Source organism: Polypterus senegalus, chromosome 5 (genome assembly GCF_016835505.1).
Source record: "Polypterus senegalus isolate Bchr_013 chromosome 5, ASM1683550v1, whole genome shotgun sequence".
Classification (NCBI taxonomy): Eukaryota; Metazoa; Chordata; class Cladistia; order Polypteriformes; family Polypteridae; genus Polypterus; species Polypterus senegalus.
This window is the reverse complement of record NC_053158.1, coordinates 83,120,272-83,192,360: the sequence shown is the minus strand read 5'-3', so window position 1 is coordinate 83,192,360 and position 72,089 is coordinate 83,120,272.

The following is a 72,089-nucleotide window of genomic DNA, read 5'->3' as shown; positions in this document are numbered from 1 at the left end:
CCCCTTTTGAGTTGTCGTATGGGCGACAACCCCAAGGAATTTTGGACATACTAAAAGAGGGCTGGGAGGCTGAGCCCCTTCCCTCCTCCAATATATTGGAGTATGTGGCGCAACTGCACGACAGGCTCGCTAAAATCAGGCCACTCCTAAAAGACCACGTGACTCGTGCGCAGGCAGCGCAGACCCGGTGTTACAATCGTAACTCCGTCCTCTGGGAGTTCCACCCGGGGGATCGAGTGATGGTGCTCGTTCCTACCTACCACTCTAAGATACTAGCTCACTGGCAAGGGCCATACAAGGTTAAGGAAAGAAAGGGGCTCGTCAACTATTTGGTTAAACAGCCCAATCGTAGGCCGAGTGAGAGGATCTACCACGTAAATTTATTAAAACCCTGGAAGGAAAGGGAGGAGTCTCCAGACGCATGTAGATCCCTCTCCCTATTCACATGCATGTCTGCCCTTAACCTCGGTGACGAGCTGACACCCCTACAACGGCAGGAGATAACCCACGCAATCCGGGCGGTCCCCGAAGTATTGAGCGAATCACCGGGCCGGACCTCGCTGATTGAGCATGACATAGTCACAGACCCCGGAGTAATCATCCGGGAGAGACCCTATAGACTCCCGGAGGCAAAACGCGTTGAAGTGGAACTGGAGGGGCAACGGATGTTGGATATGGACATTATTCAGGAGAGCCACAGTCCCTGGTCCAGTCCTATCGTCCTAGTGTCCAAGCCGGACGGCTCCTGGAGGCTCTGTAATGACTTTAGACATCTAAATCAGGTCTCCAAATTCGATGCCTACCCGATGCCCCGTATAGATGACCTGCTTGAGCGGCTAGGAACGGCTCGATACTTAACTACTCTTGATATGACAAAAGGGTATTGACAAATTCCCTTAACGGCATCTGCAAAAGAGAAAACGGCCTTTAGCACCCCTAGCGGACATTGGCAATACAAGGTCCTCCCATTTGGGCTACATGGGGCCCCGGCGACCTTTCAACGTCTGGTGGATAGAGTGCTGAAGCCCCACCAGTCCTATAGTGCCGCCTACCTGGATGACATAGTCATCTATTCCGGCACTTGGAAGGAGCATCTATTGCAGGTCTCTGCTGTCCTCGTGACACTAACTAAAGCCGGCCTCCGCATAAACCTTCGTAAGTGTTTTTTTGGCTTAAAGGAGGCCAAGTATTTAGGCTACCTGGTGGGACAAGGACAGGTGAGACCACAATGTTCAAAAATCAAGGACATCTTGGAATGGCCCCGTCCGAATACCAAGAGACAGGTGCAGGCTTTCTTGGGGTTGGCGGGGTACTACTGCCGGTTCGTACCCCGTTTTTCCGAAAGGGCAGCACCCTTGACCAATTTAACAAAGAAGGGCGCCCCCTTATACGTGGTATGGAACGACAAAGCGGAACATGCATTCAGTGACCTTAAAAAGGCCCTAACGTCGGCACCAGTATTAAGGACGCCTGATTTTGGTCTACCTTTTATTCTCCAGACCGTCGCTTCGGACACAGGCCTGGGCACCGTGTTGAGCCAAAGTGTCGATGGTGTCGAGCACCCCGTAATGTACCTAAGCCGGAAACTGCTGGACCGGAAGACCAGGTATGCGGCAGTGGAGAGGGAGGCCTTGGCCATTAAGTGGGTGGTGACCCATCTCATTTACTACCTGTTGGGTTGCGAATTCACTCTGGTGAATGATCACGCTGTGCTTCAGTGGATGTCCCTAAACAAAGAGTCGAATTCGCGGATACCAGGTGGTTTCTGGATTTGCAACCATATAAGCTCGCTGTCACTTATCGTCGCGGCAACCTTCAGGCCAATGCCGATGCCCTCTCTCGTATCCACGACCTCTTGGTTATTTCCGCCCGACCTGATGGTTTTGGGTTGGGGATGGGGGGGTAGTGTCACGCACGCGCGAGTAGGAGATCGCAGACGGACCTTAACACGCTTGGGAAGACATTCGCCAGCAGGGAGTGGCGGGATACTAACCTTTCTCCTTTTCTTTCTTACAGAAAAAAAGATGCTCCGCCACCATAAGCCTCATTTTTCCCGCAGCACGTTACTTCCGCCCTTCCTCCTCCATTGTTCCTGACGCCATCGATCCCATCTTTCCCCACGGTTCCTTCCCAGCATTCCTCCACTTCCGGCTCCTCCCCCAAAAAATGTCCGCCTACACCATCTTTGGTGTCGTGCATATGTGCAGTTCTGAGTTTATGTATTGACCTGGAATTTTTTGTTTATTGTGGAGAATTTTACAGTACACGGGGCCGGAAACCCCAAACCTTTATGCTGTCTTTTGATTCATTTATTACAATATATATATGAATGACCTCCAAAGAGCCCTGAGACTTTTGATCACGTGAACGTGTCTGCAAAAAGTGGCGTCTCCTGCCCTACAAAACTCGAGCAGCTGGCGTGCGCGCATAGCTGTGCCGGCCTTTGAGACGCTGACTGTGCTTCTGCCTTAAGTCATAGTGAGCAATTTTAATTTTGTTCATCCTCCCCCTGATCTATAGCCCAGACAAGTGCAAACACGGGATCCCTTTTCTACACTGCGGCAAACTAATATTAAGGCGCTTCGCATTTCTTTTGCACGTATACGATTATGAGGGCGTCAGCTCGGATTATGAACACACGCACAGGAGTGGAGGACCGACAGTGCCATCACAGCCGATTAATGGCTGGGACGTCTCACCAGTCTACACAAGACCCACTGCGACTGTCCTCAAAAGGCGCTCATATCGTCAGCGAAGACATCTCTCTACACTATATAAAAGAAAAAGGCAACTTTCCTTTCTTTACACCTTTTTTCCTTTTATCCCAAACCAAAGCCTTTCTCTCTTAACACTGCAGAGGACACAAAACTAATTTTTTTTAATAGCTGGTAATGCCGGTAAGGCACATTACCAGAGGCAGAAATTTGGACGTTCACATAGAAAATGTAATTTCTATACCACAGCCGTCGTGTGTCCCTTTCAAAAGGGATCTACTACCGACAGATGATCCATATATATTTTAGCTGCTGTTAGTACTACTTACCTGTTGTGTTACACCATCTTTAAAATGTAGTTTACCCGAAACCACTCCAGTAGTGCTCAATGTAGCTTTACTTCTTAAAACGTTAATGTTTTACTGTTTAATAACTTATAGACTACATTTTATTATTTTTCTCTTGCACTCAGTGACCAAAGCTATACACACACATATAGACACATACGTATATATACACACTAGCAAAATACCCGCGCTTCGCAGCGAGAAAATAACGTAACCTGATTGTCAATGTAATTGTTTTGTCACTGTTGTGAGTGATGAGTGTTGTTGTCATATATATATATATATATATATATATATATATATATATATATATATATATATATATACATATCTATACATATACACATATATACATACATATATATATCTACATATATACACACACATATATACACACACATACATACATACACACACATATATACACACAAATACATATATATATATATATATACATACATACACACACATATACATACATATCTACATATATACACACACAGCTATTTCGTATCAGTGCAATACGCTGTTTGTTAAAACGGTTGACTCCTGCTCTTACGTGCAATAACAAATCAAATCATTCAGTTGTCTTTGCTCATATGTCATTTTAGAGCTGGACGCCTGGCATCTTTTTTTGGCCACAAGTTCGTTTCTGTTTGCTGTGAGGTTCTGTGTTGTGGAGATTCTCAGGATGGATTGCAGGTGCTCATCAGTGAGGCGACTCCTGTGTGCTGTTTTGTTAGTCTTTATCACTGAGAAGAGCTTCTCACACAGATATGTGCTACCAAACATGCACAAGGTTCGAGCCGCATGTAGACGGACTTTTTTTGTTCTTCAAAGTCACCAAAGCGCCGTGCAAACTCAGTGCGCAATAACTCTAGCTTCGCAATAACTTGCAGCTGAAGCGCTGCATTATGGGATCTGTAGTTTATTGTGTTACCAGCGCTTCATATACCCGGGCCATTAATAACAATAATACAGTATATAAAATGATCTCGCGGGCCGGATATAATTACACGCCGGGCCGGATGTGGCCTGTGGCCCTTGAGTTTGACACATATGGACTAAATTGAACTTGAAAAGATGTATTTTTTCAAATGTGATCGCGCAATTCAGATAGAGTTGACGCAAGACTATAGCCTGCATGCCTCAATGAGTCATCCTCCCCTCGCTCTTACTTTTTTACCGTTCATCTAATGAATACACTGAGTATGGCTTTACCAAAACAATCATTGATGGCGATTAAAGTATCTATTGTAGATCGGGATATATATATATATACATATATATATACCCGCGTATCGCAGCGGAGAAGTAGTGTGTTAAAAAAGCTAGAAAAGGGAACATTTTAAAAATAACGTAACATGACTGTCAATATACAGTATTTGTTTTGTGAGTGTTACTGAGTGTTGCTGTCATCAAGGATTTCATTATCATTATTTCTTTCAGTTAGGTTCGTATTTGTAGGATGTGTTGTGTTCAAGTTACATTCCGTGTTTGTCAATCGTTGTAAAGATGACAGGTTTCATTCATCGATTCGTTTCTTACTGCATCAATAAACAGCTCGTCTTCTTCTTTATCTGAGACCTGACACACTGCATGCACAGGTTTTTTTTACACTGTCTTCCTTTAGCGGGACATTAACTTTTTCCAACGTGTGCTTTGTTTCCGCAGTAGGTGGATTTATGAATATGCTTGTAAGTATCAGACGCTTCATATTTTTTGCTGCCTTTTCAATTGTGTAATTCGGTTTTTGTTCAGCGCTCTTTGGAACTGTTGCTTTTTATCTGTGCACTGCGTCAGTTCACGTGAGCCACTCGGTGTACTTGCATCGAAGTTTCCCAGCTGTGCTGGTGCCATCTCGTGCTATGTCCGTGGCTGTATTTAATGTTACCTTAGTCCTGGCACTTAAAACTTTCTCTCGCAGTTTCGCTGAGTTTGTGTCAAACACCACCCTGACCATCTCATCTTCCTCTCCATAAGCACAGTCCTTCACCCGTGAATAATTACCCGTGGCAGTTTGCTATTGGATTGCCGCTGACGGACGGCCTTATATGGGCAGGCACTAAATTACAAACGCCAGAGGCAGCCTGTCTATGAACTTAATTTAAAGTGTAGGTTTACATCGTGCTTTGTTTCCGAAGTAGCAGAACTCATGAATATGGTTCTATATGTCACTTGCTCGCTTCTTATTGTTTCGCTGCCTTCTCAATTATATAATGCATGTTTTCTTCAGTGCTTTTTTGAGGTCTTCCTGGTTTTCTATGTACTGCGTGATTACGTGGGAGGCGTGATGATGTCACACGAAACTCTGCCCCCACGGCGTTGAAGCTCATCTCCATTATAGTAAATGGAGAAAAACTGCTTCCAGTTATGACCATTACGCGTAGAATTTCGATATAAAACCTGCCCAACTTTTGTAAGGAAGCTGTAAGGAATGAACCTGCCAAATTTCAGCCTTCCACCCACACGGGAAGTTGGAGAATTAGTGATGAGTCAGTGAGTGAGTGAGTGAGTCAGTGAGTGAGTGAGTGAGTGAGTGAGGGCTTTGCCTTTTATTAGTATAGATATATATACCTGTGTGTATGTTTGTATGTATGTATATATATATATATATATATACACACACACACCAATCTACATTATATATATATACACACACACACACACACACACACACATACATACATACATACACACACACATACACATATATAATTTGTGTGTGTGTATGTATGTATGTATGTATGTGTGTGTATATATGATGTACATTGGTATGTATATATATATATGTGTATATGTAGATAAGTATATAGATATGTATATATGTATATAGATATGAAGATATGTATGTGTATATATGTATATATGTATGTATATATATATATGTATATATGTATGCATATATATATATATATATATATATGTAGACTCAAACCAATTATGTTAGCAGCAAACCAAGCTGTGAGAAAACAGTAAAAAGGAGGCGTGTCAGACGTCATGGTACATTTTCTGATGCAGCTAGACGAAAACAACTTTGTGACGCTGCCGCCAAATACACAAAACAATTACATTGACAATCATGTTACGTTATTTTCAAAATGTTTCCTTTTCTTTTTCTTTACTTCTTTAACACACTACTTCTCCGCTGCGAAGCGCGGGTATTTTGCTAGTAACTTATAAAGTTGAAATTCAAAATTTTAATATTACTCCATTAAATGAAGTTATTTCCGATCACTACTTAATTACATTTGATTTAGTTCTGCCCTTGCCAACGCACTCACAGATTAAAACAAAGACAGTGCGACATCTAGATCATCTAGATTGTAATTCTGCTTCAAACTTTGTAGATACTTTGAATAAGTCGAGTGTAATTGTGGAAAACCTTTTACATCAGTAACATCAAATGTAAGCATGGAAAACAATTTAGATCAGCTATTATAATGTGACCTTGAGAGATGCTCTGGACACAGTGGCTCCCCTTAAAACAAAAGTGATCAAAGCACATAGAAACTCTCCCTGGTTTAATGAAAACACTTGCACTCTTAAATTAGAGTGTCGAAAACTGGAGCGCAGATGGAGAACAACAAAGCTACATGTCTTTCAAATTGCATGGACAGAGAGTGTTAATAAATATAAAAAAGCCCTCTTTAAAGCTCGCTCAGAATACTATTCTACAATAATAGATAGCAATAATAAAAATCCTCGGGTACTGTTTAGAACAGTGGCTAAATTAACAAATGAGAATTCAGATCTACAGTGCAAAATACCAACAGATATTAGCAGTACAGACTTTATGAACTTCTTCAATGAGAAAATTAAAAATATAAGATCCCAGATCTCAGCATCACAGTACAAACCAAATACTAGCTTAGCAGACCCTGACACACATTGCATTCAGCACTTTAGTCATTTTAATCCTGTAACTGAGCAGGAAGTCTTAACTTTAATTTCTAAAATGAAGCCCACTACTTGTTCCCTAGATCCAGTGCCAACAAAACTAGTAAAAGTGCAATGGATGTTCTTGCAGCCTATTCTAAACATTATCAATAGTTCATTATTGCATGGCACAGTACCTGATGCACTAAAAGTGTCAGTCATTAAACCATTACTTAAAAGTCAGACCTAGACCCACACATACTAAATAATTATAGGCCTATTTCAAATTTACCATTTCTCTCTAAAATACTAAAAAGTAGTTGCCAATCAGCTTCAGTCACACCTTACGCATTACAATTTATTTGAGAAATTCCAGTCTGGTTTCCACACTGGTCATAGTACAGAAACGGACTAACGGGTTGTAAATGACATTCTGATATCCTCTGATGAAGGAAACTCCACTGTAATTATGTTGTTGGACTTAAGTGCAGCATTTGACACCATTGACCATTCTATTTTACTGCACAGGCTAGAAAATGATGTTGGGCTTACAGGCACTGTGCTCGCTTGGTTTAGTTCTTATTTATCAAATCGATTCCAATATGTACAGAAATGTGCTGACAGTACTCCATCATTATACACAGAAGTTCAATATGGTGTCCCAGGGCTCAGTACTGGGACCTTTACTGTTTTCACTTTACATGCTTCCACTGGGATCTCTCATTAGGAAACATAATGTTAATTTTCACTCGTATGCAGATGACACCCAGTTATACCTTTCATTTAAATCAAATGAAGTTTCTCCGATGTTGTCTTTAATTAGTTGTGTTAGTGAATTAAAGGAATGGATGGATGAGAACTACTTGTCTTTAAATACAGATAAAACAGAGATGTTAATTGTTGGAGGGAATGACGCTGATCACAACAATATTTTGTCATCATTTAACTCAGTTGGAATCCTCATTAATTTTACTGAATCAGCCCAAATCTAGGAGTTATCTTTGACTCTAGCATGTCATTTAAAGCACATATTACAAAGTTGTCCAAATCATGTTTCTTCCATCTTAAAAATGTTAGGAAATTAAGGCTTTCTAAATAAACAGGATTCTGAGAAATTAATTCATGCATTTATTTCTAGTAGGATTGACTACTGCAATGCGGTGTTCACTGGATGTTCAAACTGTTCTCTATACAGCCTCCAGTTAATCCAAAATGCTGCTGCAAGAATTATTACAAGAACAAGAAAATATGAACACATAACTCCAGTTCTTAAATCTTTACACTGGCTCCCGGTTAAGTTTAGGGCAGATTTCAAAATCCTCCTTTTAACATATAAAGCATTAAATGGCCAAGGTCCGCTTACTTGTCTGAACTTATCATGACTTATAAACCAGAGCGCACATTAAGATCTCAAGATGCCGGTCTGCTTATGATTCCAAGGATTAATAAAATAACAGTGGGAGGTTGAGCTTTTAGTTACAGGGCCCCTAAACTGTGGAATGGTCTGCCTGCTACAATAAGAGATGCCCCTTCGGTCTCAGCTTTTAAATCCCGGCTGAAGACTCACTACTTCAGTTTAGCATATCCTGACTAGAGCTGCTGATTAACTGTACATACTGCATCTCTGTTGTTAGTCATTAGCACTAAAACATAAGTAACATGATAGTTATAATTTGATACTAACCCTCACCTATTCTGTTTCTCTTCTCGGTACTCAAATGTGGCACTTGGTGCCATGGCCCACCTGCCAAGTTGTTTGCCTGCTTATGGTAAAGTCATCCCTGATGGAGGATTGCTGGAATCATGGGAAAGAGAGATCCCTTCATCGGATTGGCTGGCCCAACATTGTTTCAGCTGTGGAATGGCCAAATGGGTTGGCAGCTTGATGGATGGTCTCCAGGACTATAAAGAAATCCAAATTATATTATGTGATGTCATCCATTTTTAAATTCTGCTCCGTACTTCTAAAATTTTTAATTTTTATACTGTATTGAGGATTTGTTCTATGTATTGTATTGTATTGACCCTCTTCTTTTTGACACCCACTGCACGCTTAACCTACCTGGAAAGGGGTCTCACTTTGAACTGCCTTTCCTGAGGTTTCTTCCATTTTTTCCCTTCTGGGGTTTTTTTGGGAGTTGTTCCTTGTCTTCTTAGAGAGTCAAGGCTGGGGGGCTGTCAAGAGGCAGGGCCTGTTAAAGCCCATTGCGGCACTCCTTGTGTGATTTTGGGCTATACAAAAATAAATTGTATTGTATTGTATTGTACCTGTGCCAGCCCCTAAGTCTTGTTTTTTTGTTTCCCCATATGCGAACCTGTGAGAACCACGCTTAGCTAGCTTTTAGCAACTTTAAAAGCATCCGTAGCCTTCAATCAAAGATTAGGATGAGGCTTTAGGCCACTCTGTATCACTGGTACATTGGGTGTAGGGCTAGGCAGTGGGAAATGTGTTGCAAAGTTTAACAGGCAGGGTACAAGTGATACAAGAGATTTCTCACTTCAATGGGAGTGAGAAAGAAAGGATAATAAAGAGATGGTGGGAAAGTGACAGCAAGTACCTGCAAAATACTTTGTTTTTGTAGACATTTGCTTGTGTTTTTTAATGAATACATAATTTATTTACCCATTGGACTCTATTGGCATTCCTTTCTGGTTGAAGTGACCACTAAGAGAGACTCCTTTGTTATATAAACATAGTCAAGTTCTTCAATGAGAAAATAATAATGTAATAAGAAGTAACTCAGTAATTAAATACCTAATTCTAGTACAAATACTGGCTGGATTCCAAACTGAGTATCGGAGGTGGTGTTTTACTTATGTATACCAGTATGTTAATGCATGGTATGGGAGATGCATTCAAATGTGTAGCTCCTTCAATTCAATTAGCTCAGTTGTGTTTAGTGCCATTATTTAAGCATTTTTTTTAACATGCTGGCTATTTTTAAAATAGATTTTCAAGAATTTTGTCGAGTAACAGGTGACTTGATATAATAATTTGCTATCTTCGAAATCTTTCAATGATTTGTGACTGTTTGTACATCTGGTCAGCTGGCAAGTTTCACTAGGCAGCAGTTGTCATGGCAGCATGACTAACAGATCCAGGAATAAACCTCTGAAGAGAGAAAGAGAGAGCAACTGCAGAGGAGTGGGCAGAAAATGTCAGATGACTCATCCTATGCACCAGCAATTGATTAGTTAACTGAAGTCAACAAAGCCAATTGACAGCATCTGTGTAGTTGTTACAGAATCTTTCACAAAAAGGCTTAAAGTTAAATTTAAACATGTTTCTTACTACACCATTTGATTGTTATACATCTGTAATACAAAAAGTATACAAAAACTTTCTATAAACAACCTCTATTATCATAACTCTGAAGTAGAGGTGAATAATCAATTAAGTCACAAGGAAAAAAAAATGAACATGAAATGTTTTGCTTTACTTGAAAAAATCATATGCAATCCAGAAACATGAAACATCTTTTTATTGGTGCTTCAAGTATAGATGAGATGCAGTTTCCTGCTCAGATTTCTCAGTTTAGTGTGTACATTAAGACTGTTGTACAAATACTGGATCAATCAATGGGTTTTTACTCCATCCTTTAATGACCCAGTTTACACAGAAATTTAAAGCATAGATGAGTCTCCATTACCACTCAAAGAGATGATGAACCTTGAATGAACCAGAAGAATGCAGTATGCTTGATGAGCAAATTATATACGTGTAAATTTCACTGCATGCAGTACAAACAGATGGCAGTTATCAAATACACACATTTACATGTGTAATTAATGTGCATTAGAAGTGAGATCTTTACATCAAAGAGTGCTTAGCTCCTACATGTATAATTTTCGAAATGTCTTATCACAAAAAACACTATGGCGAGAATATTTTCAAAAGGTAAAAGTCGATGCATTTTAAAAAGTATTGCTATAGCCAATAAATGTACTCAGAATTCATTTTTTATAATATGTATCTATACTAATAAAAGGCAAAGCCCTCACTGACTCACTCACTCACTCACTCACTCATCACTAATTCTCCATATTCCCGTGTAGGTAGAAGGCTGAAATTTAGCAGGCTCATTCCTTACAGCTTACTTACAAAACTTTGGCAGGTTTCATTTCGAAATTCTACGCGTAATGGTCATAACTGGAACCTATTTTTTCGTCCATATACTATAATAGACTTCTGCTCGATGCCCGTTGGAGGCAGAGTCACGCCTCCCACGTAATTTAGTGCCTGCCCATATAAGGCCGTCCGTCAGCGGCAATCCAATAGAAACCCTGCTGCTAAATATTCACGGGTGAAGGACCGTGCTTATGCATAGGAAGATGAGATGGTCAGGGTGGTGTTTGGCACAAACTCAGTGAAACTGCGAGAGAAACTTTTAAGTGCCGGGTCTTAGCTAACATTAAATACAGCCGTGGGGTGGAAAAAGTCAATGTCCCGCTAAAGGAAGACAGTTTAAAAAAAAAACCCGTGCATGCAGTGTGTCACGTGTTAGATAAAGAGGAAGACGAGCTGTTTATTGATGCAGTAAGAAACGAATCGATGAATGAAACCTGTTATCTTTACAACGATTGACAAACACGGAATGTAACTTGAACACAACACATCCTACAAATACGAACCTGACTGAAAGAAATAATGATAATCAAATCCTTGATGACAGCAACACTCATAACACTCACAAAACAATTGCTGTATATTGACAATCATGTTACGTTATTTTTAAAATGTTCCCTTTTCTTTTTCATAACTCCTTTAACACACTACTTCTCCGCTGCAAAGTGCAGGTATATATATATATATGTATATATATATACCCCGATCTACATACTCTCAAATAGACAAACCACACGCCGTGGTGCAATGGTATAGGCTTTGTCTCTAGCGCCAACGTCCGAGGTTTGATTCCCGAGAGGGGGTGCACTGAGTATGTACGCGCGCTTCTTGATTTATTTTATCTTCGCATCCCCTTGGTTTGAGACGAATGAAAAAATATGCGGTTAACGCAGAAAGACAGATCACCAATTAAAGCTTTATGAATAATGAATACTTTATTCACCATCAATGATTGTTTTGGTAAAGTCATACTCAGTGTATTCATTAGATGAATGGTAAAAAAGTAAGAGCAAGGGGAGGGTGACTTATTGAGGCACACAGGCGAAACCACAATAGCACGCGGGCTCGATGCGTCGTGCGCGTCAACTCGATCTGAATTGCGCGATCACATTCGAAAAAATATATCTTTTCAAGTTCTATTTAGTCGACACAAATATCTTTGGTTGGAATGTAAGGCGAATTTACTGTTTACATTTGTATGGTGAAGAAAAATTTATGCAATGATGCCTACATTTAACTTACATTCCTACCAAAGATATTTCTGTTGACTAAATAAAAATTCCTTCTATTTAAAATTTAAATAGAACTTGAACAGATATGATAGTTCATAATATCCACGCAGACTTGCACGTAAGAGCGGGAGTCATCCGTTTTAACAAACAGCGTATTGCACTGATACGAAATAGCCTGCCCAATTAATTATTTAGGAATGGATAAATAAATTAAGATTTTGTGCAAATAATGTTTTTCATTTTTCTTCCATGATGGATTCTGGCACCCCCAGCAACAGTTGCTCGCACCCCAAAGAGTGTATGTATTATATATATATATATATATATATATATATATATATATGTGTGTGTGTGTGTGTGTATGTATGTGTGTATATGTAGATATGTATATATATATATGTATATATATGTGGATGTATGTGTATATATGCATATATATATATATATATATATATATATATATATATGTATATATGTGTGTGTGTATATATATATATGTGTATATGTATATATGTATGGGTATGTATATAAATATATATGTTTATATGTGTGTGTGTATATATATATATACAGTACAGGCCAAAAGTTTGGACACACCTCCTCTTTCAATGTGTTTTCTTTATTTTCATGACAATTTACATTGGTAGATTCTCACTGAAGGCATCAAAACTATGAATGAACACATGTGGAGTTATGTGCTTAACAAAAAAAGGTGAAATAACTGAAAACATATTTTATATTCTAGTATATTCACCCTTTGCTCTGATTACTGCTTTGCACACTCTTGGAATTCTCTCGATGAGCTTCAACAGGTAGTCACCTGAAATAAAACACATTGAATGAGGAGGTGTGTCCAAACTTTTGGCCTGTACTATATATATATATATATGACAGCAACACTCATCACTCACAACAGTGACAAAATAATTACATTGTCAATCATGTTACATTATTATTAAAATGTTTCCTTTACTTTTTCATTACTTCTTTAACACACTATTTCTCCGCTGCGAAGCGCGGGTATTTTGGTAGTAATTGCTATAATTCTTCCAGTGCCAGGAGTACAAAAAATAAAATACTGCTCTGAGCTTAAAATATTATGTGCATGTTACTTTAACTTCTTTTTTTCCTTAAGTGATGTAAAATCAAGTTTTAAATAATATGTTACTATAATATGTTTCACACTGTACCCTAATAAGCTTCCATATGACACTCAGACGGTGGGCCATGTCTCGCCTTTTCACAGCGACTTTGATATCTGACAACTTTTTTTTTATGTCGGGCACTGTGCAATATTGTAAACTTGACTTTGTTTCTCCCGACATGCTATGTCACTCGATCATTTTCCTTTTGTTGTTTATACCACTGCTTAAGCCAACAAATAGTAAGTTTTCCTTGCCTCCACTTCGCATTTGCTAAAATTCTTGTTTTTTGTTTTTGCTTTTGCTATTGTCTTTTTGCAAAACACTGAACTTAAAGGGCTATTTACATTGATTTGCATATTTAAAGGGGCATAATTCCAAGAGGAGACTGGGTGGGGTGGCCGACATGTACACGTGCGTTACATTTCACTCTGACTAGGATTTATGTAGCACAAGAATATGGAAGTTGGCTTATGCGTGGTTTTGTGCTTCTGAATTTTTTGTTCATATTTAGATTTCCACTTTTGTTCGTACATCATGTTTTAATGTGAATTCTATGCGTGTTATACATGAGGCCCCTGGTCTTTTTTCTATTTCTCACAATAATCTTCAGTCACTTTCTGTTATTCCTTGCAAGAAATTAGGATGAGAAAACAAACTGAAACCAAAGTCGAAAACCAGAGAGCTGTCCTGTCGCTCACTGCTACTAAAAAAATCAAATAATTGCAGTAATTATCAGTATCAGAAACTAGGGAATCTGTAACACAAGAACTGATCACACTCAGATATTTGTAAACTCAAATACTTGATGCACTGTTTTTTTGGTTTTTATGTATCATCAAGTCAATTTATACTAATTCCGATATTTCTGGAGATGCATTCCATAGCAATCAGTATTGTGTTGTAACTATATTATTTCATCATTAGGGCACCAATAAAAAACTATGACAGAAATGGCACAATTATTTTTATTAATAATTAAAAATAATTATAATCAAAGCTGAAACAGGAGCTCAGTAAATATTAAAGTTTACATTTACTTATTTAGCTGACACCTTTATCCAAAGCAACTTAAAACATTTACAATACAACTGGTTACATTTCCTTTGGTTTTCCAAATGTTGCATAGGCAGGTCAAGTGACTTGCTCATGGTCACACAGTGTCAGTAGCAAGATTGGAACTCACACTGCCTGCCTGCCTATAGTGTAAATTATAAAGAATTATAACAATTATATGTCTTAACAATGGGCAGAGCAAAACACATCTGGTTTTTTGTATGCACTGGTGTAAAGGAAAGTCATTTTACATGCCAGAGGCAGTATTGTTCTGGCTATACAGGGTGGCAGTAGTTGATTTACTAATTGGAATCAGGAGATGAAAAGTAAACTGAGATATGTGGTTGCAAAAGGTCAAAGCTAGGAAATCAATAGAGTGAAGCAAATAAAACCAAAGGGGCAAAGACTAAGATGTAAACAAAGAGACAGAGCTGAAGTCAAAAGCAATGAAACCTAACACTAGGGCCAATTTGAATTTCAATCTTATTAACACAAAGAATTTAAGTGGTTGAAATATCCACAAACTTGGACAAACCAAGAAATCCAAGGGGCTGACTTTTATATCCCTTGAACTGAGATGTCACATAAACTATGATCCATGATGTCACAGTCCTACAATGGTGATGTCCATAGAAAGAACAGGATAGCACTGCCAGAGAATTCATCAAATAACTAACTTCAGCAAAGATGGGTTGAAAAAAAATATATATTTTTTGAGTCCCAGGAATGGTTTAAAAAAATTAAAAATACAAGTCAAATCATAGCAAGCATGAGCTGTATATTTGAACAAGATAATCTGACAGGGTAGCAATACAAATACAAGAGTGTTGCAGGTTGGGAAGAAGAACATAAATATTCTACTAGGGTGCTGGGGGAAGGCAGTTCAGAAGATGCCAGGCCTCTTTGGCCACAGAGAGATTATAGAGGATAGAGAAAGGTCCAGGTGAATTCCCACAAACTGTCAGGAGGCAACACAAAGTAGTGCCTTGGAAGAGGGATTTTGAACAATACTTTCTGTGGGTATTCTTGAACACAAAATTGTTCTGTGAAACTGCCAAGGTAGAGGCATAAGGACACACCTTAGCCTTGGATCAGATTAGCTTAAAATCAGGAAGTGATTATGATGTGAATATCTTTCTAATTTATACTAGTTTTGATGATAGGTTCTTAGTAACTAAAATAACAGTAAGTCTTGTGGTGTTGTGTTTGGTTTAAAGCTTTTCACTTGTGGTAATTAATTTTCTTACATTGTTCTGTAAATCCTTGTTCAAAACTATCCCCAGGCTGGTATTACTTGATTATGTTTGACTTTTTTTCTAAGTCATGCTGGATAAGCTGAGTAAATAAATGTAAATTAGTTGAGCCAAGGCTTAAACTGGTAAGGAAAAGGTGCAGCCAGTGTAAACCTGAGAGACTAGGAGAGGTTGGTGGTGAGTGGGCTCTGCTCAAAATTTTGGAGAATAAGACCGTGGACCTGCCACCCTTTCTTTTACGTAAGATCAGACTCAGGACAGCACATAAAGAAATTTCTTTCTGTTTACTTGTTTCATTGATTATGTTCTTGTAGCAGTTCTTACTATGGTACTGTACTGAACTTTTTGATGATGGACTTTTATGTGTGCCTTTTCTCTGTTATATACATTATTTTACACAATTCTCTGCTGCTCTCACCTACTAAGTCAGAGCTCTTAGAATTCATTTCATTTTCTCCCAGCAGTTCAGCACACTAACAAAGAGCTCAGCTATTCAACTCATCAGTTGCCACATTACTTCTTTTCTGGATTAAATATGCAAAATTAATTTAAAATGGTTGTTATAGCATCAGCTGTCCATGATGTTTGAACTAAGCTTTCTGTATAAAGTAGAAAAACTCTAGAAACACCTATAAATAGCATAAAACACGAATTGTAAATGTGTCTGTGTAGAATTTAATACTTATTCTGCATGAATCGCTAGCATGCACTCGGGGATTTAAAGGTGTCCCTTTCACTTAGTTCATTAATTTCTTGTTGAATATTTCTGAATGTCTCAGTGGAAAACTGGCTAAGACTTTCAGGAATCATGGCAGTTGATAAGGAGTTCAAATTGCAGGGTTTGCTTTGGTAATGACACACAGGATTTTATTCTGCTCTGTAGCATTCATGTTTATTCTCCTTACCATGGAAAACTTTTTTTTTCTCTTTTTTAATGCCAATTGTTATCTTACTATATAGAAAATTCATACTATTTTTTTTTCATTTACAGTTCTTAACATAACTTTGTACACTTTTTTTGTTTTTGTATTGTTTTTCATTCTTCTTACCTCCAAGTACTAGTTTGTTAACTCTGCCATGACTGCTGTTATTACAAACCTTTGAGGGATGGCTCAGACTTGTCATTTTAACAGAAAAAATAGTATGATTTGTTAAAGTGTGATATGTACATTAGTATCATGTTCAAAAAATGTAAATGATGAGTGACATAATACTCATTCATAGCAGTTTTAAATACAGTAACTAGTCAGTAGGTTATATCATCTAAGTGTTCTATATAGTGATGTTCACTTATTGTTAGCTGGCAATATACTGTGAGAAAGCCGGTTTAAGCCGGTTCAGCCAGATACAAAAAGTACAGATAAAAGGAGCATGTCTCTCATGGCTAACGTTTATTAGTGGGGTCCTTCAGAGATCTATACTTGAACCATTGCTTTTTTTTAAATGTATATTAATGCCATATACTCTGGTATAGTTAGTAAATGTTTGAAATTTGGTGATTGTAAAGAAACAAATACTAGAGAGGCAGTAGTTTTAGAGTTTTAATCATATATGTGGACAACGTTCAAGTAATGTGCCTAATCAACTGTACATCTGACCTCCCTAAATTGCATGATGGCGAAAGGAGATGTGAGCAACCATGAGAACCACAACCTGCAAGTCATTTAGTACTTTAACCAGTGCAATTTCTGTACAGTCATTTGTCCTACATCCTAACTGGAATTTATCAAGATTAGAATGTTTACTCAAGTATTCATTTAAATGCTTAAAAATGTATTTTTCTAGAATTTTAGTTAAGAAAGGCAGGTTAGAAATAAGCCTAAAATTGTTGACGACCAAGGAGTCTAGATTATTTTTCTTGAGCAGAAATTTAACAACTACAGTCTTTAGACAGTCTGGGAAGACCCCGGTATTCAAAGACAAGTTCACTATGTCCAGCACACTATTATTACGTACGTTGGAGACATCATTGAAAAAGCCTATTGGTGCTGGATTAAGGACACAAGTGGAAGGTTTCAGTTGTGAAATTACTCTCCATAGTTTGGGTAGATCTATTTCAGTGAAGAAATAGAAGTCTCTTAAAAAAAGCACACTGAGATTTGGACAGGGTTAACTTTGGGGGATGCATTATATTATTTCTAATATCATTTATTTTATATGTAAAATATTAAAATATGGCAAAATTGAATTGAATTGAACACATTGAATGAAATGGGTTTAGAAGACAATTACTGTAATAGTTGAGAATAAAATTCTTGGATTTTCACCATTATCATTTATAATTTTAGAGAAATAGCATTTCCTCTCAAGACGGACTGCTTGGTTATATTCCCTTATTTGTGCCTTCAGTTATATAGTGGACTCTTTAGTTTTTTCCCATTTAGGCTAAGCTCTCTTGCATTTTCTCTTTAGATCAGACACTCTTTGGGTCTTCCAAGATATTTTAGTGCTGGATGATTTCTTAGCAGGTTTTTAAGGGAACTTTATGCCTGCTGCAGCACTTACCATAGCATTCAAATTTTCCACTTTACTTTTTACATTGCTACCTCTTTTAGGGCAAAAACTACATTCAGACTGATTATTCTAAGTATTAGTAAACCTTGAAGCTGTAGATCAAAAAAATGTTTTTTTTTAACAATACACTTTTCATTAGTTGTAGCTACCAGTATTTCTATGTGAAATAATATGCAGAAATGGTCAGATATAACAATATCCATGACTTACTACATGTTAACTTTTAATCTTTTCAAAATGACTAAATCCAGCATGTGTCCTTCCTTATGTGTAGGCTGGCTGATGCTGCACTATTACAGGTGAGCCACGTTTCACTCAGTACAAAAAAGTATATTTTCCGATCGTTGATAAAATTATTAATGTAAAATGTTTTACAGATTATATCTAGTAAAGCCACACTTAAGGTCTCACAAGAGCACAGCTCAATCTGAGTTTTACTGCCACTTGAAATGGTAATTAAGTTATTTGCATTTATACTGCTTTTTCAATGTTTTTTTAGTTAGACTATGGTCTGTTATTATTGTGCTAATACAGTGCACATCTATAACTGAACCCACTACAGAATTATCTTATCCTAACACAGGATTATAGTGAACATTAGAACTAAAGCTACATAGTCAAGGAAGACAAATTACCTTTGAAATATTGTCAGAGAAGACGTGAGTGCTGAACCTATTTGGATTCAGGGTATCACATCTGTAAAAAAGCAGCCCCTGTCCCAGAAGATGTTCCAGTTGTCAATGAAGCCAACGTTTTGCCTCTCACAGAAAGTTCTCATCCATGTGTTTATGACCAGGAGTGGACTGCAGGTTTCATCTAATATGCTCAGCATAGGAAGTGGACATAGCCAAACGATTCTCACAGGTGGTGTCATTTCCTTTGTGGCCTGAATTGGGATGTGAAGTCTATCTTCAGGAATTCATACTGCTGATATCAAATGTTGTTGACACCAGGGTGGATTGCAATTGTCTCATTAATCTTGCTCTTGTGCTTCTTAATGACTGTTGGGGCTCTTCTTTCCACATCTTTAACTCCATGCATCAGAGAAATAAGACACAAATATTTTCTGTTCAGGTGAAGCATAGTCAAGTCTCCTATAGCAACTACATTACCATTGTTTTCGAGCATCGTGAGGCGAGATGGTCAAAGTGGTTGTGAGTAGTGAGAGAACTTTGTGATCCCTGAGGTGCTTTTGTCTGGCAAGAAGTTGTTGATTCGGCATCTCTAGGGATTTCAAGTTCTGCAATATGCTGAAGCATGTGATCAACCAACTTGAAAGTGAGATCAAGTAACAAGTGCAAAAAATGTAAAACAACAAGAACATTCAGTGTGAATTTCAACTGAGAATTTCTTTACTGTTATTGTTTCAAATTTATATTGAAAACGTTACATCAACTTGTATATTTTGTGTATTTTCCTCTTTTACCTAGTCAGTTCTGAGTTCTGCACATAGCAGTGGCTTATGCCTGATGCTACCTGTAGAGACTGCACCTATGAGAGTCACAGCGACTTGGTGAAACTTCATTACAGCAGCTTGCTACATTATATATGTAGTAAATAAACACATACTCTTCTTCTTCTTTGGTCCCTAGCGAACAGCTGGACGTGGGTGACCTTGGAGCAAGTATCCTGCTGCTAGTCGAGTGCAATGTTCTGAGCTTCACTGATGTTGATTGAGCAGTTTCTGAGGTCAGCTTCAATTTGTTTGTTTCAGGTCATTTTCAGTGCTGCCTTCTGCACTTTCCTCAGTGATATCCGTTGCCACCATAGCAACCTGTGTGGAAGCCTGCTATCAGCCATCCTGCATTTATATCCAAACCATCACAGTCTGCTTCTCTGTATTTCTTCTTTGATTGTGGGCTGCTGCTCAGATTGAATTTGGTTAGTGTTGTTTTGGATGTGGTCACAGAATAGGATAGGACACCCAAAATTTGGCGTAAGCACTACATTTGAAATACTTCAAGTTTATTGATGTTGGATTGAAGCATTGTCCAAGTCTTTTATCCATAGAGCAAAACAGATACGATCAATGCTCTGAAGAGGTGGACTTTAGTCTTGATGGATATGTTTTTTTTTCGCCACAAGTACTATTTGAGGATTGCAAAAGCAGGAGTAGTTTGCCCATTCCAGATAGTTATATCGATAGTGCATGCCTCTTTTTGCTCCTGTACCAGTGATCCAAGATTTTTTTTCAATTTGAATGCCATTGAGATGGATGCTGGCCATAGTGCAAACAGTTGTCAAGACTTTGGTCTCCTCCACATTGATCATCATGCCATAGGACTGAGCGACATAGGCAATATTGTAAAGGATGTCAGCAGCCTCAGCGTCAGTCACGGCAAGATGGAACTGTCATCAGTGACCATGAGGTGAGTGATAAAACAGTTTATGTCATATTGGACCCCTCAGTTGCCACTGAATGCTTTCCTCATCATGGCATTGATCATGATGTTAACTAGCCTCAGTTCATTTTGCATACTGACGCAAATGGTTCAGCCATGATACATTGCTGTGGCGCATTTTCATTCTCTAATGCTGGCCAGTGGATGTAATCAAAGGCAGTCGTAAAGTCTATAAAAATTATCACAATACGCTGGCTACAATGAGTACTTTCTTCCAAAAGCTGAATGATGGCAAAAAAATCTGGTCACATACTCAGTATTTACATGTCACTAAACACAACCTTGCTACTACATTATCTACAAATCATAAAGATTTAATATTTATTCGATTTTATATTTTATTAAGAAACCAAAACAGTGACTTGCTACCATCTAGGTTGCAATTTTAGCTTGAGGTTTCAACACAATTTTTAAATCGCTATTGGATACTATATTGTATTTACCTATATTTGAACTTGCTATATATTAATTCAATATTTGCATCTTTCAAAAATGATTTATTTAAGAAATTTGAACTACAATTAGTAACTGACCTTAACCAGCAACTACCAATAGGACATGAATTAGTGCTATTTTTACATCATTTTAATAGCAGTCTATGAAAGGTTTTGAAATGCCACAAGCTTATTTGGGCTATGTTTCTAACACATGACATTGTAGAGTACTTTTAAAAAGCACACGTTTAATTCAGCCTTCTAATGTATGTATTTGCATTCTGTGATTGGTGTTATTTTTTAATATGACCATTATTACAAAAATATGTAATAACAATGTGAGTGTATGTGTACAATAAAGTAACCAATAAATGTAAATGCTTCAACTTTCAAATCTGTTAACTAACTCTCCAAATGCACTTGAATCTTACTGCAAGCATATGTTTTAATACTTCTAATACCATTCAGCCTCACTTTCTTGTAGACAGCCTAATTAAACATTTTAATTTGGATTTCAATTTAGAAAGGTGTATGAATGACTTTTTAGTACATAGGACTCAGAGAGTGAAAGTCAATTGCTATCTGTCCATTATGATGAAATAAAGTGGTGGCGGGATTATGTCACAATGAATAAACAATAATAACAATAAAAAAACATGAAAAATGTATCCAAAACACAGGAAACAACTAACAGTTACTGTTTAGAATCATAAATCACTGTCTCAAAAATATTTAATAAAAAAATAAATGAGATAAACTCTTTAAAGTAACTAAAAATCCAAAAATGTTCTAAATGACATGTCAGTTAACTAAGTTCCTGAACGTAACTTTTTTAAACTTTTATTCCTGTCTGTGTAGCCAAGAATGAATATATATTAATTTTCATTATGAGGAGGATTATATGTAAAAAATGTAGGCGTCACATATTCCAACATCCTGCTCAAGCTAAGTGATATCAAAGAAATTATTAGCCAGAAAATAAGAATAATCAGCTTCTAACAGAACAAAGGGGAGGCTGAATCTAACAGAATTCTAGGGAGCAGAAACCCCATTTCTGTTTAAGCCTATAACAATACTAAATGACTAACTCCAGAAGAAAGTAGGGTGAAATGATACCTTTTATTGGCTAACTAAATAGATTACAAATGCATGCTTTCGAGGCAGCTAAGGTCCCTTAATCAGGTATCTCCTGTATCAATCTATGGCTAACACGGTACAACACTCTACTTAACTCCAGAAGAGAAAAGAAATAACCACAAAATCAATCAATCGGTCAATCAATACACAGAACAGAAACTACTTTTGCTTAGCAAAAACAAGTAACAAGTATAATAATTCTTATTGAATTCTGCTTCTGCTAGAATTAGCACTTAATGTATATAGAAAAGGGAACCCACAGGCAATGACAAAAACTTAATGCCCAAAGGTTAAGCTCAGGCCAGCAAAATACTTAAATAACGCAGCCTTAAGCACTTGCCCTAACAATTACGCAATTGAGATAATAGTGTCATCAGCCCTGGGCTCAATTAAGTGAAAAACGGGAAAGTGAATTCCAAATACAAAACCAATTATCAACTAAAAATAAACTAATGGGAAAACAATTTACAAAACAAATTTATTAGTGAAGGGGACACAATGTACAAACAAAAAATGATTAAGAAATCTAAAGCGGGGGACAGAGTAAGAAACTCATATTAAGAGGCTGTTAAGCTCAACAGTTTAATTTTTAATTCAATCTTGTACAGCCTGAACAACAATGACTACATTAAAGATCATGAAGTATAGTTATCTGAGTTTATGTCTGGTAAAGATAGCTAATAACAGAATTCAAAAACGGCTACCTGATCTGGAGATTATTGGAAAGTGCAGAGAATGGATATACCACGGAGTTTTATTTGCATATACAGTGTATAGCATTTTTGGTTATCTGTTAATAAAGGATCTAATTACTTGTGGCAAACATAGAGCTTGTTTCTTCAACAATTGCTGATGCTGGAAGCGGCACTTCTAAGCTCCGTTCTACAGAGAGGTCTGAATAACACAGATAAAAGATAAGGATCATATTGTAAGCATAAGAAAGATTCTCAGATTTGATGCTTGCTTTTTGTTCATGTTGGGGACTTTCATAAAATACACACTGCTATTTAAATTCAGGATGAAATTGATTTTTTTTTTTTTTTTTGGGAAGACCTGAGAGATGGCTCTCGTAAGTATATTCAAGCAAATTCAGGAACCATGAAGCAGAATTATATCATAACTCTCGTATTGTTTTAGTAGTAATGCAGTGGTTCTCAACCTGTGGGGCGGGCCCACATGTGGGTGCGCGAAGTAACAAAAAGGGGGGCGCGAAGATGTGAAAAAAAGAAAACAAGAATCAAAAATATGAAAAAAACATCTGTTGAAACCAAAACAAACTAACTTAAACTACATTCTGATACTAGAACAATAAATATAGAGTTAGATAAATATCGATAAAAGTTATGTAGGTATAATAAAATATGCATCTGCATTTCAAAAACATGTTGGGGGGGGGCACGATTAAAACTGTTATGAAGACTCGGGTTGCAAATACTTAAAGGTTGAGAAACGTTGTAGTAATGCATTTCACTCTAAATCCCAAGATCTATCAGCTGAATTTTCACCTCACTAGACATGCAATTGGCTTGTGGTCATGTTGTAAAAAAAAATATTTATCTCTCTATATAAAAACATTTGGAGGTGGTTTACTATAGAAAGGCAAAATAAGAAGTAAGTGCTGGTTATTATCAGATTTCTGTTTTCTATTCATTTAAAGCAAATTACAAACAAGTACACATTTTAAGAAAATGAGAGCTTGGCCATTAAGTTTTAACTTTCAGTGCTCTAAAGTTTTTGGTGTCTTATGTTTCTCTTATTTTTTTTGTTGTGTGGACACCAGGTGGTGCTCTAGCTCCTCAAAGAGAGCAAGTTAAACATAAAAAGAGCCTTTTATTGTGGGAAACTCTTCTTATAACAAGTGTTTCCCCTGGCCACTGCCACAAATACAAGTATGCACAAATACAGCACAACTGTTTTACTTTGTTCTCTCTCTTGGTCACTGTCTATTCCACTCCTGCAAGCTTTGTTCACCTTCCACCTGACTCTGGCTTGTCTCGGTGAGGAATGCAGCGCATTTTATTCTATCTGCCCTGGAAGTGCTCCCGATCTTCTGCACATGTTGTCCATCATCACTTCTAGGTGAGGTGGAAATCCCATATCATGGGACTCCTCATTCCTTGCAGCATCCCCTAGCAGAACCCACAACACCCAACAGGGCAGAGGTAAAGAACTCCAAGTTCCATGATGTCCTGTGATAATATGGGGCATCGCTGCAACCCAGGGTATCTGCCATCTAGTATTCTGGGGTAGGCAGTGCCCTAAGGAAGCTGTCTTCCCCCATCCTTCTTTTTCTTGGTTGTCCAGGAAACTGAAAATAAAAACTTTCTGATTTCCTACAAACATTACCATGAAACGTGATGGTGTTAGTATCATGTTGTGGGGAACTGAAGGAGAAATGGCTGGAGCAGAATACCACAAATTAAAAAAATTGTGAGCAGTATCACAATCTTCAGATATGTAAAAAAATCAAAATATGTTAACATACTGTATAACCACAAAACGTGTAATGTTAAAAGTGGCAGGTAAAGAAAAAAAAAAAAAATGGAGGTGTTAAAAAAATCTAAAATTCCCAGTTCTTATTTCTTGAAAAGGAGTGAAATTACTAAAACCTTATGGTTGAATACACATGGATCTGCTTTGCTCATTGTGGAGAGACATGAGATCCTGCCTAACACCAGCTAGCTCCTAAAAAGAAAAACAAAACATGGTATTAAACTGGTAAAACAAAATGACAAAACAGACAAAAAGGTGTGTAAAATATTAAAAAGTGCAAAAATGCACAGGCAATACTTGGCAAATTATGAAGTCTGGCTTTTCTGAAAAAAAAAAAATCAAATATGCTGACACTGTTACAGCTGTGTGGGCCTGCTTTTTATTTTGTCGAGTAATATCTGCTGAGCACATATGACTAAGCCTAATACATCATGAGAGAACACACACCAGCCAAATGAATCTCATGATCACACTGTCAAATTTTACCGCCTATCTTGGATCCCACAAGCACTGTGAGATTTCCAACCAAACAATTCAAAAATGGAAGACAAGCACAACATAAAAGCTAAAATGCAGTTCACTGGTTGATGTACCAGAATGAAAGAAGATTCATCTTTAAGAGTTGCAATGATATGAGTACATGACCAAAGCAATTCTAGTTGAATAGTGAATGTCCTAGGGTGACCTAGTCATAATTCTAACCAAAACCTCATTGGGAATCTGTTGCTCATTTTGGGAATGGAGTTCCACAAGCAATTTCCTGAAAACATAAAAGGGATACAGGAAATCTTCCAAGAACAATAGGGTAAAAAAATCACTTTTCCTCAGTATGCAAAAGCTGGCATCAACCTACTACAAAAGACTTAAATCTTCCCTAATGTGTCTGAAAATATATGTAAAATGCACATCTCATTTCATTTTTGTTTAGCATATGAGAAATGAAAAATATATTAATAAAATTTCTCTTGTTTTGCATATGACTTTGCAACAAAATGGTACACTAAATGCCATCTGCAATCTAGACATTTTTGAAAACTTTTCAGGTGTCTGATACTTTTGCAATACAACATATAAGTTACAATATCTAAGGCATATAAGTTCCTGATTTGATTTGATTGTCTTTCAACTGTATAAGGATATACTTGCATTGTAAATGTATTTATCTTTATTCAAAATGTGTGAATTTGTTTATTCAAAGTATAGAGCGATGATTTCCTCTCCTGCTATGAATATGAGTCCAGGGGACAAATCAACAAATGAAATTTAATTTCAGGATATGAGAAAATAGATAGCTGCACTATTTGAAGGCCTTTCAAGTATTACACATTGTGCAGTTCTGTGGCACAGACAATTTTTTTTCTCTTCTGAAGACAATATTTTGGTACTGCAGGTAATAATTTTGTGCTGGGAATGATTTTTTATGAACATATGCTAGCCACTTTGCTACTAAAGATGTTTGTTCATTATAATATATAATAATCTGCCCAATGTCTGATCCCGTTTTTAATTAAATTTGTTTCTAAAACAAATCTGACATTTTTATGAAATAATTATTCTTTTATAGTAAACTATTGATTTGATAGTTTTAGGTGAATTCATTCAGGAATGTAGTATACATAACCAATATTCAGTATATTTTAATGTTGTATACAATTTCTGTACTCACATTACATTAAGGCACAGTCCTAGATATATATATATATTTTCTCCTGTTCTGAAAGAGTGAACTATAATCACATAAGTTATTCCCTTTCACTGTTTGAACTTTCAAAAAGCAACTGCAAAATAAAAGAAGGAAAAATACCCTTTACAGTATATACGTTCACAAATCATAATTAATGTATCATCTTGCCTTACAGAGCAGAGTAATAGAATGATTGTGCAGTGGTCGCTGCCACTACCCCACAGCTCCACCATACCAGTCTGTGCAGACGTTGCACATTCACCCCATCTTCACATAGATTGAGCCCTGGTTCTTTATCTTCTAATGATAGTGCAGTTGATTGGCAACACAATATTACGTTCTTGTGAAAAAGTGTGATTTACCATTTGGTGGACTGGCTCCCTGTCCCAGCTCTTTCCTCTTTTATCAGATGATGCTGGCATAAATACTGGAGCCAACCTTCTAATTGAATGAGTTGCTTCAGAAATTGAGTGAATAGATGCTATAGAATTTTAATCAATATTTTTAATCAATGCATGATATCATTTTACAATTTAATATAAGTATATACTTGTATGAAGCTATAACAATGAATTATTAAACATAAAAGTAAGAATTGAATGTAACTAAAGGGTTAACTAAATGTCATGTTAAGCCTAGGCAAGTGAGGCTTTTATCTCATCTTAGAGGAACCACCAAGATAGCTGCTAAGGATAAACTGAAGTAGTTAAGTAACAATCATCTCTCCGGAAAGCAGTAATAAACTAATGGGAAAGCCCAAACACACCTCCTATGAAGTGGTGCTAAAATCAATAAAAGAGTCCACAGATCACCCCTATTTACAAAGCAATATTCAGATTAATGGGAGAGTCAAACACTCGTTGATTGGATAAAGCGCTGCATATTATGCATATTAAGAGTCAGATGACGTGATGTATTTAACGTAATGTAACAAAAAAGCTTAAAGACAGATGAATTGTTTTATTAATTGCTCACTCCATGTTGACACATTTGTGCATACCTGTGTACAAATAAAGAATTGTTTTGCACTTCATGTGGTTTTCATGAATGACTTCTTCCTAAACAGAAGGAAGTTTTTTCCACTACAATGCAAAATCATGCCTTTCTTTAAAAAAAAAAGGGAGACAGTGGAAAAAACTATTTATTTGGTGAAATGTCATTAATGATATAATCCAGTCCCAAGACAGATGAATACCCTGCTGCAAATAAAATGCATTTAGTTGTGCTAAATGTATTATTAATTATATGAGCTAATTTACTAATTCCCAATTCCAACTAATACATGAAAATTTATGCTATTCTTTACCTACTGTGATTTCTTTAAACAGTTTAATTTATTCGGCAATCATTTATAAATCACCTTTTTTAAAAAAGAAAACCTATATTTACTTTTCTATATCTGTATCACATTTGTATGCAGTTGTCCTAGTTAGTCAATTTAATTTGACCCTTCACATTCACTTATTTTATTTTCACAAGATTCCCTTACTGAAACCCAAACCAAACTGAACAAAGAAACAGCAATGACTGTACCAGCTTCAGCATGTTGAGGGCAATCAGCATGCAAGGCAGATGGTCTCTGTCCCTGTCCCTGTCCCCAGTTAAAGTTCAGCCAGGTCCTCAATCTCTTTACTCTTTGTCTTTATGTTCCCGTCTACTTTGATGTTCTTAATTACTCTTTCTATACTTCATTTAACAGTTGAGATTCATGTTCCTCAGCTTTAGAAAGACACACATTTCTCAGCTTGTGCAATGCTTAGCAATTGGGCTCTGCTTCAAACCTCATTAAAAAAAAAAAATTTGGTTTATCCACTGTTTTTTTTTTCTCAATATAATTAATTGCTAATGTCCACAAGGATAGAGTGACTTCATTTTCTGTTTCTGATTAGCTGTGTTTAAAGATAGGTGTTATGTGGTAAAAATGTGTTGAAATCTCTTTAATTTACCCTTTCAGCTCCTGTATCTATCAGTCACGCGCATGTCAATCGAAACATACACAATTTTAAACTCACGTCTGTCTAAGAAATTTTATAAACTTATAAAAATAGCAACAAAATGACGGAGAGAAACAGAAAATGTGGAAATAACTGCATTAATTCAATAGTATAAACTACACAAACATACATGGCAGTAACTAAATCCATAAACGCACCTCCCCCCCCCAACCACTATATACATTAAGCAAATAACACGCAAAAAAAAAACCTTTGACACAAACAACCCACAAAGTCCAAGCAGTTCTGTTACTTCTGATAATGGCAGTCCTTTTCTCTTTTTTATTCCACAAAGTCTCCAAAACGCACTATCCCAAATAAGAAAAGGGTGCTTTAAGCTCACTCAAGTAATCCCTCATGACTGTCCTGACCGCTTCTATTCCACAGTGCGACCACTTTCAAAAATGGGAATGAACTCTGATCCTTGAGTGGGGCAATCTTCTGTCTAGGCGTGGATAGACTGCTGTTTTGCAGAGGTTGCATAGAATATTCCCTTCTAGTGCCTTTAATAGCCTTTTTCAACTATACATTAGCATCCTTTTTCTATGGCAAAACCCCTCCAACAACAGCAACAGCAGCAACAGACCACACCCTGCAAAGTCTCTCCTTACGACCATCTGTCCAATGTCTGTTTACCAACCACCTTATTATAGGTGCTTAGGCAGCAGCAAGGCTTACACTGAGGGCAACAGAAAGACAAAAAACATACAAGAGAATAGATTATATGACAGTCCTACAATTCCAAATATACAATCCATCTGAAGCTAAGTATGTTTGGGTCTGGCCAATACTTAGATGGAGGACCAACCAGGAAAGCTTGGGTTGCTGCTGGAAGATATGTTGGTCACACCCGATGCTTACCATGAGGTCTGTTTGTGGATCCAAATGCCCCAGTTCATTGTCAGAAACACTGTGCTGTCCTTCAAATGAGATACAGCGCTAAGGTCTTGACTGTCTTTGGTCATAAACTATCCTTGGGCATCTTTCAAAAGAAGTAGGATGTATCCCATGTCCAAAATTGGGCTGAATTGCCCAATACGATGTCATCCATTCTGCCCCCTGTAATTATTCCATGGTTCTAAATGGCTGTCTCTCTCACCATTTTACCACCAAATAGTTAATGTGTGGTGAACATGCTGGAGCAATTATGGCTGAAGTCTACATCATCCAGATGGATGCTGCTCATTGGTGGTGGTCAAAGTCGCTCGTTGCTGTCTAAGTAAAGCACTTGGAGTAGCTAGAAAAATGCTATATAAATGTAATTTTGGTTTTTATTATAAAATATTGGCTCACGTTTGATTTTTCTCAGGGTTGTCAAACAGCAATGTTCTTTCTTCAAATATTATGAGAGAAGCATATCTAGTAATTTTAAATTAATGTATGCATAAATATTAATTTAAGTGGATGGAAATTTGTCGCACCTACAGGTTAACTTCATCTGAGTTAGATGGATAAATAAATATACTTTATTTGTCTCCAAGGGGGGAAACAAAAAACAAATATTATCGCATGTGTGCATCAAATGGTCACTCTCTGACTTCCACTCCAGAACAATAGGGGGCATTGTTGCCAGCTGTCTTCTTCTTCTTCTTCTTCCTCCACAGTTCAGGGAAATCACCCAGCGAGGGCAATTGACTCCATCCCTTCCAGTCCCTTACGATAAAAGCACAACTGCCCAGAAGGAGGCATAACTTCTTAGTAAAGCGACAAGAATAAAGGAACTCCTTGATCACCTAAAGACAGAGGAAGCTGCTATATTTATTCAAGCCAGTTACTTTGGTAGCAATAGTTTTGATTCATTTTCACACGATTGAGAGTTTATTTTTATTTAAACCAATATATATTATTACACGAGGGACCTTCAGAAAGTTTCCACACTTTTATATTTTTGTTGGAAACGGTGAAGGCGGGAGGAGTAATTGGTTGTGTCTGAGAGTGTCATGTGAGTAGTTCTGTTTGGCAAGCCGGCTGCCCTTGCAGTTTAGTATGAGTTATTACCCTGTGGTGAAGATGGCTGCAAAACTTTTAAATGGCGTATGCATAAACCTTTACATTTTTTGTGCTTGCATATACCTCACTTCTCACTACGAAAGACCTGTGTGCAGCAAATGCCAGTTTGCAACAATATTGTGCTAATGATATAGATGAAGAGACAAAACATTGAAATAAAGCAAATGCTGCTGCTCACCAACGTGCAAGTGAAACACCTCAGCAACAGAGGGCAAGGCTTGATGTCTTCACTAAAAACATTGTCTCAAGAAAAATACCTCCAGACAGACAAAGATTAATAGGACTCATATCCCAGTGATATGGTAAGATATGGTATCGTTATTGTCTTCTTACAAAAGCCGGTGCAGCAGCAAGCACAGGTGGGTCAATGTCCTCTGCCATGAGTAATTCTTAAGAATTAGCTGACACCTCTCCAAGTTTACGTATACAGTAAAAATGCTAGGGAGTTTTCAGTTTGTTTTTTGTCCCAAAATCCTAAGCCTAAAAGTGCAACGATTTTATGTGACGTTTTTATGGCACACTTTAAATCAGGCTTATTTTAAAGCTTACATACTGTATATATGTTTGGTATCATTCTTTTCAGAGTTTATCAAACTTTAATGTGACGTTGTTAGATTTTCAGATTCTTATTCCATTTTTAAATTATAAACTAAAAAATATCAAGAACTCATGTCCTGTGAGACGAGAGTTTGTGCCAAGAGATTTAACCATGCCTGCTGCTGGAAATAAATGGCAAAAAGTAAGACAGCTGCTGTACAGGCTTTTAAATGTTTGAAGTGCCGCACACGATGCAGAATGACATGGCATGGCACCTGATCGAGCAAAAAGGAGGAAAAAAAAAACTGTACAGTAATCCCTCCTCGATCGTGGGGATTCCGTTCCAGAACCCGCGATAGATGAAAATCTGCGAAGTAGAAACCATATGTTTGTATGCTTATCTATACTAATAAAAGGCAAAGCCCTCACTCACTGACTCACTCATTAATCACTAATTCACCAACTTCCCGTGTAGGTAGAAGGCTGAAATTTGGTAGGGTTATTCCTTACAGCTTACTTACAAAAGTTGGGCAGGTTTCATTTTGAAATTCTACGCGTAATGGTCATAACTGGAACCTATTTTTCTCCATATACTGTAATGGACGTTCGCTCGACGGCTGTGGGGGGTGGAGCTGCGTGTGACATCATCACGCCTCCCACATAATCCCGTGAACTGACTGTGACCGCAGTACGTAGGAAAGAAGGAAGAGCTCCCAACATTAAAACAGCGAAGAACCCGTGGATTAAATAAAAAGGCTGCTTAGTTGGCAAAGCAAAGAAAAACGACTGCCTTATATGGCGTTTGTTTATAAAACAGTGGAAAAGCTGTGTAAAGGCTGCTTCACAAAAAAACAGCGAGCGCCTTATATGGGCAGGCAGTCAGCCAAAGAAGGGAATCAATAAATAACTATAATTGTAATAAAGGAACAAAAAAATAGTGGAGAACCCGCAAATTAAATAAAGGAAATGGGTACTTGAACAGTAAACTAAGTCTAAAATAGCTACACAATAACTATAACACTCGTAATAAATGAACAATAAAACAGTAGAGAATCACAAAGCAAGGAGAATAAAACAGAGGAGAAGCTGTGTAAAGGCTGCCTCACAAAAAAATAGCGGATCGCCTTATATGGGAAGGCAGTCAGCCAAAGAAGGGAATCAATAAATAACTATAATTGTAATAAAGGAACAAAAAAATAGCAGAGATCCCGCGGATTAAATAAAGGAAATGGGTATCTGAACAGTAAACTAAGTCTAAAATAGCTACACAATAACTATAACAATCATAATAAATGAACAATAAAACAGTAGAGAACCGCAAAGCAAGGAGAAAGGACGGACTTATATGGCGTTCATTTATAACACAGCGAAGAAGCTGTGTAAAGGCTGCTTCACAAAAAAACAGCGAGCGCCTTATATGGGCAGGCAGTCAGCCAAAGAAGGGAATCAATAAATAACTATAATTGTAATAAAGGAACAAAAAAATAGTGGAGAACCCGCAAATTAAATAAAGGAAATGGGTACTTGAACAGTAAACTAAGTCTAAAATAGCTACACAATAACTATAACACTCGTAATAAATGAACAATAAAACAGTAGAGAATCACAAAGCAAGGAGAATAAAACAGAGGAGAAGCTGTGTAAAGGCTGCCTCACAAAAAAATAGCGGATCGCCTTATATGGGAAGGCAGTCAGCCAAAGAAGGGAATCAATAAATAACTATAATTGTAATAAAGGAACAAAAAAATAGCAGAGATCCCGCGGATTAAATAAAGGAAATGGGTATCTGAACAGTAAACTAAGTCTAAAATAGCTACACAATAACTATAACAATCATAATAAATGAACAATAAAACAGTAGAGAACCGCAAAGCAAGGAGAAAGGACGGACTTATATGGCGTTCATTTATAACACAGCGAAGAAGCTGTGTAAAGGCTGCTTCACAAAAAAACTGCGGAGCGCCTTATATGGGCAGGCCGTCAGGCAAAGAAAGGGACTCAAATAATTATAATCGTAATAAACGAACAAAACAACAGCAGAAAAGCCACGGATTAAATAAAGGAAATGGGTACCTGAACAGTAAACTAAGTGTAAAATACCTACACAATAAGTATAACAATTGTAATAAATGAACAATAAAACAGCGGAGAACCCGTGGATTAAATAAAAAGGCTGCTTTGTTAGCGAAGCAAGGAAAAAGGACTTTCTTATATGTTGTTCGTTTATAAAACAGTGCAGAAGCTGTGAGAAGGCTGCTTCCTTGGCGAAGCAAGGAAAGGAATGAAGAATGGCTTTATATGGGCAGGCAGGCAATTACATGGGAGGCATGCTGAGTAGCGCAGCAGCCTTACTTATGAATATGCTAAGCACAGTCCTTCACCCGCGAATATATTTTACACCTTTGGAGAACCGCCAATGCCTCTTAAACATCTTAGATTCACAGGTGACGATTTGAATAGTGGACACTTTGATGTTTATGAATATTTAAACTCTCAAAAGCTGGATGTGAAGTTATCAATGAAACCGGTTGTATGCTTACAACGCTTGACAGATGCCGAATGTCACTTCAACACAAGTCCTGCAAATACTAACGTCATTGAAACAAACCATAAAACTCAAACCGATTATGACAGCAGCAATCCAAGCTGTGAGATTTGTGACAATATTGCTTTTCACATGGCCAACTATACGTTGCATGCTCAAGAGTAAGCTCAGCGCACAACTTGGTCATATTACAACCGGAGGGCTGACCTGACAACGTGGCATACAAGGAGATCCTTGACAAATAATTATTGGTATATTTTCCCTCAAAAAGGTTTAATTTTCTTCTTAATGAAAATTTTAAGGCAGTACTGCGCCGAAGCACGGGTATTTTGATATATATATATATATATATATTTTTTTTTTTTTTTACAGCGCTCTGGAGGAATTTTGGCCCACTCATCTTTGCAGAATTGTTGTAATTCAGCTTTATTTGGGGGTTTTCTAGCATGAACCGCCTTTGTAAGGTCATGCCATAGCATCTCAATTGGATTCAGGTCAGGACTTTGACTAGGCCACTCCAAAGTCTTCATTTTGTTTTTCTACAGCCATTCAGAGGTGGATTTGCTGGTGTGTTTTGGGTCATTGTCCTGTTGCAGCACCCAAGATCGCTTCAGCTTGAGTTGACGAACAGATGGCCGGACATCCTCCTTCAGGATTTTTTGGTAGACAGTAGAATTCATGGTTCCATCTATCACAGCAAGCCTTCCAGGTCCTGAAGCAGGAAAACAACCCCAGACCATCACACTACCACCACCATATTTTACTGTTGGTATGATGTTCTTTTTTTGAAATGCTGTGTTCTTTTTACGCCAGATGTAACGGGACATTTGCCTTCCAAAAGTTCAACTTTTGTCTCATCAGTCCACAAGGTATTTTCCCAAAAGTCTTTGCAATCATTGAGATGTTTCTTAGCAAAATTGAGACGAGCCCTAATGTTCTTTTGCTTAACAGTGGTTTGCGTCTTGGAAATCTGCCATGCAGGCCGTTTTTGCCCAGTCTCTTTCTTATGGTGGAGTCGTGAACACTGACCTTAATTGAGGCAAGTGAGGCCTGCAGTTCTTTAGACGTTGTCCTGGGCTCTTTTGTGACCTCTCGGATGAGTCGTCTCTGCGCTCTTGGGGTAATTTTGGTCAGTCGGCCACTCCTGGGAAGGTTCACCACTGTTCCATGTTTTTGCCATTTGTGGATAATGGCTCTCACTGTGGTTCACTGGAGTCCCAAAGCTTTAGAAATGGCTTTATAACCTTTACCAGACTGATAGATCTCAATTACTTCTGTTCTCATTTGTTCCTGAATTTCTTTGGATCTTGGGATGATGTCTAGCTTTTGAGGTGCTTTTGGTCTACTTCTCTGTGTCAGGCAGCTCCTATTTAAGTGATTTCTTGATTGAAACAGGTGTGGCAGTAATCAGGCCTGGGGTGGCTACGGAAATTGAACTCAGGTGTGATACACCACAGTTAGGTTATTTTTTAACAAGGGGGCAATTACTTTTTCACACAGGGCCATGTAGGTTTGAATTTTTGTTCTCCCTAAATAATAAAAACCATCATTTAAAAACTGCATTTTGTGTTTACTTGTGTTATATTTGACTAATGGTTAAATGTGTTTGATGATCAGAAACATTTTGTGTGACAAACATGCAAAAGAATAAAAAATCAGGAAAGGGGCAAATAGTTTTTCATACCACTGTATATATATGTGTGTGTATATGTATATATATGTTTATATGCGTGTGTGTGTGTATATATGTTTATATGCGTGTGTGTGTGTGTGTATATATATATACAGGTATACTGTATATATATATATATATGCCAGCAACACTCATGACAATGATAAAACAATTACATTGTCAATCATGTTACGTTATTATTAAAATGTTTCCTTTTCTTTTTCATTACTTCTTTAACACACTACTTCTCGTCTGCGAAGCGCGGGTATTTTGCTAGTTTTTATATATTTTAAGCCCTTATAAACTCTCCCACACTGTTAACATTATTAGAGCTCTCTAGACATTAAATAACACCCTTTAGTCAAAAGTTTAAACTGTGCTCCATGACAAGACAGAGATGACAGTTCCGTCTCACAATTAAAAGAATGCAAACATCTTCCTCTTCAAAGAATGCGTGTCAGGAGCAGAGAATGTCAGAGAGAGAGAGAGAGAGAGCGCAAGAGAAAAGCAAACAATCAAAAAATCAATACATGCTTTTGGGCTTTCAAGTATGCTGAAGCACCGCGATAAAGCGGCATTTTTTAGAGGAGCGTCCGTATCCTCTATGCAAACAGCCTCTGTGCAAACAGCCCCTCTGCTCACACCCCTTTCCTCAGGCGCAGAGAATGTCAGAGAGAGTGAGAGAGACAGAGAAAAGCAAACAATCAAGCACCGTGCGGGATGCATATCATATATCATTGAGGAGTTTTATTTAATACATAATACATGCTCTGATTGGGTAGCTTCTAAGCCATCCGCCAATAGCGTCCCTTGTATGAAATCAACTGGGCAAACAAACTGAGGAAGCATGTACCATAAATTAAAAGACCCATTGTCCGCAGAAATCTGTGAACCAGCGAAAAATCTGTGATATATATTTAGATATGCTTACATTTTAAATCCGCGATAGAGTGAAGCTGCGAAAGTCTAAGTGCGATATAGCGAGGGATCACTGTATTTGTTTTCCATTGTATCACCGTTTAAGAGGGGGTTTCAGAGGAGCAACCGCATCTCCTTGGGGTGCTTTCAGCCCACCTCTTCACAATGTGAGCGGCAGAGACTCGAAGTGGCTGGTGCATAGTGCAGACCAGAAGGGTTGGCGAATGAAGCGAGCAGGGGGCAAACCCCCTATATATACACACACCCATACCCTAATCAGAAAAAATTCAAATGGTATCGAAAATGCAAATAAAAAGAAAAACCACAGTGATTCTTAAATTCACTTTGATTTTCATTTGATTGCAATTTGTATGAACAATGTTGATCCATTCCTGCATTTCAGGCTGGCAATACATTCTAAAAATATTTGGGACGGTAAAGGATTTACCACATTGTAATGTCACTATTCCTTCTCACAACACTTAAAACACATTTCAGCACTGAGGATATCAAGAAATGAAGCATTTCAGGTAGTATTTTGTCCTATTCTTCCTGCAAACACGTCTTAAGGGGTGCAACAGTACGGGGTTGCCGTTGTCACATTTTTTATTTCTAAAATCTCCACACATTCTCTATTGGAGACAGGTCAGGCTTACAGGCACGTCAGTCCAATACATGTACCCTTTTCTTCCACAGCCATGCCTTTGTAATATGTGCAGAATGTGGTTTTGATTTGTCTTGTTAAAAAATGCATGGTCATCCCTAGAAAAGATGCTTTAAAATCTCAGTTTATTTTTCTTCATTTATTCTGCCATCACAAAAGTATAAATTATCTTTGCCAAAGACACTGCCACGCTTGGGTCACAGATTTGCACAGAAATACAGGAGGTTGTAGAAACAGGAACTTTTTTCAAACACTGCAAACGAACATATGTCTCTTTCAAAGGTTTAAACCCCCTCTTCAAAGGGGTGCACGAGAGAGAAAAAAAGCAATCAATCAATCAAAAACAGATAGGTACTGTTCAGGCTTTTAAGTATGCAAAGTACCAGCATATTGCGCAACAGAACAGCCGCAAGTAAGCCCAGCAAGTAAGGGAGCAATGTGAAGGTAGTCTTTCAGCGTTTTTTAGAGTAGCATCCGTATCCTCTAGGGGTGCCATCAGCCCCACTGCTAACACCCCCTCTGTCAGCTTTATTCACATTTTCGTGAATTAAGCAACTTTCCAACCCAGGTTCAAACAGGCATGACAGGACATCAGCATTAGCATGTTCAGAACTGGGTAGATGCCTAACTGTAAGGTTGCAAGCCAAAAAACCATCTCATGAGATGAGAGTTTGTATCTTTCTGACGGTATAACCACTGAAGTGGAGCGTGATCAGTCACTAATGTGAAATTTTGACCCCATAAATAATAACAAAGCGCTTCCACAGCCCATTTAATTGAGAAGCATTTTTTCTCAATAGTCGAATAATTGCTTTCCCTAGGAAGCATTTTTCTACTCAAAAATGTGATAGGGTGCTCTTCCCCACCAAAAACCTGGGACAAGATGGTGCCTAAACCAAATGCACTTGCGTCTGTCTGTAGAACAAAGTCCTTAGACTAGTCAAGATTCTGCAAAATGGGATAAGAAGACAAAGCAGTTTTCAAATCACAAACATTCACAAACTTCTGTCTATAAAACAGGCTGATTCTTTCTTCCTTTAGTGAGATCTGAAAGAGGAGCAGCCCTATTTGCAAAATCAGGGATGAATCTTCTGTAATAACCGGCAAGCCCCAGAAATGCACGTACTTGTTTCTGAGTTTCTGGACATGGGTAAGCAAGCATTTATTCCACTATTCTAATTTGTGGCCGGAGTAAACCTCTGCCCATGGAATAACCCAGATAATGAGTCTCAGACATGCCCAATTTACACTTCTTAGGGTTATCTGTCAAGCCAGCCTGTCTTAAGCTTTTAAGGACAGCCTGAAGACGTTCTAAATGCGCTTGCCAATCACTGCTTAAAATCACGACATCATCGAGATATGCCCCGGAATACTCAGAATGAGGATGCAACATCTGATCCATCATACGCTGGAAATTTAGAGGCGTGCCATGAAGACCAAACGGGAGTCTAGTAAATTCATAAAGTCCATCAGGAGTCGCAAATGCTGTTTTCTCACAACTGCCAGTCTCAAGCGGCACCTGCCAGTAAACCTTTCGTGAGATCTAGCGTGGAGATATTGGTCGTCTGACACAGTTTTTCCAACAGCTCATCAACACGGGCTATTGGATAAGCATCAAATTTAGAGACTTTATTCAAGCACCTCAAATCGATACAGAAGCGAACCGTACCGTCTTGCTTTGGGACTAATACGACCGGACTGAACCAGTCACTTTTACTTTCACAAATTACACCCAATGCCAGCATGTTTTTGACTTCCTCACCCACAATATTCCGTCACGCTTCCAGAATCTGATACAGGCGCATCTGCACCCTAACACTGGTTTCAGTATTGGTTTTATGTTCTACAAGGTTAGTCACGCCTGGCAAGTCTGAAAAAAAAAATCAGTGTTCCAGTCAATCAAAGATAACAACTCTTTCTTTTGCGAGTCAGTCAAATCGTTTCCAATGGCAACATCGGTCTGAGAGACAGCAGCCAAGGACATGTAAGCCCCCTGCGGGTCAGTCCACTCCTTCAAAAGATTAACATGTAAAATCTGGAATGGTTTGTGCAGGCCCCATATTCTAATCTTGTAATTCACTAGCCCCATACACTCCTCAACAATACAGGGCCCTGCCATTTCGCTAGGAATTTGTGTGGGTCAGATGGAATCAGAACCAAAACACGATCACCAGGGGCCTCATGTATAAACGGTGCGTACGCACAGAAATATTGCATAAGAACATTTCCATGTTCAAATCGCAATGTATAAAACCTAAACTTGGCGTAAAGCCATGCACATTTCCACGGTGCATCATACCCTGTCATACGCAAGTTCTCCGCTCGGTTTTGCAGACTGGCGGCACCCACTGTAAAAGCAGTGCTACTGTTCATCTGTCGTTTATCTTTCTTTTTCAGATCCACATCCCTGACACGGCTTTATAAATACACTGAAATTAACTGCATATTGTTTATTAGTTTAAGGCATCTGATTGTAATTAACCTGTAACAATATAATGGTCCATGGAATGGCCAAACTATTCCAAATACCATAGCTGCTTTAGCATTGTTACTCTCACTGCACCTTCGTCTTCTTCTTTCAGCTGCTTCCGTTAGGGGTTGCCACAGTGGATCATCTTTTTCCATATTACTCTCACTGCACCACTCAGAGAATCAGATCGAAAGAGAATTATCGGTATGCAGCATCAAGCACACGCTGCTTCAGCCATGCTTCCTATTTAAACTGCTTTTCACACAGCAAATGCTTCAAAGCCTTTCCTGTACGGACCCCGCGGCTCAGAAAGAATTTCGACTCAAGAGCTCTTAACGCAATCAATCTGTCCATCAACTGCTCCTTGTAGAACTGTTTGTACTTATTAGTACAATCACCTCACTGTAAACTTGCACTACAATTATAATAACGCAGAACCAGAGCCACTTTATAAAGCACATATTTACATATGATGACGATATAATTTTAAAGATGAAATTCAGCAAAATATGTTTATTATACAGATAAAACTTTAACTTCATTTAAATAATCTATATTGTTAATTAAAGGACACGGTGTCGCTATGCTAGCAAGGATCTGGGGCTCCGTTCACAGATTGTTCCTGCCTTGCACTGTATGCTTCACTGGGACTGGCGTGAAGGATAGAATAATTCAACATGTACTACAAAGATATTTCAGTGTTCCTTAAAAGTTTTGTAGAATCGCCGTTATAAGCTTACAGATGGCTTAACGTCTATTACAGAGCTGATTGTGTGGCGATTGGGTATTTGGAGAAAGAAAGGCAAGGACAGGAATTGGGGGTTAGTACATTTGAAAGAGACAGTACTGCTGCAATAAATTCATTGAAGGTTGCGCATAATCACTGCGCCACCGTGTTCCCATGTTTAATAACATACTTTAACTCATCATGAAAATTATATCAAGTATACATCTTAGTATTTTAATAATTCAGAGAGCTGTAATATTATAAATGTAATGGATTCTGTGTCCTGTTGGAGGAAGACAAAACCCGGAAGCACGTAGTGATTCACACATATAGAGCACATAGAAGATCAAATACAAATCAAAGCATTTAACATGCTACTTTAGTTACGATGGGATTTGAAAAACTAGTAAATTAAACAATTTTAAGATGAAGTTCATGATGTTCTACTTTAATGACAAAATAAACTACGTGATTAAAGTGGAAATTTCGAGATTAAAGTTGACATTCCGTGCTTTTTTCCCCAATGTATGCCTATTTATTTTCTCTTTTTTTTCATGGCGACTTTGATATGTGACAACTTCTTTTTTATTTTGGGCACTGTGCGACTTTGTGAACTTGAGCTTTCAAGTTTCTCCAATACCCTATGTCACTCGATCGGCTTCCTTTTGTTGTTTATACCCCTGTTTAAACCAACAAATAGTACGTTTTTCTTTGCCTCCACTTGGTATTTGCTGAAATTCTATTTTCCCCCGTGCTTGTCCCATTGTCTTTTCACAGAACACTGAGCTTAAGGGCTATTTATATTGATTTTCATATTCAAAGAGGCGTGATTTTGGGAGGAGTTGTGGCGGGACAGCAGGCATGTGCACGAGCAATACTTTTCACTCTGACCAGGATTTATGTAGTGGAAGAATGTGGAAGTTGGCGAACGCATAGATTCTTGCATCTGGATTTTTCTGTGCGTAAGCACATTTCGGCTTTTGTGCTTACGTCATGTTATAGTGCAAATTCTATGCACAGCGTTATGCATGAGGCCCCAGGTTAGAATTCACGGAGCTTACAGTGTCTATCGTAAAGACGTTTCTGGGTTAACTGCTCATGTCACTGATGCCCCACAGCAATAGAAGAAAGTTTAGAAATTGTATCTTGCAACGAAATTACCCGATATGCAAAGCTCTGCCTGTGAGCTGTTGTCCTGATTCCTGTACATTCCTCTCGTACAACATCCAAGATGCCTCGTAGGCGCCTGCCAAATAACAACTCGAACAGACTCAAGCCAGTGGATGCCTGCGGTGATTCCCACACCGCGAACATAATAAAAGGCAGGACAGAGTCCCAAGATGTCGGATCATCATGAGCTACTTGCCTGATCATCTGCTTTAAAGTCTTGTTAAATCGTTCAGTCAAACCATTCATCTGTGAATGGTTAATAGTGGTACTTAATTTCTTAATAGCAAGACTGTCACACAATTGTTTCATCATGCGAGAAGTAAAAGGTGTGCCCTGATCAGTTAAAATTTCTCTAGGATTGCCAATACGAGTAAAAATCTTTCACAAAGCTTTGGCTACAGTGGAGGAATTGGCTTTTTTCAAAGCAGCCACTTCTGGATATCGCATTGCATAGTCAACCAACATAAGCATATATTGATACCCATTTTTACACTCAGGAAGGGGGCCTACAATATCTAATCCCATCCGTTGAACGGGGACTTCCAAAATAGGTATAGGAAAAAAGGAAGCCCGAGGAAGTTTATAAGCAGAGATGATCTGGCAATCATGACATGAAGTACAGAATAGCTCAACATCTTCAACTAATAAAATCATTTTGATAAACGATCTCTAGTCTTATCAGCCCCTAGGTGCCCACCCAAGATGTGAGAGTGGGCTAACTGCAAAAGAATGTCCCTTTGTACTTCAGATACATATAACTGCTCAATAAATTCCCCCACTAAATAATCTGATATCACTCTAAAAAGGCAGCCATCATTCTCAGGAAAGTGCGGAGTTTTTAAGCCCCCAAATGCACGCTCTTGGTAATAAGAGTCATTAGCAGAGCAAGTCTGTTTAAATGCATATTCTAATGAGCTATTGGCATGCTGCAAGCGCACAAAATCCATCTGCTCACCAGTGCTCGGTTTGTGTTCGGAGGCATTTGTAACTTGAGAAGTTGTAGATGGGCCAGCCAGCCGCTCTGGGGAATTGGGGGTGGTTTCCCTCGCCTCGGTGTCACTGTAGAGATCAGGTTCAATATCTAATTGGGGCTCAAGATCTTCCCCGAGATCTCTTCCCCAACAGCTACCAGTTCTTCTTCTTCCCCCCCGCTAAGATTGACAGGGGGTTCAAGGGCTCGATGACTGGCACCCGACATTCGGTCATGAGTGTAGGAAAAAGGGCATTCCTCCTGCTAATTAGCAAGGGCCAGGGGCAGGAGACTGAAATGGCAGACCAAACTTTGAAGTGCCAACCCTTATATGTTAAAGGAAGAAGCAATGTCTGATAGTCTTTAACCTTACTTGCCAAAGGTTTGCCAAAGTAATCTCTTTAAGTGGTTCTTCACAATAAACAATGACACAGTACCTGAACTTTCCATGACATGTAAATCTTCATTCAACTTATTCAGAAGCAATCAAACATTCCATATTTATAAATTTACTGGGGATCAACTATAAAGGTTCAATTTAATTACCGGTATGTGTTTTTTTTTCAGTAGTTAAATTTCATTAATTCATATAAATAATATTTAAGACTCAATTTTTAAGTTGAATTCACACTTTAATATTTTGCTTAGTATTTTTGTCCTCTGTTCATATCACAAATGTAAAAAACATGTTAATGCATTTTTTTTGCAGCTCCTCTATTGCATATATCTTGAAACTAAAAAATATAACAGCAGTTGTGAAAATGTTTTAGCTGCCAGATTCTGCATCTGTCCTAGATCTCTTCACTGTACACCATTTATATAAGTACCAGCTCTTTGTCAGTAGATGCTTGTTGCTAGGCAACTAGACCTAAAATTTCAACAGGTTATCTCAAGAGAGCACTTTGTTAAAGACCAACAGGAAATCAAAATGCATGTTAAAAGCTCTTAATATTATAAACTATCAATAGCAAACTGTCTGCAGTGCTACAAGAACTATTGAAACATATAGAATAAATTAATAAATTGGCATGTAAATGTTTTGAATACACAACTCACACTGACTGTATTTTTATTGTTCAAAGCAGTATGGTGGTGAAAGTGTAGCACTGCTGCCTCACAGGTCCATCGTTCTAGGTTTGAATCCCACAGCCAGGTGCCATTTAAGTGGATGCTGTACGTTCTTTATGTATGTGTATATATAATTGATGTGTTATATAGGCATTGTTTGGAATTCTAATGTTCGGAAAGGTCCTTTTAAATGATGTGAAATGAGAAACGGGACTAATTTACCATTTGGGGATCAAGGTATATTTAAAATTTCACAGGGAGCAGTTAGTAATAGATAAATATAAGCATGTTGCAAAATGGGGATAAATATACCTTGATAATATTTTAATCAAATGAATGAGGCCTGAATAAAGCTATGCCATTCAATGTTTCTTATCAATATTTCAGTGCAAATAAATTAAATAGAACAAAGAAACCAGTATTTTTACAGATAAACCTTCATCTTCTTATAGTTTAACTGAAATATCCACCTATATATCCATCTATTCATTTCCTGATCCATTTAATCTAATATTGCATTGTTAAGGATAAGCATTACGTGAAAGAGAAGAACCAATCCTGAACAGGCCTTAAACTGTATATATTCATGAATCACTATAAGATCTTTTATTATAATTTGAAGCATTAACTAAAAAGAGAACCTCCCAAAAAAGAACTGTCATAATCATCTTGGCTACTTTTACATTTAAATTTTTATTGTTATTCATTAGATTATTTTATTTGGATGTTTTTTTCTGCAGTGTTTTGTTAATGTCATCAGTGTGCCATTTTATATTATATTTTGGTTTGCAGAATCCATTTTAGATGTTTCAGCATAGTAGCTGTCATGTAGTTTATGGTCACTGTGCCCATTGCCTGTCACATGATATGGGAAGGTCAGGTGACCTGTCATGTTGTTGCTCTTCACCTTTATAAGATGGCTACTTTCTATTTTCAGTGTCTGAGGTTTGGAATACAATACAAATTCTGGTGGTGAACAATTGTATTTGGCTCTAATTAAGGAAAGTCATCTTTAGTTACACTCTTATTTCTTGACTACATTAACTGTCTGACTTTTTAGTTTTGTTGCTGAATTTTTTGGCCTATTGGACTAACCTGGGACAGTAGCTAGAGAAACTGATTTCATTTTCACACATCTACAGTACAGTCACCCATTCTGCCCCTAACTATTCTAATGTGAAAATTCGCAAATAATGCCCGTCTATCTATGATGGAGCTTGTCACAGTGGGATATTTTTATGGTTTAATTCATTAATTGTGTTTAGGTTATTTTTTATTTTTTTTTTTTTATAACTTGCTTCACTGGTTAATGCACATCCACTCGCTTTAATGAGCTGATCGCTGGTATAGATTGCAAAGTTGTTTTTTACCAAAGATAAGTTTTTAATATTAACAATATAGTATGCACTAACAACTATTAAATAACTGTTATATTTATATACAGCTTCATAAACATTCCCATTCAATTTTTTACAGCCACAAATTTCAAATTTGTAAATCTGGAGGTGTGACTGTTTTGTTCTTTCTTCAAGGATTAAAATCCAGTGTAATGGTGTCTAAAGGGAATCATATTTCTTGCTGGGGAACAAACACCCATTGCAAAACCTATCTTTATCTCAATTTAAAGTTGTATGAACTCTACAGAAAGGAAGTAAAAAAAAAAAACTGAAAGAAAATGACAAAGGAAATTATTTAAAACTATGGCACAGAAAATAAATAATGTATTTATCACTTTCTTAAAAATATCTTAAGCCAGATAATTAAATCATGAGATTATTTAAAGGAAGGAATGACACACTTATCGTAAAATCAGGGGGGTCTCCCAGGACTGAATTTGAAAGCACTAACTTAGTCTATTTACAGGAAACTCCTAGATTGATAGAGGTGTTAAATAAAGGGGTCTTGATGAGCTGAATGACTTTACTGGCTTTTTCTGAAACTGTCAGTGATTGTGCTTTGAGGTGAAAAGGGAACACTACTCACCTGCTTCTGTATGCCTTATACAGTTTAGCGCACACATCAATGGCATTCCCTTTTGAAAACTGTGCAGCATGAAAGACAGATACAATATGTGTTTACAGAGCACATAAATCACCACTATAGATTTGTGAAAGTCTTGCTTGAACTATCCATGTTTTTTGGACATCAGTCAATAAATCTGCGTCATCTCAATGAGCAGCTTCTCGATTACTCATTGCTTTCACCTTAGACACTTAACTGATGAAGGGCTTGTCTTCATTTTCTGCCCAGCCAGCTGAGTCCCAAGACCACTGTGATTCTCCTTGTCAATGAAGTTGGACATCCCTCATCCAAGGGCCAGTTGCCTGCTTTCTTTATGTTTATTTATGTTGTCCTTCACTTTTGAACAACTAGCAGCCACATTCCTCCTGCCTTGTGTTTTTGATGTCCACCTGCTGCTTTTCATGACTGATGGCTATTGCTCCAGGCAGCTTGTAGCCCCATTCAGGTGCCTGCAGTAAAAAAAAAAAACATTTGGTTTTTAATCTTGGCACATTATTTGCTTGAAAGTCTGGTGTTCCCTGTATTATTTTTTTTTTAATTATTGCTTGCCCCAGTGCTTGTGTTGTTGTCATCCCTTTTTATGTAAGTAATATTTAATAATTGTGTGCGTGGCTTTTTTTTTTTTGGCTATGACCCTGATGCCTACTGTAAGTGCAACTATATGTAATGCATAAGTACTTGATCTAAATCTTTTGAAAAAATAACACAGCATTCCAGTGGGCTTATTGCAAAATGTATTTATTTATTTATTTATTTTAAGTTCTTTATGACATTTTGTTCCTCTCCAGCTTACCATCTCAGACTGTGTGACAGCTGCCTTGTTTCTGTGGGGAGTTGTTGATCTCTAACCTTTTTCTTCCCTGAGGGATTTCTACATCTCACTAAGTTACCTGTCCAGTTCTTGTTGGGTCTCTCATCAATCAAGTTGACAATGTTATCTTTCTGAGATTGTTGAGAGCTTTGAATGCTTTTTTTGCCATTTTTTATGTTGTTGTATCCCTTTGTTTTAGACTTTTATTTGAGAGTCTACTATAGAGTTTATATATTCTTTAAAATTGGGTAAGGGAACACACATTATTTACTCTGTTTGCCTTTTGACACAAAGGTTAAACATATTAAAGGAAAACTTAAAACTGCTAAACATGGTAGCATTTTTGTTCGTTCGTTCATTCGTTTATCCATTCAGTTGAGTATGACTCTGACTCTCATCCACTCTATCGATCAATGCTCTCCATTTCTTCGTATTTCTCATGGCTACTTTTAGTACTACTATTTTCAGTCCAGTATCTAGCCAGCAATTTCTTGGATGGCCTTTTCCTCTTTTGCCACTGACCATTCCAAACATGACATCCTTCTCAAGCAACTTACTTTGCATTATATGATCAAAGTAGGAGAAAGTTTGCTTTGTTTCCAGAACTGCTAGGTTCATTCTTCTGGTTCTCCATGGAATGCATAGCAGACGTCTTCAGTGCCACAGGTCAAATGCATTGATCCTTCACCTGTCTGCCTTTCTCAGCATCCAGGTTTCGCAGCCATATGTTGTTATTGGGGAAAAAAATCACACTGATCAGTCTACATTTAGTTGCCAGGCTGAAGTCTTTCTTCTCTCATGTGTTGTTCATACTGACCATTGCATTTCTACCAAATGCAAGGGATCTCAGGGGTGTAGACGCCATCTCGTTCAATTTTAGAGCCAAGAAAGATGAAATCTTCAGCCACTTTAATTTCTCCATTGTTGATCTTGATAATGATGTTAGCATTTTTTGCTGTTATGTTCTTTGTCTTCTTGATATTCAAACACAGTACAACGTTTAAACTTTCTTCTTTGAACTTTTATGATCAGATGTTCGAGATCCTTCTTGTTTTCAGCCAGCAGGTTGATAACATCAGCAAATCAGAGTATGTTGATGTTTCTGTTGCCTATTTTCACTCCAAACTTTGACTCATCGAGGTCTGCTTGCCACATGACAGCTACTGCATGCATGTTGAAAAGTGATGGTGACAGGATGCATCCTTGGCATGTGTCCTTTCCAATCTTGGACTAGTCTGTGTCTCCATATGGTGTTGAGACTGTAGCTTCTTGACCTTGATAGAGAGATCTTATGAACATTTTGCTTGTATGTGGCATCAGTGCTATGGTGCGGTAATTTGAATAATCCTTTGTGTCTCCCTTCTTCAGAATTGGGATCAATACTTATCTTTTCCATTCTCATGGTCACTCACGTGTGCTCTATATGTGTTGTCATAATGCTGTTAATGCTGTCACTGCAATAGATTTAAGCAATTCTGCTCATATGCCATCAATCCCTGGGGCTTTTAAAATGGCTAATTGCTTCATTGCCCATATGACCTCATCCTCCAGAATATCCGGCTCCAGTTCCAGTGTATCTTTTTGCTCTGCGGGATAATTCTGATGTTCGCTTTCATATACTTCTCTGTGTATTCTTTCCACTGACCACGTATTGCTTGTTAGTCACACAATTCTTGTCCTTTGCTCCCTCGAACTGTTGCTTTCCGAGCCATAAATGTTGACTGTGCCCTCTTCACATGGATATAGAGTTCTCAGATATGATATTTTCTGCTTGTTGCTTCCATCTTCAGGCATGGTTCATTCCAATAGTTCTCTTTATCCTTTCTGGCCTCTCTTTGGAATTTTGCATTCAGCCTTCTGAAATCTTCTCTGTTCCCAGTTGCTTTGGCCTTTTTTCTCTCTTCTGTGATGCTGATTGTGGAATTGGAAACCCATTGGGCTCATTTTGATGGTCTCTTGTATGGGACATCTAAAGGTTGCTTCGATAATACTTGTTTTCACTTCTTCCCACAGCCCATCTAGGTGCCTTTCTTTCGTAGGGAAGAGGTTGAATCTGTTCTTTATGTCAACTGTGTAGCTGGGGCTCATCATTAATTTGTCAAATTTCTTTGCTGCTATTGTTTGTTTGGTATTGCAGAAACTGAGTTAGACTGTGGCTGGTGGCTACCAACAGTTGATCCACAATCAGCACCAGGATATGCCTTCACTGTGAAGACTGAACTCTGACACAGGATGTCACTGATTTCGTTTCTGTATTCTCATATGGTGATGTCCAGGTGTACAGCTGCTTTTTGGGTTTTTTAAACCAACTGTTGGTTATTGTTAGCCGTTGTTCTTGGTAAAATTGAACCAATCAGTCTCCTGCCCAGTTCCGCTCCCCTAAACTGAATCTTCCAACAGTGTCGGGTTCTGCCCTAGTTTCCACTTTGGAGTTGAAATCAACAATAATGTAGATAATGTCCTTATTGGGTGTTTGGTTTAGGACATCCTGAAATTCGCCATAGAAGTCTCTTCTATTTCTTCCGGTGTATCTTCTGTAGGAGTGTATACTTGCAGAATCGTGATATCACAAAGTTTCCATTTGATTTAGATGGCCATTGTTCGGTCACAGAGAACTTTGCATACTCAGCTGTTACTTTTATCAATCTTATCTCAATTTCCTAAGACTCAGATTTAACACCCATTGGTTGGGGGTCTGTTTGGGAGTATCAAAATCTTGGCAGAATGTGACCAGACAAACGTAGCTTGGTCCATCATTAAAGGATGGATTTATATTAAAACAACTCAGAGCATTAGGTTTGTTAAAACAGAGAAGCACTAACAGTCAATTGGTGAATACTCAGTGTAAATTTTCCAGCAAAGACATAGTCAGAGAAACAGACAAAATGATCAAAATATGTTGGAGCAAAATCAGAGGAGATTACAAAAATGAGCACTAGAACAGCGTACAAAAATCTGAATGACAAGGAGAAGTGGCCATGATCATGTTGATGAGTCACGGGAAGAGTGCTGTCAACTGCTCAGAAATAGAACAGGGAGCTGAAAGTGATGCTGATTAATTATTGCAACATGGTAAAATGAGCCATGTTAAATGGGGAGAGGGATGACTTGGTGACTTCGACAGGGAGCAAAATACAAGACCTTCAGAGTGATGCCATGTGGTAGTGTAAGCCAGCTTTAAGTACATGTAAAATAACTGCAGGACAGTTACACATCTTTGGTACTTTATGTGTGTCGTGTAGCGATGAGATTCCCCACTATCTTATCTGCTCAAGCTATTTTGCTGTCTGCTGTCCTTGCAGTGTGTCATCTTTTCTCAGGTGGGAGACATTTCTCGTGAGTACAGTTCTTTGAATTTAACAAATGTATACAATATGTCTGCAGCCTGGATCCCCTATCCTGAAGCCTCAAGTACTGTAGGTGGAGTTAACTCCAATGGGCTAAATAAGAGTCTAGCTGCAGACTTCCAGTGCTCCATCTTGTTAAACTATGATTAACATTAGGATTCTGAGAGGGTTATCTGATTCAAATAATGCCAAGTATTGTCATGTAAGATAACTCCACCTACTTGGAGCTCCGGGGTGGAAACTACAGACTGCAGAGACACCAGAATCAAATATATTGTAAATGATTTAGATTCAGTTTGATGAGCATGCACAGATGAGGATGGATTATGGTAGGGGAGAACACATCATTAGCAGGCAGAATTGTTTATGTCTGTTATATAATAGCGAATTGCTTATTTTTGACGAATTGTTATAAAGATCTCTTGGGTGGAAATGTATGAAATAAATTCAGCAGGATATTTGTTGGTTGGCTCCAGGCTTCGATGCACCCTGTTCTAATTTGGTGTAGTCCTCTTAATTTGACTGGCTGAGGATTTGTTAAAATATGCTGTAGGTGAGTAGTGTCTGTGGGGTCAGTTGTTGGGAGGACAGAGTAGAGTGTGGGGTACTCGGAGTTTAATTATGTTGTAGAGAGATCATGCTCTTATTGTATTTGACTGTTTAAAAGGGGGTTTCCTTATATAGCCATTAATGAACCTTTGAGTTAAAGGAGGTCTTCTAAAATTGAGTGGTTTAGCTAGTGGCTGTATAGAGCCTGATCATTTTTTACCTTCTGTTTTTGGTAGAATTGATTAAGGTATCAAAGTATCTGTTTCTTGTCATATTGAAGTGTTGGGTCTATGACCTCAAAGTACTGGAATTTTTTGTAACTGTTTTGTGACTGGTGTCTCTGGTTTCTTTGGTACCTCTGACACATTTACTGTAGATATGAACTACTATCAGCATGCACAGGTAAAGGTTTGACTCTGTAGTCTGTGATAGACATAAGGCTGGTTAATTTAAACAATCCCCAGGTAAAGGTTGTGTAAATTCTGATGTCATGCAATTGTTTGTGGTAGGTGTGGTCATAAACAAACTGCACATGGTTGGCATATGTCTTTGGTACATGGCTTAAGTTGTGTATGGCATCAACAGTAGAAACGTCTTTACTAGTAAGACATTGTTCTACCATTTTTAGCATATTGTAAATAAAATCATACATGAGAAGTAATTTTGGAAAAATAGTACTGTCATAACCAGGAAGACTTAAGGAACCCACAGTAAATGTTAGGGAGACAGCTGGGAAACCCTGTTTAATGAAATAAACCATATTTGTGGCTTGCACTTGAAAGAAATGTTGGCCAATCCTGCCTCTAATGAAACAAAACAAAACAGAGATAACAGCTTTCAAAATGAAGAGCAATTGAATCATGTTCAGGATTGAACCCCCTTTTATTTGGTCAGGGTGAGAAAGGGTTAGTCCTCAGTCCTACAGATGGGAGAAAGACTAGGGTTAGTGATAGCATCTCCTTTTGGTTTGGGGTGGAATTACCTTCCTTAAGCCCTGAAGGTGATCCCCCAGTACCAGAAAACTGAGAAGCATTACTTTAGGGTTAGGTGTATAAGTGACTGGAAAGATCAGATACAACAGTCCTGTTGTCTGACACTAATTAAATATTAATACATAATGCAAGGCAGAAACAAATGGAAGACAAAAACTTACTCTGTCGTAGCTGATGAGCTGGGACATGTCTATAACCACTTAACATATATTTCCATTGTAATGCAGTTCAAAAATGATTTTCCTTCCAAATATTATACTTTTGAGGGACAGTTACAAACTACATTTTCCAAACAGAAGCCAAATGTTGATATTTAATGTAGAAAATAAATACAGATCTAAATATAAAAAAAATGCTGTGCATTCAGTAAGTATACTTGGTTGAAAGCCAAAATGTGATGTTTTCATACATTAATCTTAATGTATATGAAATGCAGAACTACTGTATATGTGCGTATAACGTGACAAGATCTACATGCTGTTTCGGATTATTTGGGGTATGACGTCTGTTGTAAAGGTTATTGTTTTTTAACAAGATGCAAACTGGCTCCCAAGAGACCCAAAACAGTTTTGATGAGTATTGTATATCTGTAGAGTCAGCACCATCAACATTTTTGAGTGTCAAAGTGTTACCTGTTTTACAGTTGTATAATTTTGTTCATTAAAAGTGATATGAGCTAGAAATCTGCTGACTAACTGCTGAGTGTGCAGCTCCACTTGATCCTCATTTTCTGAACATTTTCTTCTTAACTTTTACAGTTTCTGAAACTAGGCTAGTCAATATTATTCTCATTTACTAAAATTACTTGCTAGTAATCATAAAGCTATTATTGAGAATCCATTAAACAGAATTATTAGAAAAACATTAAATTATGAAGATTTACTCTGAATGTCAAATGATCACTACTCTTGATCAATTGTGTTTGATAAAGCTATTGACATCATTTAAGACATAAAAAAATGTGTAAGGTTGTGTGCCCATAATGTATACACAGTAATATTTACCAAAATAAATAATTATATTTTTATTGATCAGTTTAACTCTTGAGTATACCCTGGTATGCTTGATATTTTTTACCCAAACCACATTTCTATTACCACCAATTTTGAAAGGTCACTGTTCTGCAAAGGTTAGGATTTAATAAAATTCCTTTTTAAACTGAACATAATAAATCACTTGGAGCAAAAACTTTGTTTTCAGAAAATCAGTTTTTCCAATTTATGCCTTGTATTGACATTCAACAACTACCATCAAATTGTTGTCATCAAAGTGCTAATATCTGTTATTCCACATGAAGTGTACATCATCTAAATGGGTCAAGTACTGCTTAGAACAATGTAAATAGAATTTCATTTATGAATCACCTTTGCCATATTATCTGAAGATCACTTTTGGGTGAGTCTACATAAGCTCAAAGGCCTATAATTGCTATTTGTGTTCTTAAAGTGTACTCACACTAACACATCTATGTGTAGTTAAGACAAGTGGAGGTGTATACAGTTTTGTTTCTTTATACCATGTGAGCGTTAAGGAGTTAACTACTGGAAAGATGTGTTTACATAGAGGAATTTATATATTGCTGGATAAATAGACTGTATTATTTCCCATGATATAGATAAATAAAAGAAATAGTGAACAGTATATGAGCTGGCAGATGCAAATTTCATAGTTGCTCCAAATAAACAACAATCTTATCACTTCCAAGCCTTACTGCTGCTTTATCTATTTGCTTATTTAAATAAATGCTCTTTACATACTGATGCTTTGCAAATCTGTTTTTGATATTGATCCACATATATCTTAGCCCTTCTGAGAATCTCTTTTCATTTGCATTATTCCTTAAATATATTATCTGTTTTGACTATTCTAGCTTTTCCATCATTGTTTCTTTCATTGTTCTCCACTCATTTATATGCTTTTACTCACTTAGGTGTCTGTCAACTGGACATATTTTTATATTAGATCCAGCCTTTCCTCTCGCTATCCTCTCCTTTTCCGTACTTACTAATGTGAGCTATGTGTTCTGCCTAATGTACATGATGATGGAAAAAACAACTCTTCTGCTTTTAAAAGCACTGCTTGTTCCTTTCTTACAGTTTATTCTCCCACAAAACAATAAATACTTTTCTTCCTGTTATTGAAACAAAAGAACATAATTCTCATTCATATTTTGTCTAGTTTCACTTGCCTAACCTTATTTGCCTAGACCTCCTATTGTGATCATGTTTCAATAGACAGTGATTTAAGAAAAAGCTCTATATAAAGAATAATACACAAGAAAGAATATGGTGCTATTAAAAGTGCCCAAAAATACTGTAACATCTGAAAAATTTCACCCATTATATAAAGAGTTTATTAAGTTTAAACTACTAAATCCCAATGTTCCAACAACATACAGGTGAGTTTAAGATCAACTGGAGGAGCAGTAAGTGAAACAATTAAAACAAAGCACGGATCAAAACCAAATAAATCAAAGTAATCTTTTGATTTGTCAAAAAATAAACCTGAGAGTTGTTAGCAAAGAAAAAAGAGAATCAGTTTGTAAAGACTAGCCACAATATCCCCAAACTTAGACAAACCAGGAAGTGTATGATGATGACCTTTTAACCTATGACCCCTGAATGTCAGGCATCACATACTTTCAGTTAATATCATCTGGTAACTGCCTAGAAACAAAAACAACAAACAGCACAAAATGGCAGCACCCATTAACATTAGTAGAATTACCAGAGTCTACGAAAAAACTCGTAGATCCGGCCCACCTTAAAACCGTTCTCACTTCTCCCCCAGCATCCTTTGTCTTCTAAATGTGCCAATTAACAGGAGCAGCAAGCAGCCGGCTATTCCACCCCCCACCATCGCAGAACGTTCACTAAGTTTTCCCAGCTCATGCCTTGTTTGATTATCTGGGAGTGACTCCACTGCTGGAGTTTTAGAGTGGAAATAATAGATCGTTATTTGGAACACATGCACTTCATGCGTGTTCCGTTTCTACAGTAATCTGTGTAAACACATTGTTAAAACAGAAACTTTTTCATATTTTAGTAATAAACGTTACAAAATGTAGGCATAAACTATAGAATGTGTGAAGCCTGATTTTCAAAGGTCAAATAAACACCTTCACAAAAGGTTCAAAAACAACACAACAGCTTCTGTGGTGTAGTGCTAAGATTTGCCTCTCAGTACAGCATTTTTACCATGTCTCAGAGACTTGAGTTCGATTCCTCGCTAGGGAGAAAGTGTTACTTTTTTTTCTTTTTAACTATGGCCGCACTGCCTGCCTGCCTGCAAGTGTCTGCTTTCTGCGTGCTGGGGCGTTTTTCTTTTTTTTTTCCTAAGTAAATTATTAAGTTTAAAATGTCGATCGCGGTTATTTCTGTTGATTAATTCATGCTTTCATTCACTATAGCTAATACTGTTATCAAGTGGTCGCTATTTTTGCCTGTTGTATACAATGTATCTAGCGTCTTTATCTCCACTGTCACTGCCTGCTTGCCTGCGTGCAGCATGTGTCGATTGATAAATGATTTAATGTATTTTCTTTTTAACTTCAAACGGACATAAAATTTATAAACTGGTATGTACTGTCAGTTAATGAGATCGTTATATTTTCATGTGGGATGCTCCTTTTAAAATATTTAACAACTGAGACTGCAATTAACATGAACAAGTGTCCTTACAACTGTTATTTTTAAGATCCATAACACACAGACAGACAGATAGACAGACAGAGCACTGCGTAATAGAGAGACAGACAGGCAGATAAGTCACTAGATACTGTATATGAATAAACAGGGAAGGCACATGTACTGAAAGAAAAAAAAAAAGATCAACATGTGCATTGTTCCAACTGCACTGAATAAGTTCACGTGCTCTAACCCCTCCCCTCCCCCGATCTTACTCTAAGTATCAGCGAAACTACAGACGCAAACCAAGTGTATGTGTGTACTGTATAATATTAACACAAAGAGCAGCTTACTACTGAAAACGGCAAATATAGGAGTGAGTGGGGATTGAACCGGCGACTCTTGATTACACTTGTTTTGCGTCTGTACTTGCGCTGTTACTTAGACTCAGATTGGGGGGGGGGGTATGGGGGGGAAGTGAGGGGAGGTGTTAGAGCGCATGAGCTTATTCAGTGCAAGCAGGATCAAGGCACATGTTGGTCTTTTTTTTTCTTTCGGTACATGTGCCTTCCCTGTTTATTTATATACAGTATCTAGTGACTTCTCTGCCTGTCTGTCTCTCTATTACGCAGTGCTCTGTCTGTCTATCTGTGTGTTATGGATCTTAAAAGTAACAGTTATAAGGACACTTGTTCATGTTAATTGCAGTCTCAATTGTTAAACAAGATTTTAAAAGGAGCATCCCACATGAAAATATAACAATCTCATTAACTGACAGTGCATACCAGTTTATAAATTTTATGTCCGTTTCGCTACAGAAGCTGTTTTATCATCCTTCAGCCTTTTGTGAAAGTGTTTATTTGACGTTTGGACTTCATGCTTTTACACATTCTATAGTTTATGCCTACATTTTGTAACGTTTAGTACTAAAATATGAAAAAGTTTCTGTTTTAAAAATGTGTTTACACAGATTACTGTAGAAACGGAACCAACATGAAATGCGTGTGTTCCAAATAACGATCTATTATTTCCACTCTAAAACTCCACTTCACTCCCAGGTAATCAATCAAGGCATGAGCTGGGAGAACTTAGTGAACGTTCTGCAACAGTGGGGGGTGGAATAGCCGGCTGCTTGCTGCTCGTCTTAATTGGCGCATTTACAGGACAAAAGAAGCTGGCAGAGAAGTGTGAACGGTTTTAAGGTGGGCCGGATCTATGAGTTTTTTCGTAGACTCTGGTAATTCTAGTGTTAAAAATACAAAATGGTGTATTTGGAAAAGTAATTTGCTTTTAGGATAGTGACATCTAAAATTAAATATAACAACCAAACAACAAAATTCCTTGATCACCAAAACATTTCATTTAAAAAAAATTAATAAAGCACACAAAAAAATTCAATCCTATCAAAATTACCCACCCACACCCACAGCCTTCTCCTTTCACACAAACACCCTTTTTAGGTATGTATACAATGAGTAAACCACCAATTGTGATAACCAAGTCTGTCTGTTTGTCTCTCTCCATGAAACAACTCGGCCCTCAGTGGACCAATTTTATTGAAAGATGGCACACTTACTCTTCAAGAAAATTTGTTGAGACAGTTGAATTTCTTTAGTTACTTTAGTTTTAACTTACTATATACCTCTCACATTGTCCATCATTTTAGGTGTGTTCACATTTAAGCGACTATTGTGAAAGCCAATGTCTGTCTACTTGTCCACATAAAACAATGCGCACCACCCACCCCCATGGACAAACTTTGTTGAGATGTGGCACGCTTATTCCTTAACACTAGAATTACCAGAGCCTATGAAAAAACTCGTAATTCCGTCCCACCTTAAATTGCTTCTTAAATCCCTTCACACCTCTCTGCCAGCGTCCTTTGTCCTCTAAATGTGCTGATAAAGAGAAGCTAGGAGCAGCCGGCTATTCCACCCCCCCACCAATTTAGAACGTGCACGAACTTCTCCAAGCCCATGCCTTAATTGAGTATCTGGTAGTGAAGTGGAGTTTTAGAGTGGAAATAATAGATCGTTATTTGGAGCACACGCATTTAATGTCTGTTCTGTTTCTACAGTAATCAACACAATGTGTCAACACATTGTTAAAACAGAAACATTTTTTTATATTCTAGTAGTAGATGACAAAATGTAGGCATAAACTATATAATGTATGAAGCCTGAAGTCCAAATAGCAAAGAAACATTTTCATAAAAGGTTCAAATATAACACAACAATTGCGCTTTTATTCAAAAATATAACTGCAAAAACAAAAAGCCGCCTTAACATGTGACATTGACAGTAGGTTATTATAACTTCCTCCGTGGTGTAATAGAATCAGTTCTTGCCTTGGAATCAAAAGGTCGCGAGTTTGATTCTGCCCTACTCCATTTTGAGAAGTAAACTGCTGTTAGTCTTACAATTTTAGAATAAAAGCATACATTTGATTTCAGTCTGTAACAGCCGGTGCAATTTATGATCCTTGTAAAGGTTAGCTTTTTTTTTTTTTTTAACTCACTTTTCATTCTCTCAGTCGTGTTCAGAATCAATCCATACAACCCCATCTGACACGGCTGTTTTCACTAAAGACGCGATATAGCTCTGCAGTGTACCACGATGCATACTAACGCTCCCCCCCCCAACCATGCAGGGCATGCAGAGGAGAGAATGGTAAAGAGCAGTAACTTCTGCGCTATATGCAATCATCAGACACTCCCCATCTGCCCGTTGTTTTGTTATACTTTTCAATACTTTTTATACTGCTCAAACGGGCATGCTCAAAAAATACACATGTAATGCCACGAAAAGTGCACGCAGACACTTCATTTCGCAAACAAAACAAGTGCACTTTTATTCAAGACTACCTGTATAACTGAAGAAAAAAGAAAGCAAGTTACAGTAGGCGATTGATACGACAGCTTGCATGGTGCAATGCTAAGAAGTGCTGATTTCCATTCCATGCAATATAAAATCATCACATTCAAATATTAACAGTTCCCACACACCCAAGGACCGTCCTTCTTACATTTATGACACGTGTACTTGTTGCAGTGTACACACCTCTCTGTGCTATGGTTCCTATTACACTGAATGAGCACCTGATACTGTACTTTCTTCCCTGGGGGAAGGTCCCGCATCAGAGAATTTCCAGTTGCTGCATAAATTCACACCCGATCTGACGCTGTTCGTTTTCAAATAATATTGGATTAGTGCGATTATATTTTCACATATATTGTCTCTTTCTTTCAGGTGTGTAATAGAAACCACAGCATAGAGAGAAGTGTGTACATTGCTTCTTACAGGAAAAGGCGATGGAAAAAGTGCACTTGAATAAAAGTGCACTTTTGTTATACTTTTACCCCAATATATGTTCATGTGTTTGAACGACACGGGCAGATGGGGAGTGTCTGATGATTGCATATAGCGCCAAAGTTACTGCTCTTTACCATTCTTTCCTATGCATGTCCTGGAGTACAAAAGAAACAGCATACAGCAACATGCGGGGACTGGCAGGAACACTCAATAAAACTGAATAAAAAGAAAAGCAAGTGACGGTGAGATACGAAGAAGGCAGCTTTGCCAGCGTTTGTGTGTCAGAACCCGGTTTTTGGGGGTTGTTAGTATGCATCGTGGTACACTGCAGAGCTATAGCGCGTATTTTTGTGAAAACAGCTGTGAAAGATGGGGTTGTATGGATTGACTCTGAACGCGACTGAGAGAATGAAAAGTGAATTAAAAAAAAAAAAAAAATAGCTAATCTTTACAAGGATCATAAATTGCACCGGCTCTTACAGACTGAAATCAAATGTATGCTTTTATTCTAAAATAGTACGACTAAGAGCAGTTTACTTCTCACAATGGAGTGGTACAGGATCGAACTCACGACCTTTTGATTCCAAGGCGAGAACTGATTCCATTGCACCACGGAGAAAGCCATAATAAACTGTATGTTAAGGCGGCTTTTTGTTTCTGCAGTTATATTTTTGAATAAAAGCGCAATTGTTGTGTTATATTTGAACCTTTTATGAAAATTTTCTTTGCTATTTGGACTTCAGGCTTCATACATTATATAGTTTATGCCTACATTTTGTCATCTACTACTAGAATATAAAAAACGTTTCTGTTTCAACAATGTGTTGACACAGATTACTGTAGAAACGGAACAGACATGAAATGCGTGTGTTCCAAATAACGATCTATTATTTCCACTCTAAAACTCCACTTCACTCCCAGATACTCAATCAAGGCATGAGCTGAGAGAAGTTCGTGCACATTCTAAATTGGTGGGGGGATGGAATAGCCAGCTGCTCCTAGCTTCTCTTTATCAGCACATTTAGAAGACAAAGGACGCTGGCGGAGAGGTGTGAAGCAATTTAAGGTGGGACGGAATTACGAGTTTTTTCGTAGGCTCTGGTAATTCTAGTGTTAAAGAAAGTTCAAATTTTATTGAGATATCTCAAAGAGATATGTGCCGTGCAAAGAAATTTTCAAAATTTTGTATTGAAAAGCATTGCCGAATTTCCAAACACATCTTAACCCGTGAGACGAGACTTTGTGCCAAGAGATTTAACCACGCCCAGGGCCAGAAATAAAAGACAAAGAGCAGGACAGCTGTTGTACAGGCTTTTAAATGTTGTAAGTGCTGCGTGAGATGCAGCAGCAGCAATCCAGCAGTTGATCGAGCAAAGAGGAGGTAAAAAAAACTATATTTGTTTCCCATTGTATCACCATTTAAGAAGGGGTTTGGGAGGAGCAATCGCATTTCCTTGGGGTGCGTTCAACCCCCCTCTTTACAACGTGAGCGGCAGAGACGCGAAGTGGCTGGTGTGTAGCACAGGCCAGGGGGTTGCCAAGCAAAGCGAGCAGGGGACAAACACCCTAGTACGTCTAATAAATGTAAAAATCATGCTGCTGTGCTTTTCTAAAGGCAGAATAAGAGCAGAGAAAAACGTGTAAATAAATGCGATCAATTATTATCACTAATTTTGAATTTGGCTGGAATTAAAACCTGCAACCACAGTGGATCCTCAAGACTGAGTTTGTTTTGGAGCTACTGGTTTACTGTATCAGTTTTGCCTCAAGACTACTTACTGCAACTTTTATATTTTAAATATTTTCCTATTCTACTAGTCTCATAGCCACTCGGATCCCCAATAAAAGTTAATTAAAACTCCAGAAGAGCCATGTATGGAAGCAGCTTGTAGAAGGACACATATGAAAACAAAGTCACTTATCTGGAAATGAATGAAAGAGGAAATAAATTATGTAAAACCACTTAGTAAAAACAGAGTAAACAAACAGTATTTACAATACATTGTAAACAACCTCATGGCTGCATTATCTCCACGGTATTGTTGTGAAGAACAGACGTTATCAAACTAAAGCTAATAAATCACACATGATGGTGCAGCTCCCCCAAGTGATATAAAGATAGCATGGTGTTAGAAGGGGAACTGCAATTTATGTATAGGTAGAAGATCAGAGCCTTGGGGTAACAAAAACACCGCCATGTTTAACAGTTTCTATGTTGCACAAAGGGCTGAGTACTGCAAATAGCGAGGATGGAGCAGAACTACAGTTTGTGGCGTGCTATAACAGTTGCTTAGAAGTATTTAATTTGACAAAGAGTTATGGCCTGAACAGCCACTTTCATTCTTTGTATTTTGAGCCTGAAATTAAAGTAAGTGTCGCCTTTGGTTTTCCAAAATATACAATATATCAGTTTCTTTCCAAGTTCTTAGTTATTTGCATAGTTTTATTGACCTGCTTTTTTTAAGTTATATTAATAGCAAGATAAATAACTTATTTCAAGGACTTTTCTTTTTTCATAGAGTAATATTGAGTGAGTTTTTATACTAGTTTTTATGCTAGTTTTGTTCATTTTCTTTTCATAGTGATTTTTCTTTTGCTAATTTCATTTTATTGTTTATTCAGTATGGGTTGGCCTTTAGTTTGTTTAACTGAGTGATGTGGTATTATTACTAAGATTGAGAAGAAGGGGGTTGTATTTACTGCATTAAATACTTTTTGGGATCCCTTTTGTTAGAGTTATTTTATTAAAAAAATACAATTGGTCACAGACTTTCCACAACTATTAACAGCACATGCATTAATGGCATTTTCACATCACTTGAAGTGGAATATTGTTTGTATGAAAACTGTTGAGCCACTACAAGCCCTATTTTGCTCCATTTTTAATAACATGACACAGTAAGATGCTGTTACAAAGCAGATATTTAATACAGTCTACTAACACATGTAATTGCATTCTATTGTCATTTCTTATCTTTGAATATGACTTATTGTTACAAAAATATTTTAAAAACAAAAATGAGATATCTGGCTCTTTGATAAAGTAACTCACAAAATGTAAAATGTGCCATCTACAGATGTGCATGGGTGGTCAAATAAACAGTTACCCATTGAGGGCACTATTATTTGACTACTGAAATTACCATCTGATTATTTTGTTTATGTCATATGGCAGGATATCAGGAAGTTCCAATGTCCACAAAAAGAAAGGTCAGGTATGGTAGTATTTTGAAATGGAAAACAACAACATTGTGATGTTCAAGATCTGTTGAACTACAATTCAACCAGTACAATATGAAACTAAAAATTTGCAAAACAGTGCAATGCATATATAGCCATTAATTAAATAAAAAATCTAATACAAAACCTGTCTTCAAACCCAATAAAGTTTACCAGGGTGTTTAAAACCCTCAATCCAATCAAAAGGTTAAAATCTAAACCTTAAAGGCAAAATCACTACATTTCTTTCTTCACAGTCAGGACCCATGGTTGTCCCACAGATTCAGCCTACTGCATTCCTCTGATCTGTCACCTCAGCTGGGACCTGCAAACCAAGAGCTGCCAATAATCTAACCAAGGTCAAAATGGGTAGGGTGAAAATCGATGACACTGAACCCAAGATGAGAAACAAATATTGTAGTCTAGATTCAAAATGAGAAGGTCAAAGCAAAGAATTATCACATAAACTGGGCCAGATTGTAAGTCATAGATTATAAGCACAGGATCAGAAAACACTTTGAAACTAGACATCAAATTTAGACTCAAAGAAGATATTATAATTCAGTAATATCCATACATTTTGACAAATCAGGAAGAGCACAATGCTGATCTTTTATACCCTGATTTCATGCATCACATACTTCCATTTGACATTGCCCAGCCACTGCTTAGCAACCAGATCAAACGAAATGCACAAAATAGCACTGCTCATATCCAAAAGAAAATGATGTCATGGCATTTATATTTAAATGTTGTTAAAAATGTGTCTAAATAAAAAAAATAAATGTAATTACTGTGTTTCTTGGCTTTCCAAAATGACACAAGGTTTATTTTTAACAGCCAAGGAATGGCTGCATAAAATGAAAATGCACTTCAGATTTTGACACTTCTGACACTGCCAACATTACTCCACCAGACATCAATGAAGCATGGTTTTTAATTAACAAAATCAGCCTTTTACTATCTTATTAATTATACAAATATAATCTAATCTTTCAGTACTTACTTATACTACTGAATTCCTGGAAAGTTTCAATTTCTGAAAACACTGTCTGTCAGAATTGTTTAATTATCGTTTCTGATGATATTGTCCCTCTTTTTAACCAACTACTGACTTTTCTTCTCCCCATCACAAGGTTCATAGTTTTCAGATTCTGTATCTTAATGCATACATTTTGGCATTTTGAAGTCAGTTACTTTTTTTACATTTGTGGCATGCAATCATTTGCCTTAAGAGATTTGTGTTGTTAAGTAAAGCATTACTGTATACATTTTAAAAAATGTCTACTTCAGTGGTCTCTGGTACTTCAGTGCAAATGTGAAACAAAAGCCTTTAAACTTACTTAGTACAGTACATCCACTTTGAAGGCATAAATGTTCTGATTTCATAAAAAAAAAAAAAAAAACATGCTTTCTGGGTTTATGACAACAAAATGAACTTGGAAGTATTTTTTATGACAGATTCTTTCCTCAGGTAAGGCTTTGTACTTGTTTGCTTCTCTGTTCATAGTTACAGGACTTGATGGAGTTATCGTGTAAATGACAAAAGGTGGCACTGGTACAAAGGCTGGAGTAGGTACCACAATAGGACCTCCAGCCGGCATGCCAATATCATAATTGGTTGGGTGGAAGAATAATTTGATTTCTGTCTTACATATGTTCTGATTTCATCAAAAATATGCTTTCTGTGTTTGTGACAAACCTGGAAGTCGTTACTTTTAATGACAGATTCTTGGGACTCTTTCCTAGGGTAAGGATTTGTACTTGTTTGCTTCTCTTGTCAGAGTTATTGGACTTGATGAAGTTATCATCTAAATAATAGAAGAAGGCACTGGTGCAAATGCTGGAGTCGGAACTACAATAGGGCCTACTGCAGGTGTGCTAACATCTTACTTTCCTGAATGGAAAAATGCTTTGTTTTCTGCCTTACATAGGCTTTGTAACTGAATTGTGGAGGAGATATATTGATGAATGTGTTAGTGTTGCTTTCTGCTCAGGATATTAACTTAAGAACATTGTTGTGGTGTGAAATTTTGCATACAAGTTGATAAATATTTTGTATGTCTTTATTTGTAACTTAGGCAAAGAAATGTAATATTAGTATTTCATTAGTGAGAAGCATTCATGTTTATCAAAGGACTAAGTCCGGAATGTGAATTTTACAACAGGGTTGGGGGAAGTACCTCAAACTAGTTTGGCAAGTGTTTTTCTTCAGGATTCTCTCAGTCAACCCCCACAGGAAAGCCAGACTGCCTAGCTGGTAAACTTCACCTTAACAAATGGTTTTGGGGACAGGTGTGAAGATATTTTATACCTCATTGGTCTGAAGTATGGCTGTTTGGAATTGGCTGGTATCAGAAGCATTTAAGTACCATGACGCCCTATTGGCTGTAGGGGTTAGACAGAAAATCCATACATTTTCTTGCTTTACCCCCCTTTCTCTCTCACAAATATCTGATAAAAGAGCATCTCGCACACCATCAACTAAAAAAGACAACACAATAAAGAGCACAGCTCGGCAGCCATATTGACACAGGCAAGTGGCCTTGTCCTGAAGAAAGCTGACCAAAAATGAGGACTTAACTAGAGACATTTTAAGTAACTAACAAGTCTGTGTGCCACCTGAAACTTCACATCAGCATTTATCAGGTTGTATGGTTACCAATATTCAAATGTACTTTGAATATTGTTATTATTTATGAATATCAATAATACATTATTTAAAGTGTAACTTAACTCCAGCTTGTCTTTACTACACCTAATTGCCTGCGGTTATAAATGTAGAAGGGAAGGTGGGGAGGTTATATAGTACAATACCTTATAAACCAGGGGTGTCCAAACTGCGGCCCGTGGTCCATTTTTAATTGGGCCGCAGCAAATTCTAAAAGTATATAAGAAATATGGCTCACACACGAAACTTGCTTTTACCTGTATCGTACTTCTTAGGTTTAACACAAGCCAGATCTACTGTCTTGATCAAGGCAGTGTCTTCACAAACAAGCGCAACCAAAGAACAATTTTGCTACAGGTGACCAAAAATGGCAGAACCAAAGAAACACACAATAGTAAGTGAGTGCAGAAGATTTCAGACATGGTGGGAAAAATGAATATTTCTTCCTAGAAGTCAAGGGCAAGTGTGTCTATTTGCTTTGTAATGAAACAATTGCAGTGATGAAAGAGTATAATGTGTGTTGGCACTACGAAACCAAACATCTGACCTGCAAGTCCTACACTGGTGCCGAGCGAGAACAGAAAGTTAAGCAAATGGCAGCTAGTCTGCTAGCTCAACAACAGTATTTTTTCCATTCTAACAAAACACAAGAAAATGACACACTAGCCAGTTACGAGGTAGCGCAACTCACTGCATGCCACAGGAAACCTTTCTCAGATGATGACTTCATAAAATAGTGCCTCACTAAAGTCGCAGGAATAATGTGCCCAGAGAAAATGCAGGAATTCAACAACGTGTGCTTGTCCAGAAACACAGTTGTGCGGTGAATTGAAGATTTTTTCAGCTAACTTAAAATATCAAGTGTCAGATAAAGCTACTGCTTTTGATTTTTACTTGATTGCATGCGATGAGAGCAATTTGTAATACAATAAATGAAAACCCATTAATGGAGAGCTGTGATGCTGTTTTTTTTCTTTAAGCATATTCAGTTATGAAGCATAATTTACCAATATTTGATTGATTTTCCTAGCTTAATACACAGGAGGTGAGGCAATATATCTCACCTCTAGTGGGTGGCCCAGCCCTTCATATATGTCTCTGTATGTGGCCCCCAGTGAAAAAAGTTTGAACACCCCTGTTATAAACAGTGGTGAGTCTGTGAGATCTGGGGCATAGATAAATAACTAATAATACAAAAGGGGAAAGTAGAGTAATATATTACTCTACCAAGACAAAAAAAACCATCAACCATTTAACCAGTTTCCATCTATTCATGAGATTTTAAGGCAATGTGTGTTTTTGACCTATGTCTCTGTAGAGCAGTCAAGGATTAAAGTCCCATCCATCTCAAGCACTCTAAAAATTCTATTACTCTCTTCCCAATTCTCTAGATTTGTGATAAAACTGAATTCCGCAACAAAGCACTCAAGATGCAAGATGTTTCCATCAGCATATGATATATTGTTAATATTGTTGCTATAGCTTACAGTCAAACCAGAGATGGTCCCAGCAATGTTAAGTTTTAAGAAACATAACGGGATAACATTCTCTTTGTTTCCTATGTGTGTTATCTGTTTATGCCATTAAACATAATGTTACAGATTGGCTCTAGTATGGAAGAATGTTTTTGTAATCCATTCACTCATTCATTCTCTATTATTTGCAACCTAACCTGTGCCAGCATCTAGTATGCCGTGACATTCGCAAACCAGAAAGAAACACTAAACCTCATGGTCACTTTGCCTCCACATCATAAACAGCATTGCCATATCCGCCTCTTTTGGCTGTGCTTATTTCTTACGATGGGCTTCTTGCCTATATTAAAAAAAAAAAGAAAAATTCTTCTAGATTGCATTCTGAAATATATAGGAAAATGACTTGGAGATTATTTCCATACATTCATTTTCCAACCCTCTGAATCCAAACACAGGGTCACGGGGGTCTGACGGAGCCAATCCCAGCCAACACAGGGCAGGAACCAATCTTGGGCAGGGTGCCAACCCACCGCAGGACACACACAAACACACCAAGGCCAATTTAGAATCGCCCATCCACCTAACCTGCATGTCTTTGGAAGGAAACCAGAGCACCCGGAGGAAACCTACGCAGACACGGGGAGAACATGCAAACTCCACACAGGGAGGACCCAGGAAATGAACCCAGGTCTCCTAACTGCAAGGCAGCAGCGCTACCACTGTGCCACCGTGCTGCCCAGATTAGTTCAGAAATAAAAATATAAATCAGTCAATAACTAGTGTTTTATGTTGTTAGTAGATGCCAGAAGAGAATAACTATGTTAATCCACATATTGATTATGTGCTGCATAGAAAAAAATCTCCCAATTGAAGAGTATGTTTGTCATTTATCTTTTCGTGCAATGTAGTACTATTCTTCTCCCAAGTGAAAACCCCCTTAAAGCCTAAAATTCCCTCAAATGTCATTTAGAAAATCTCAAAAGGAAAAGACATTCTTTTCCTTGTATGTTGCGTTGATGCTTATGCTGTTTTCTTCATTTAAAAGATCCTAGAAGCTGGCAGGCAAATGGGAACACCTGTAATGATCAGCCTTCTGCATGCTTGCTTGAGTGTGTGAGTTGACAATGATTGGCAGCTGAGCTGGCAGCTTAATTGGAATTCATGAATTTATTGCACTCAGGTCACTGAAACAAGGAGGGTAAAAGATGAGCAGATGGAAAAATGGCTGATTATCTGTATTCTCTATTTACATTGAAAAGTGCACTAATGATAGTCCGTTATGATTGTTGCTGTTGATGAGGTGGTTTTACATACTGTTTTTAAGACATGTATTTTTTATGTGTTGAACACTGGCTTGAAAATTAATTTCGGCCTCATGTTTATAAATATGTGGATCTGGATGGCAACAATATTAATATTTTACATGCATAAAAAAGCTTTAATATGCATCACTTACTGTGAATGACATATTAGATCAATAAAGCATTAATATTAAAATATTATTACTACAATCTCATTGGCTGCTGACCATATGGAGAAATAACACATTGTTTTTTTTGGAAGAGACTGGCCATTTCTCTAAATCATTAATTGCATTTAGTTGATGTACTTTTCCTTGTAATGCTGGATTACAAAAAAACAGAGTTGAAGAGTGGATGAATGATGCACTTTTCACTAAACACTTTATAGCAGGTGTCCCCAACTCCAGTCCTGGAGGGCCCCAGTAGCTTCAGGTTTTCATTCTAACCCTTTTCTTAATTAGTGACCTGTTTCTTCTGCTCATTAACTTCTTTTGAATTCATTTTAATTGACTTGCTCTTGAAGACTTAGACCCCTGAATGGTTTCTTTCTCCGTTATTAGCAGCCAAACAATGCGATTCAAAATGAGCCAAAACATGACCAGCAAACTGTGCCCATCATAAAATATCTAAAAATAAAGAAATATGAAGGCCTCAGGAATGTTAATCTGCTCAGGTCTACAAAACATTTTAACAGTGCTCTTAGAAAAAAGAAAAAAAAACAATTTCATTAATGTTTGCTATTACACAATGACAGCAACAAGCCATGGAATTAAAGAATGGGTTTAATTAACAACATGAATCGGTGCCTAATTAAGCAACTGGTTGGAGTTTGAGGCCTTGACTTAGTTGGTCTTCTGTTGGCTCCCTCACTTCACGTTTCATTTCTATTTGGGTGCCATTGAAGGAAAGAAATGAAGCAATTTAGTGGAACAAATCTTAAAAAGTAAGTCAATTAAAATTAATTCAAAACAAGTTAATTAGCAGCAAAAAAAGGTCACTAATTAAGAAAAGGGTTAGAATGAAAACCTGCAGACACTGGGGCCCTCCAGGCTCCTGCTTTATAGTATATTTAAAAGTTTGATGTAGAAAATAAATTATAATCATTTAAAATTTTACAGCTGGTTTGGGTTGAGAAATTCCTGAAAAGCAGAAGTCCTGCAAAGTTCGTAAACTGAGATTTTCATAATTAAGTCTTCATGTATGATATGAAAGTACTTGCCTTATCAATGATGCAAATTCAGCTTCATTGACTTCACTTCACCTTACATACTGTACTGTGACTTCATCCACAAAACACAGCATATATTCCATTGATATAAAATAAATATAACAACATAGCAATATTTTGTAAAACAGAAACCTACAAATGTTAATTTAAATTAGTTGTAAGATTTTTACATGTTTGTGTTCCATGTAGATATGAAAATGTTGTTATCTGCATTTATTTTTGTAAGCTGTGACTGCAGACAAAAGTTTGCACTGGTATATGCTAAAATACATTAGAAATGCAGCTTAGCCTTAAGGAATTACAGAGTGTCTTGGTGTAGACAAGCTTGGATGTCTAACAGTAGGTGGTGCTTGACAGTTCTCTTTATTCAGAACAGCAGCACTGCAGGGTGCTTCTTAATTATGTATTCAAGATTGTTCAAACACATTTTCAAAAATGTCTCTGAAAAGGCCTGGAAAAAAAACTCTAAATAAGGAAGGGCTCCAATTTTATCTTTTTTTAAATTTATGTGAACAGTGAAGAAAATGGATGGCACCATTTATGTAGATGTTTTAATTGTCTAAGCATATTTGCTGCAGCTTTGTCAAGAACCTCTATTATTAACCTAAATTACTATATATAAAAATATGCATGTTTTATGCTTAGAGCAAAAAACAGGCTGCATGGCACAAAATGGTCATACATTCTTCACATGCCTGCATAGAACATTTGCTTTTTTCACAGTTTCTCATACTTTAATGAACAGTTCAATTAATTTAAAAGAACATTTTGTTAGTAATTTATTACTGGTTTAATTCATACTAAATATGCCCCCTGGAAAGTATTATTTTAAATATAAGAATTTGCCCAAAAACAACTTTTCTGCAATTAAGTGATAAGTTTACATGAAAGATGGTGAAAATGTTTAAACAGCAACTGTAATTTTCCACAACACATTAGGACAGAAACTCTAAACCTTGCTCCTGGGAAATGTTTGTTATTTTTTTTCTTCAATAAGTGTCTGAACTAAACCTGTATTTGCATTTAACTGAAATCTTAAAATGCATGTCCATTTCAATTTGACTTTTTTGTTTAAATTCAAAAATGATTTTTTTCATATGGAAATAGTGAAGGATGGCAAGTTGTTTTATTGGTCAACACTGCTGCTTCAAGAAAACAAATAAATTGTGCCACTTCCTGTTTTGAACTCCATGTAGGTTTACTCCAGGTGTTCAAGTTTTCTCTCCATGCAATTAAGTCATGCATTATGTGTATTTTGATGTCTCTAAATTGGCCCTGTGTGGAAGTGTCTTCCTTCTCATGAACACAGTGAAAATCATGCAAATTGTTTCCCAAGTAGAGTTGGAGATGATAGTGGATACATTTGCGTCATCCTGTGCTGATTACTGAAGCTCTCTGTTCACATGCTTAAATTCATCTTCACTGTATTGCCTACAGCTGCTCCAGAATTCTGCTACATGGCTCCTGACTAGATCATCTAAAAAAATCTCCCATCACATCCATCTTGAATTCTTTGTACTAGCTTCCCGTGAAATTCAGACTTCATTTTCAAATCCTGGTGTTTACTTTTAGAGCCCTACATGGTCAAACACCTACGTACTGTATATTATGGAACTACTGCAGCCTTATGTCACATCTTGGTCTCTGAGGTCTTCTGAGCAGAGTTTGTTAGCTCTCCTGCACACCAGACTTGAGACTAAAGGAGATTTTGGGTTAGACGCTGTGGCTTCTAAATTATGGAACCCTCTGTTCCTGTAAACGTGAGATCTGTGGACACTGTGTACATTTTTAAAAAGATCCATTCATTCAAGCTTTGCATAATTTTACTGTGTATGTCTATGCATTTCTTCTGGGTCTTTATTTGTTTAAGCTTGCTGTTGTCTGTTATCAAGTTTTATTCTGTATGTCTATGCATTTTATTCCAAATTTGTATGTATTAGCTCGCTTATGTGTGTCTGTGATGACTGTTTGTAAAGCACTTTGTGACATTTGTTCTTAAACAGTTTATATTTTAATAAAATTTACTATTATTTAATTACTATTGGTTTCTCCCTGTGATAGACCATCTTGAGCCTAATATTTTCAGGATATATTTTGAGTCCGAACCCTAAAACTTACCTAACCAAGTTTAATAAATGAATGGATGGATAAGCAAAATTGCACTATAATTAATTGCACAATATTTTAAAGTAGTTATTTGCTGATAAACATAGATAAACAGTGTCACAGATGCACGTCTGTGGATCACCCTCAGAACTCCTCTGAAGTATGTGATACCACCATGGAATCAAGAGGAGGTGCTCTCGCTAATCATATCTTCTCCTGTTTCTCCCACAGCACAGAGAAGATGCCCAGTGAAGGCACCTGACTCAGCCCGTTTCGGTCCCATGCCTGTAAGTCACAGAGTCGATGAAAAGATGCATCACTCTGTGAACAGAACACAACACAGGATGGAGCTACAGCATGACTGACTGGCTGTAAAGCAAGAAAAGAAATTGGAAGCCATATTTCGGCTGCCCTTTATTTTCCTTTATTTAACTGCCTCCGGTCATTGGTTGCTTGTATTTTCATTTTTCTTTTCCTGAAGTAAACAGGGTCGAGCAGGTTGGCGTCCCAATATTTATTGTTTGGAACTTGTGATTCCTCACTTGACCACAGCAAGTAGACTTGTAATCTGCTCTTCTTTTGGATAAATAGCTTCTGTATTTGCCACTACAGTATAAGTAAACTTAAAGAGTACAAATTATCAAACCATTAACAAATATTGAATTTACCTAGACTTGTATATTACTCTGATATATTGATACCAAGGCTGTCAAGTTTGCCCAAAATGTACATTCAGATATTCAATTATATACTCAAATGTTGGGTAAATTAAATATTTTCATGGTTTGTCTGGAAAGCATGAACCGCTTATGACCCAGGCAGCATTGCATAAAAGACGCACGTGAAAACTGCCATTTTCAAACGAATGCAAAACCTGAAAACAAATTTATAAAAATTAGGTGCATTGGGAGTACAAAGTCACACTGCAAATTGATTCTATTGATTCTATTGGTCATGAACATAACAAGCCCATAAATATGTTCACATACATTAAACATAGTTATTAATCAAGTTTTCTTCTTTTCCCAGCTATGATTCTTTTTTCTAACAGACAAAAGAAATAATGCTTCAGACCTGTTAATCTTTTATAATTGAGGCTTTGTGAGTTTTTACTTAATTTTAAGTGAAGCAACTAAATGTGTTAAATGTTGCACTGTAGTGATATTTATGTATTTTTCTCCTCGTTATCATTATTTATATAGCAGAAACATTTGAGGGCAATATAGAAAAAAATCTTTAAAAGAGTACCAGTATTTATCAGAAAACTAAGTTAATAATAAAAAAAAATAAAGTAAAGCACGCCATGCATTGGCTATACTTTGTTCTATGATTAGATTAAACATACCTGCCTTTTTTTTAAAAAAAAAAGATTTGTCTTAATAACAAGAGGAAAATTTAAAATATTGCAGTTATTTTCCATGATCTTCAATGAGAAAAGGAAGCCAGGCTTTGCTTGCTGAAATGTATGCTTAACGAATCTAAATAAAAAGAGCAAAGCAGCGGAGTGAAAAAAAAAGATCAATCCAAAATGTACTGCTAAAGAGCATGTTTAAAGGAATACTCCAAATTTACTTCCATTTTTCTAGTCTAGCACCAGTTACCCTTTGAAGTAGAAGGGATTGCTGTAACCTTTGTTATGGCCACACACTATAGGCTATGCAGTCAGGCTATGGACATGCATAGTTATGGACAGATTGAGAGCAGTGAGTTGATAGAGGAAGCAATGAATTGCGCTGTGAAATAGTTTTTAAAGGCAGGGGTAGATGCCTTGCCATTGGTTTCTTGGTTGTATATAAACCCTTCATTTTGGGTGACAATTAGGGAAAAAGTTCTTTCCATCAAGGCTGCCACTCATTGAATTATGGCTTCGTTTGAACTTGAGCATCCAGGTGGTGCATCTGAGGGCTAGGTTATTATTGATGCTCAGAACGCTTTTGCACCTACATCATGACTACCATGTGTTCCCAGCGTTTTTTTGACATTTCCTCTGAGCATGTCATTAGCAATTAATGCGACACATGCACAAGTTCAGTACCAGTGAAAATTTGTGTGCCGCAGTGTGATCAAATTTTGGTATGTGATGTCAGCATCTTTGTTAACTATCAACATGGCCGAATGCTTTGAACAACAGCTGATAGAGCAGGTTAGAATTATCGTCATCTGTTTGAAAGTGGATGTGGGAATGTTGATTAAACTGATGCATATTTTAGTTAAAAAGACAAACACACACACACAAAAAATTTTCACTGACCTGAATAGGGTCGCATCAGGTT